Here is a 72,089-nt window from a genome sequence, read left to right as displayed (position 1 = left end):
TTTTAAGCTTTGACATGGATTGTGTGTGTGTGCCATTCAGAGAGTGAATGGGCAAGACAGTGTCCTGTGTGTATCAAGAATGGTCCAACACCCAAAGAACATCCAGCCAACTTGACACTACTGTGGCAAGCATTGGAGTCTACATCGGCCAGCATCCCTGTGGAATGCTTTCGACGCCGTGTAGTCCATAACCCAATGAATTGAGGCTGTTCTAAGTGCAAAAGGGGGTTCAACTCAATATTAGGACGGTGTTTTGTACACTCACTGTATATACAGGCAGCATTAACATTGTGAGGAGGAAGAACTTGGCATCTGCAAGCATTGATACCATTTTACAACAGTTGATCTACACAGCTATGTACAAGTTGTTTTTCAGTACAGCTAACATCTAAAAGTCATTACAAAGATCTTCCTATCTTTATATCTCTATTTTCCAGAGCAACACTATGTTGATCACTATTATCGCTAGTTACAGTAATTCTAAACTATAGTTTGAACTAAATCATAATATCACACATCAAGCTAAAATAAGAAGCTCTTTAAGTCTATGCTAAGCACTACAGAGCCTTCTCCCCTCCTCTTTGATGGCAGGGTGAGCTGAGGCCTGCTGGTCCGGGGCATCAGAGGGGTCCTAGAGAACAGGTGTGGTCTGGTGAGAGGATAGTCTACCCAGTCCTGTGGGTAGCGTAGATATCTCTGCTGCGGGTTTCCACACTAAGGGGCTGTCAGGGGGAAAATAAAGTCTTTAGGTGACTGATGTAGCTATTTGTTGTTGTTAAACTTGTCTGTGAATCTGACTTAATTAAGTCAGATTCACAGATCAGTTTCCATTGCAACACCCCACTTTATTATGCATCTTCACCAGAAGTATTGTAAATAGCTAGCCTAGACCATCTCCCTAAAATACTGACAGACATTGGCTAACCATGAGATGTGGAATGAAGAATAAGTAGGAGATACGGATGGAATAAAAGCACAAAATACAGATGGAGAGATAGACAAGAGGTAGTGGTCGACAGCCTACCTCATAGTCAGGACTTGGCAACACGGCCTGCTGAGCGGTACGTCGCTAAGGGGAAAACCAAATATAAATTAATAAGTAAACTTTTGCTGTACCGATAAGAAATGATCAATACTATGCCACAGGGAATTAAATTTTTATGATCTGTGAATACTTTGCTGTCGAGTAGTCCTGGGTATGGTCAAATTAAATAGTTGAGAGCACTCCTTACCACCAAGTGCCACTGTTGGCTGACGGATAAGCAGATGGTAACAGCATTACGTTTTTGGGGTGCAGCAGGTCCAGACTTCTTCTGGGCCCAGCTATACACAATGAAGATGACCCCTCCTGTCACCAGCAGGTCCCCAACAATAACCCCGGTAACCAGAGTCGCATCCAGCGCAACGCAGTTCTCACACACTGCAAAACTAAAAACAATACAGATCGGGTTAGTAGTCAAATTTTGTGAAAACATGGGAAGGGTGTATGAAGGGAAGAAGGAAAAAGATGTGTCAATGGATGTAAATATTTTGGGGGCATTTCTTACCTTTGATGTATAACTGTTAAATTACAGTTGAAGAATTGCAGTAATACGGTCTTTTAACGTTTTCCACAATGTCATTTATGATTCCTTTGCTTTTATCACTCTTATCTAATGTAAATTAGGAGTAATCTTTTTTCTTTAATTCACCCCCGGGACATGTCATAGTAACAACGCTTCTCAAGAAGGATACTCTTTACATTTATTTAATGCATACGAAAAAGTATTTACTTCACAGCTAACTTTTTTTTAACTAACATTGAATTATTGAATTGACACCAAACAAGACATTCAACATTAGTTTCTCAATCACGTACAAGCAGTTTGTAACAATGCTGTCGATTTTCAAAACAGAGTCCACAAGACACAGAACTCTGTGGCCTGTTGGAAAACAGTCATTGTAGTTGCCTTCTCAACACATATACAGTACATTTATCAAAACTATATTATACCGTAAATTGCAAATACATTTATCAAAAGAACATGCCTGCCTGCAAAAGATACACAACTATACATATCTCTTGATTCCAAGCAGACAAAACAGAAAGTTAGTCTGTCTTTAAAAAATCCCAGTAGATCAATACATTTTCTTTGCAGTCACTTAATCATGATGATAAAACATTTGAGTACAACTATCCAAAAGTGCAGAATTATGGGGAACTTTCCTTGGGGAACTTTCCTTTCATACACAAAATATTATTCCTGATAAAAAAATGCACATTGTGTGCAGGATTCGTTCATTGGTATCATCACAATACAATTCCATGTATTCAATACAAAGGTTGGTTTGCTTATAGTTTTGTAGACTTTTCATTGGTGCACCGAAACACAATCCACAATATAAATAAGGTTGAGGACAATGGAGGAACATACTTGATATGAATGTATAGTCCTGTCACGATTGTTAGAATGATTGGACCAAGGCGCATAGAGTTCCACATGTTTTAATCAATGAAACCCCCCAAAACAAATCCAGAACACAAACGAACCGTGACACAATTGCAGTGTTAACAGGCACTACACAAAAACAAGATCCCACAAACAACAGGTGGGAAAAGGCTGCCTAAATATGATCCCCAATCAGAGACAACGATAGACAGCTGCCTCTGATTGGGAACCATACCAGGCCAACATAGAAATACAAAACTAGAGTACCCACCCTAGTCACACCCTGACCTAACCAAAATAAAGAATAAAAAGGCTCTCTAAGGTCAGGGCGTGACAAGGCCTAAATCCACATTAAAGCAAAGCTCTATAATGGAAGGACACAATGTGGCTATGATGACTTAGGAGTAACCCAAGGTTACGTAAAAGTAACCCAACTTCATTGTCTGCAATATTGTGAAAAATCATAACAATTACACAGTCCCCATTGCCTAGATCTTTCCATATATTGTACATGATATGACACTGATGTGAGACTTTTGTGCAGTAGTAGTTACTGATTACGGGAAACATTTATCTTCTGATGAAAACAATGTGTTCATATTCTTGAACTGAACACTTGACAGTGAGTTTAGTATTCACTGAGGACATTTGTATTTAAAGTTTTGCAAAAGGTGGTGTAAGATATGCAAGCCAGGTACTAAGGCAATAAAATGATCAGACGTTCTGTAAATCTATTTGAGCATTTGATCATTGATGTTCTGCTATGGATACGTTTCAACACAGATCCCAGAATTGCTTGTACACTATTGAGAAGAACTGTAAATACTTTCAATATATAACTAAACCATATCTTTTTTTATTTAATACAATCAATCTCTACATTGTAATGAATGTAAATATAGGACAACTGATTTGAACAAAGAAACCATAGAAACCATCTCAACCTGATTTTTGTCCCTGCACAGCAGTGATGGCGACTATGAAGAAGATGAGCGCACCACTCACGTTAACTCTGTTCATGTCTTCTCTGTCTCTCAAGGTAAGTCAAGTGTATTTTGATTATTGTATTCTGTCTGAATTTAAGTGCTGGAGATCTACAGTACTTATGTGAATATAGTCTGAAAATGTTGTGTTTAGAAAAGTCAATAGTATTCTCAAAGCCCGCTCTCTCGTTGTCTCTCTCTCTCTCTCTCTCTCTCTCTCTAACAGGAAGACATTTTTTCAAGATGAGGTTTTGATTGTTCTGCTGTTACACACATCGTTCCATAGGCTTTACACTGAATATAGAAATATAGTAATTTAGTAGTTAACGAAATGATTAAAATAATTCTAAAAATTGAATAGCATATTCATTATTTGATCTAACTTCAAATCACATTTACTGTATTGTGTTTTTTATGTTTTTTTATGTGTAGTAATAGCGAACATTTTGACAAAATATATTTATATATGTATACATATATAATGAGAAATACAGTATGTACCATAAAGAAGGAACTGGGAACAGGAGTACGCCAACTTAATATCGAGGCCACACCATAGGACAGTTATGCCCCCTGCTGGATTCAGTCAGTGAACTTCCTAATTATTTGTTATTTGACAATTATGTTACTCTAGCTTTGATTTGTGAAATAAATAAATAAATGCCATGCATGACCTATAGCCTATACAGAATTGTATTGGCACAAAAGTTGGTTACTTGGTTGGTGATTTGGTAATAACATTATTTATTACTTATTTTAAACCGTACCAGGAGTCCATCAAAACATTAAATATAGGGCATATTCATTACTATTTCAAATGTCAGCATTATATTCCAAACGTTTGCAACGAATGCCAGTTAAAGGGATAGGAAGGTATGATGAGGATGTGGAGACTATAGGTTGGCATCATAGTGGGTCTACAGTGCATTCGGAAACTATTTAGACCCCTTGACTTGTTCCACATTTTGTTATGTTTTACAGCCTTATTCTAAAAAAAAGATTTAAAAAAGATTATCTCATCAATCTACACACAAATCCTCATAATGACGAAGTAAAAACAGGTTTTTAGAAATGTTTGCAAATGTATAACATTTAAAAAAAACTACCTTGGACCCTTTGCTATGAGACATGAAATTGAGCTCAGGTACATCCTGTTTCCATTGGTCATCCTTGAGATGTTTCTACAACTTGTTTGGAATCCACCTGTGGTAAATTGACAGTTGACAGTGCATGTCAGAGCAAAACCCAAGCCCTGAGGTCAAAGGAATTGTCCGTAGAGCTCCGAGACAGGATTGTGTCGAGGCACAGATCTGGGGAAGGGTACCAAAAACATTCTGCAGCATTGAAGGTCCCAAAGAACACAGTGGCCTCCATCATTCTTAAATGGAAGAAGTTTGGAACCACTAAAACTATTCCTAGAGATGGCTGCCTGGCCAAACTGAGCAATCGGGGTGAGAAGGGCCTTGGTCAGGGAGGTGACCAAGAACCTGATGGTCACTCTGACAGAGCTCCAGAGTTTCTCTGTGGGAGAACCTTTCAGAAGGACAACCATCTCTGCAGCACTCCACCAATCAGGCCTTTATGGTAGAGTGGCCAGACGGAAGCCACTCTACAGTAAAAGGCACATGACAGCCCACTTGGAGTTTGCCAAAAGGCACCTAAGGACTCTCAGACCATTAGTCTGATGAAACCAAGACTGAACTCTTTGGCCTGAATGCCAAGTGTCACATCTGGAGAAAACCTGGCACCATCCCTACAGTGAAGCATGGTGGTGGCAGCATCATGCTGTGGGGATGTTTTCAGCGGCAGGGACTGGAAGACTAGTCAGGATCGAGGGAAAGATGAATGGAGAAAAGTACAGAGAGATCCTTGATGAAAACCTGTTCCAGAGCACCCAGGACCTCAGGCTGGGGCAAAGGTTCACCTTCCAACAGGACAACAACCCACAGCCAAAACAACGCAGGAGTGGCTTTGTGACAAGTCTTTGTATGTCCTTGAGTGGCCCAGCCAGAGCCAGGACTTGAACCCGATTGAACATCTCTGGAGAGACCTGAAAATACCTGTGCAGCAATGATCCCCGACCAACCTGAAAGAGCTTGAGAGGATCTGCAGTGAAGAATGGGAGAAACTCCCCAAATACAGGTGAAACCCAAGAAGACTCGAGGCTGTACTCATTGCCAAAGGTACTTCAACAATGTACTGAGTAAATGGTCTGAATACTTACAGTTGAAATCGGAAGTTTACATACACCTTAGCCAAAGACATTTAAACTCAGTTTTTCACAATTCCTGAAATGTAATCCTAGTAAAAATTCCCTGTCTTAGGTCAGTTAGGATCACCACTTTATTTTGAGAATGTGAAATGTCAGAATAATAGTAGAGAGATTGATTTATTTCAGCTTTCATTTCTTTCATCACATTCCCAGTGGGTCAGAAGTTTACATACAGTAGGGAGAATAAGTATTTGATACACTGCCGATATTGCCGGTTTTCCTACTTACAAAGCATGTAGAGGTCTGTCATTTTTTATCATAGGTACACTTCAACTGTGAGAGACGGAATCTAAAACAAAAATCCAGAAAATCACATTGTATGATTTTTAAGTAATTAATTTGCATTTTATTGCATGACATAAGTATTTGATCACCTACCAACCAGTAAGAATTCCGTCTCCCACAGACCTTTCTTTAAGAAGCCCTCCTGTTCTCCACTCATTACCTGTATTAACTGCACCTGTTTGAACTCGTTACCTGTATAAGACACCTGTCCACACATTCAATCAAACAGACTCCAACCTCTCCACAATGGCCAAGACCAGAGAGCTGTGTAAGGACATCAGGGATAAAATTCTAGACCTGCACAAGACTGGGATGAGCTACAGGACAATAGGCAAGCAGCTTGGTGAGAAGGAAACAACTGTTGGCGCAATTATTAGAAAATGGAAGAAGTTCAAGATGACGGTCAATCACCCACGGTCTGGGGCTCCATGCAAGATCTCACCTCGTGTGGCATCAATGATCATGAGGAAGGTGAGGGATCAGCCCAGAACTACATGGCAGGACCTGGTCAATGACCTGAAGAGAGCTGGGACCACAGTCTCAAAGAAAAGCATTAGTAACACACTACGCCGTCATGGTTTAAAATCCTGCAGTGCACGCAACTCAAGCCAGCGCATGTTCAGGCCCGTCTGAAGTTTGCCAATGACCGTCTGGATGATCCAGAGGAGGAATGGGAGAAGGTCATGTGGTCTGATAAAACAAAAAATAGAGCTTTTTGGTCTAAACTCCACTCGCCGTGTTTGGAGGAAGAAGAAGGATGAGCACAACCCCAAGAACACCATCCCAACCATGAAGCATGGAGGTGGAAAAATCATTCTTTGGGGATGCTTTTCTGCAAAGGGGACAGGTCGACTGCATCGTATTGAGGGGAGGATGGGTGGGGCCATGTATCGCGAGATCTTGGCCAACAACCTCCTTCCCTCAGTAAGAGCATTGAAGATGGGTCGTGGCAGGGTCTTCCAGCATGACAACGACCCGAAACACACAGCCAGGGCAACTAGTAAGAAGCATCTCAAGGTCCTGGAGTGGCCTAGCCAGTCTCCAGACCTGAACCCAATAGAAAATCTTTGTGGGGAGCTGAAAGTCCGTATTGCCCAGCGACAGTGTAACGGCTGTCGTTTTCCTCCTCGTCTGAGGAGGAGAAGTTAGAAGGATCAGAGGACCAATGCGCAGCGTGGTAATTGTCCATCACCTTTATTATCAAACATAAACTGAACACTAAGAAATACAAAACAATAAAGGTGAACATAAACGAAACCGAAACAGTTCTATCTGGTGCAGACACACGAAGACTGAAGACAACCACCCACAAAACCCAACACAAAACAGGCTACCTAAATGTGGTTCCCAATCAGAGACAATGACTAACACCTGCCTCTGATTGAGAACCATATCAGGCCAAACATAGAAATAGAAAAATATAGATAAACAAACATAGACTGCCCACCCCAACTCACGCCCTGACCATACTAAATAAAGACAAAAACAAAGGAAATAAAGGTCAGAACGTACCAGTACCACCCCCCCCCCCACCCCCCCAAGGTGCGGACTCCGGCCGCAAAACCTGAACCTATAGGGGAGGGTCTGGGTGGGCATCTGTCCGCGGTGGCGGCTCTGGCGCAGGACGTGGACCCCACTCCACCATAGTCTTTGTCCGCTTTAGTGTCCTCCTAGGTACGCGACCCTCCTAAATGACCCCACGGGACTGAGGGGCGCCTCTGGACTGAGGGGCAGCTCCGGACTGAGGGGCAGCTCCGGACTGAGGGGCAGCTCCTGACTGAGGGGCAGCTCCGGACTGAGGGGCAGCTCCGGACTGAAAGGCAGCTCCGGACTGAAGGGCAGCTCCGGACTGAAGGGCAGCTCCGGACTGAAGGGCAGCTCCGGACTGAAGGGCAGCTCCGGACTGAAGGGCAGCTCTGACAGCTCCTGACTGGCAGCTCCTGACTAGCGGGCGGCTCTGGCAGCTCCTGACTGGCGGGGGTCTCTGGCAGCTCCTGACTGGCGGGCGGTTCTGGCAGCTCCTGACTGGCGGACGGCTCTGGCAGCTCCTGACTGACGGACGGCTCTGGCGGCTCAGGACAGACGGGCGGCTCTGACGGCTCAGGACAGACGGGCGGCTCTGACGGCTCAGGACAGACGGGCGGCTCAGATGGCGCTGGACAGACGGGCGGCTCAGATGGCGCTGGACAGACGCGCAGCTCAGACGGCGCTGGGCAGACGGGCAGCTCAGGCGGCGCTGGACAGACAGGCAGCTCAGGCGGTGCTGGGCAGACGGGCAGCTCAGGCGGCGCTGGACAGACGGAAGACTCTGGCCTGCTGAGCCGCACAGTAGGCCTGGTGCGTGGTGCCGGAACAGGTGGTACCGGGCAGGGAACACGCACCTCAGGGCAAGTGCTGGGAGCAGGAACAGGGAGTACTGGACCCTGGAGACGCACTGGATGCCTGGTGCGTGGTACCGGCACTCGTGGTACCGGGCTGAGGACACGCACCTCAGGGCGAGTGCTGGGAGGAGGAACAGTGCGTACAGGACTCTGGAGATGCACAGGAAGCCTGGTGCGTGGTACCGGCACTGGTGGTACTGGGTTGGTGCGAGGGGCTGCCACAGGTGGACTGGTGCGTGGAGAAGGCACCGGATAGATTGGACCGTGGAGACGCACTACAGGTGTTGAGCACCGAGCCTGCCCAACCCTACCTGGCTGAACGCTCCCCGTAGCCAGGCCAGTGCGGCGAGGTGGAATAGCCCGCACTGGGCTGTGCTGGCGAACCGGGGACACCATGCGTAGGGCTGGTGCCATGTACACCGGCCGGAGGAGACGCACTGGAGACCAGATGCGCTGAGCCGGCTTCATGGCACCTGGCTCGATGCCCGGCCGATACGAGGTGCTGGAATGTACCGCACCGGGCTATGCACACGCACCGGGGACACCGTGCATAACACGATGCCTGCAAGGTATGACGCTCTCCACGGTAAGCACGGGGAGTTGGCTCAGGTCTCATACCTGGCTTAACACCACTTCCCGTGTCCACCCCCCCCCCAATTTTTTGGGGGGCTGCCTCTCTGGCTTCCAGCCGCGCTTTCGTGCAGCCTCCTCATACCACCGCCTCTCCGCTTTCGCTGCCTCCAGCTCAGCTTTGGGGCGGCGATAATCACCAGCCTGTGCCCAGGGTCCCTTGCCGTCCAGTATTTCCTCCCAAGTCCATCTCTCCAGATATCGCTGCCGCTCCTGTTGCTGCTGCTGCTGCCCGTTACCACGCTGCTTGGTCCTTTTTTGGTGGGTGATTCTGTAACGGCTGTCGTCTTCCTCCTCGTCTGAGGAGGAGAAGTTAGAAAGATCAGAGGACCAATGCACAGCGTGGTAAGTGTCCATCACGTTTATTATCAAACATAAACTGAACACTAAGAAATACAAAACAATAAAGGTGAACATAAACGAAACCGAAACAGTTCTATCTGGTGCAGACACACGAAGACTGAAGACAACCACCCACAAAACCCAACACAAAACAGGCTACCTAAATATGGTTCCCAATCAGAGACAATGACTAACACCTGCCTTTGATTGAGAACCATATCAGGCCAAACACAGAAATAGAAAAACATAGATAAACAAACATAGACTGCCCACCCCAACTCACACCCTGACCATACTAAATAAAGACAAATACAAAGGAAATAAAGGTCAGAACGTGACAGACAGCCCTGAAACCTGAAGGATCTGGAGAAGGTCTGTATGGAGGAGTGGGCCAAAATCCCTGCTGCAGTGTGTGCAAACCTGGTCAAGAACTACAGGAAACGTATGATCTCTGTAAGTGCAAGCAAAGGTTTCTGTACCAAATATTAAGTTCTGCTTTTCTGATGTATCAAATACTTATGTCATGCAATAAAATGCAAATTAATTACTTACAAATCCTACAATGTGATTTTCTCGATTTTTGTGTTAGATTCCGTCTCTCACAGTTGAAGTGTACCTATGATAAAAATTACAGACCTCTACATGCTTTGTAAGTAGGAAAACCTGCAAAATCGGCAGTGTATCAACTACTTGTTCTACCCACTGTACACTCAATTAGTATTTGGTAGCATTGCCTTTAAATTGTTTAACTTGAGTCAAACGTTTCGGGTAGCTTTCCACAAGCTTCCCACAATAAGTTGGGTGAATTCTGGCCCATTCCTCCTGACAGAGCTGGTGTAACTGAGTCAAATTTGTAGGCCTCCTTGCTTGCACACGCTTTTTCAGTTCTGCCCACAGATTTTCTATTGGATTGAGGTTAGGTCTTTGTGATGGCAACTCCAATACCTTGACTTTGTTGTCCTTGAGCCATTTTGCCACAACTTTGTAAGTATGTTTGGGGTCATTGTCCATTTGGAAGACCCATTTGCGACCAAGCTTTAACTTCCTGACTGATGTCTTGAGATGTTGCTTCAATATATCCACATAATTTTCCATCCTCATGATGCCATCTATTTTGTGAAGTGCACCAGTCCCTCCTGCAGCAAAGCACCCCCACAACATGATGCTGCCACCCCCGTGCGTCACGGTTGGGATTGTGTTCTTCGGCTTGCAGGCCTTCCCCTTTTTCCTCTAAACATATAATCCTAACCAACCTGCCCTCCAAATACACCTCTGCTGTCTTCAACCAGGATCTCAACGATCACTGCCTCATTGCCTGCGTCCATAATGGGTCTGCGGTCAAAAGACCACCCCTCATCATTGTTTAACTCTCCCTAAAATACTTCAGCGAGCAGGTCTTTCTAATCGACCTGGCCCGTGTATCCTGGAAGGAGTAGAGGATGCCTGGTTATTCTTTAAAAGTGCTTTCTTCATCATCTTAAATAAGCATGCCCCGTTCAAAAAATGTAGAACCAGAATCAGAAATAGCCCTTGGTTCACTCCAGACCTGACTGCACTTGACCAGGACAAAAACATCCTGTGGCGTTCTGCATTAGCATCGAACAGCCCCCGCGATATGCAACTTTTCAGGGAAGTTAGGAACCATTATACACAGGCAGTTAGGAAAGTAAAGACTAGCTTTTTCAAACAGAAACTTGCATCGTTTAAAGGCACAGTCAACTTAGTGTATGTAAACTTCTGAACCAGTGGAATTGTGATACAGTGAATAATAAATGAAATAATCTGTCTGTAAACAATTTTTGGAAAAATTACTTGTGTCATGCACAAAGTAGATGTCCTAACCGACTTGCCAAAACTATAGTTTGTTAACAAGAAATTTGTGCAATGGTTGAAAAAATAGTTTTAATGACTCCAACCTAATTGTATGTAAACTTCCGACTTCTACTGTATGTAAATCTGATATTTCAGTTTGAGATTTTTAATACATATGCAAAAAATTCTAAAAACCTGTTTTTGCTTTGTCATTATGGGGTATTGTGTTTATATTGATGAGGGGTGAAAACTATTCAATACATTTTAGGCTGTAATGTAACAAAATGTGTAAATGGTCAAGAGATCTGACTACTTTCCAAATGCACTGTATGGGGAACAAAAACCTTATTTTTTAAGTTGATTCAACTAGTGTGTGCCTAGTGGGTGGAATCCGAATAATTTAGTGTCTTAACAGGATGGACAAGAAGATTTGTCAACCTCAACTTCATAAGAATGGAGTAAATGTTATGACTCTGCCTGGAAAACGTCCCCGGTGGGAGGGCTTCGAAACGATGAAGGCAGTGGCGAGTTGAGACGTGTCCCATATCGGCTGAGACTGCTAGTCAGTGCGTGTTGGATTGGTGTTTACAGACAGTCTAAACTACAGGTCCAGAATAGTTCACCGAGTTTATAGAATCGAAGTGTCCAGTCCCTTCAGATGTTATTCGGGGGGTTGGTGGGGACTCCACAAGGGTCTGGTCAATTGGGTCGACTCCGGACACCTTTTCCAATGTGCGTAAAACGGTTTTATCTACTCGTCCTCTTTTCCGGACTAGCAACTTCAGGTGAGTGTGCTGAAGTTATTTCGATTTATAGGCCTACTCTACTAACTTTTAATGAATCCAAACAATGGAAACTAGTCCAACAGAACAGTAATTGTGGTTATTAGTAATATCTGGTTATAGCAGTTTAGATCACATGGTTAGATTATGTTTGATCAGTAATTATTCTCCTCCATCCCTCACTCGACACATAATTACGAAGGTATGGTGATATTAGGGAGTAGCTGTTCTATGCATTAGACCAGTAAAGTGGTGAAAACCTTTACTCATACTGGTGCGTTAAGTGAAGTGGGAACTTGGGTCCACGCGCTGGCATAGGGTTGGTCGTCTGAGCATTCCGACGTGATTATACAATGCAACTTGCCTATCCCCTTAATGACTTTACCGTATTTGTCGGTATTGAGGCAAAGACACATTGTCTTGAGGCTTCATGCAACATAATTCGTTTCCTGCTTTTGATAATGTGTATCCGTGCTTGCGTGCTAGCAAATGGATCCGAGATTTTGACTGCCCAGTAGGAAGGTCCACCTGTTTCCCGTGAACAAGTCAAAGGATGTCACTAGTGGCTCATATGAGCTACTATCTTGGCAGATGCACAAAGAACCTCAGTGGATATGTAATAAACAGATTACAATGAAAATAGGTCAAACTGTAGGCTATTTAGTTATCATGTATACAACTGAGCAAGCTAGACTAATTGCAGTTAGCGTCACTGATATTCCTCTGGAGAACAGTAGAGAACATTAGGCGTATTGAGAAAAGTAGGCCTATTTAACCTTGACATAATCTCTGGAAGTGTCCAACTGTGTGCTATAAGGGGATTATATGCATAGGTGCAAGCTGCTTAGGTTTACATTGACATCATGTGCCAAGCAATAATTCATTCATATTAACAGAGTGCCTGACTAATTGTGCAAATAAAGATAGACAATCTTGAGCAATTTACTGGCAATATTGAGCAACAAACTGTTGACACTTTTGACTATCGCAGACATGATACCCCTCCACCCATGGGAATCATTTGGAATTGTTCAAATATCTTGCATTTAGGTTAAGAATCAGTCTCATGCCTGTCCTCGGCACTACAGAAGACTACGCTGGTGTCAGCACTATGCACAACTGTTGAGGAACAATCTTGTTAAAGAGGAGTTCATTAATTGACTCTAGGTTGTTTAGGACAACTCTAGGCCAAAGAGAGAAGTTGTTTAGATAGTGTAAATATCCCTGTTTCCCCTGTTTAGCTAAAATATCAACAGGAAGCTATCACAATACTTTCTTAACCATTACGTGATATTCTGCCATTGGTGATAAATGTTCATTCTTGCCATGACTGGGTTTCCTTTCATAATGTATACCTACGTTTCCTTTCTTTGCTTTCCTACATCTCAACCAGCCTATTCCATGAGCTTGAGAGCTCATGGACACACAATCATGCATGTGTCAGCTTGTCCTGACAATCCTTGTTTACCATCTTGACACACACACGCACACACGCACACACACGCACACACGCACACGTGCACACGTGCACACGCACGCACGCACGCACGCACGCACGCACGCACGCACGCACGCACGCACGCACACACACACACACACACACACACACACACACACACACACGCACGTGTTCAGAGCAATAATGAATTGCCTGCCTGTGCTGGTTACGTAACCTCCAGATATTTGGTTGGCCATTTTAGCATAGTTGATCACATGTCATTTGCCATAATAGAGAAGGGCCACTTCTTTTGCGCCACTGTTATTAGTTCAGGGCCAATATCACCAAGGAAAGTGTTTTGACATGCTAAACAGTCAACACACTTTTTATGCATAAAGTGAATGGGCAGCCCAGGGGCACAGTTGATAGCCACTTGGTCTATCTCAAGTTCCACCCTATAAGCTAACCTCATAAAGTCAAAGGGTGAAACTGCTTTCTGAGCCTTGCAAAGCCACTCTTAAAACTCCTGAATATTTATTTCATGAGAATGGGTTTGGCCCTAAGCTGAAACAATGATTTGATGGCATATCTACTTCCCTGTGCATGACAAAGTTGTTGTGGGGGACAGTTCTGTTTTTCTCCAAACTATTTGTCAATAATGTAAACGAAAGGGGTTCCAGTTAACTAGTGGGTTTCCTCAGGAAAAACAAACCAGTTGCAGCCATTTCAGATAGCTCATCTGACTCAACTGATGTTGTTAATTCATTCATCTGGAAACAGCTAAGTAATGTACCATGTTGGTAACACTGTACTTGACAGCTGACACAACTTGTCATAACCTGTTATAATACGCTCATAACACTGTCACGCCACATATTTAGACCTGCTGTGACATATATTGTGTTATTTTATGGCTGGCTATGACACCTACATAAGCAACACCTACAAACCTTCCACACAAGGCAAAACATTCCGTTACACCATAGTCTACATGTCAACACTATGGTTATGTTATATAACATTTTTAAACTGACCATATTAAATGATCATTGTAGTTGCGCACACATTGATGTCAGACATGCGCCTACCCCAATGCTCCGTTGCTGATGACTGGGATGAATGCAGGAGCAGATTTCAGGAGCAGAACAAGACACCTTGACTGATGACTGACATGAGGGCATGTACGTGATAGGCCTATCTGGCTTATATGATTATGATGATCAGGATGCTTCTTGACAGTGTCATAAAGTGTACATTCTACAAGTTGTTTAAAATATGATCTAAAAAAACAGGACTGTAAAGAATTCATTACAACAACAACAAAGGATTTAAGAAACAAACTTTTAATCGAGAGGAGACTTCTTGGCAGGGCGAAAACCTCAAATGAATAAATGTGGGGTTTGACACTCTTATGTAGGTGTCATAACCAGCCATAAAATAACGCAATATATGTCACAACAGGTGTAAATATATGGGTCATGACAGTGTTATGGCCATATTATGACAAGTTATGATAAGTTATGTCAGCTGTTAGGACATCTTATGACATGTTATGACCGTGTCATAACGTGTTATGACACTGGGTGTCAAGTAAAGTGTTACCAACATATTTTATATTTTATGAGTCCCTGAGTCAAAATTACATTTTAAAATTCATTGATCCATTCAAATATATGCTCCAGAGTTATCCCCACCCCGAAGGCTCTATGGCTACCTGTAAATATGGTGTGTGGAAAAGTTTTCTCCAAAGAATTAGAGTGTTATTGGTGTGGGTGGTAGTACATTTGTTGCGTTGGACCTAGGCCCACTTAAAAGACTTTAAAAAATGCACTTTACTCCAAAACAACAATCTGTGGAGAACTACTTGAGTCAGTGTTGAGGCCGAGGTGGGAGAGGAGGTTTGATGGATTCAACTTTTATCCTTTCTTATCGTAAAAACACTTTTCCTGGCCAATACTACAAGATGAATTGTAGTCTGTCAGTTCACCCCTGAATTCGGAAAAAAGGGGGAGAGAGGGCAGGAGGTAGAGAGAGAGAAGGGGATGGAGAAAGAGCGAAAGGGAGAGAGGGAGAGAGGGAGAGAGCAAGAGTTTGTGTGTGATGTGTGTGCAGTGGCATGTATTCATGGGTGCCAATGGAAGCCATTCTTCCCCCCCAAAATTTACCAAGAAAAAAATTAACTAAATCATGTATCTTTCGTCTTTCTGTGTTTCATACATTTCCTTCATTTCGCAAGAGGCTGAATGTATCTCACCGGAGAAAGCATCCGAGCGGGTGAAACAGTGCCCCTCTGTCTCTGACAGTATGTGTAGCGTATCTGATGCTGTCTGGTCATAAAGAGCATGGCATTGTTGCCGCCTGTAGCATTGAATGCAAGGGAAGCCAGCAAGCATTTGGCCTCCCTTGATAAAAAAAATAAAAAATAGCCAATTAGCGTTGACCAAAACTGAGTGAGCTCAGATGTAAATGGTCCGGGCCACCAAAAGAAAAGTGTCTAGGGAAGCCAGTTTGGATTTGGCTTCAGAACAATCACATCACAAGCTAAACGTCATTATTGACAGATTTTTTGTTGTTGTTGTTGCTGCTCATTGTGTTGTTGTCCTCCGATGGCTAGATAGCTAGCTACAATCGTCCCTTTCCTAAATAAGCCATGGATAGAGATATGGATTTGGACTTATGGTTTTACTTGATTCTCCACACTGGAGAATTTAGTAAATTCAACCTTAAATCCAACCTTAAATTCATACATTGTGCCCCTGGCCTGATAGGATGGAAGTTCAACATGTAGCTAGATGTAGTAGGCTAATGTTAGCTAGCTGGCCTGGTGTATGAAAGGAAGGAAGTTAGGTTAGCAAGCAACTATTTTAGCCAGGTAGCCTAGGATAACACAAACTAAAAGTGTGTACTGTATGACAGAGAAGTTGAAATGGTGCTGGAATAGTGGAGTCTGCTCCTGTTTTCTTTGCAACTTGCGCTGACTCTCCCTGGTTTTAAATCAATAGTTGTTTAGTAGTCCAAAAATCTCTGAAAAATTAACTTGATTCACCATGCTGTAGGTCATGTAATTGTTTGTTACTTGCAATATGTTTTGTGGAATTCAATGAACAGATGTTGCTTCTCCGGTTTTGTAATCAAACAAATGTGTGGTTGAATTTATTCTGCCACTGTGTCTTCTTATTGTCTCGGCCTTAGGCCTATATATCACTGTGTCAAAGCATATGAACTAACAGGTTATAGAGTAAACAACTCAATTATGACAACACATAGGTTGTCATATGGCTTTTTTTTCTGGATTGGCTTCCCCGGTGATTTTACCCATGCACCGTGTGTGTGTGTGTGAGAGACAGAGAGAGTGACAGTGATAGTGAGAGTATGTAGCTTGGCCTGTGAACGCAGGTCGTTACCTGAACTCAGCTCCTCCCTTCCACTATGAAAGAGCTCTTGTAAACGTAACCTGTGCTTGTGAAATCTCTGCCCACAAAGGAGCGAGGAGAGTCTTTGTAGTCTTCTTAGGCTTTGTGTTGTTGTGTGTAGGAGACCCGGCCCAAGTGTTTCTTTCTCCACCCCTGTAAGAGAGTCAGGTTTCGTCCGGCAAACTAGGAGTCTGGTCATCAAAGGGGAAGAAAAACCAACATAGACACGATCTAGGAAATATTGTAATGAACACAATTTCCCAAGTCCGAGAGGAGAGCCATGCCGATTGGTTGAGTTGCCTTACATTGTTCTTCCAGATCCAATGTAAACCCACCTTCTATTCACATTAAGTAACAACAACTCGTTAGATTTGCACCTACGGTACATTTCAACAGTCTTTTTGGTAAGGAAGGTACTCTGTACTGTGTTGATAACATCCACATGCACTCTCTACTGGATACTGACACATTAATCAATCAATGACTATAATGCAGCAGATTGATTGATTGATGTTATTTGATGATTAAAAATACATATAGAGCCATAACACCGATTTAATAGCTACTGTATGCAGTTATTCACTGAGAGAGAGAGAGAGAGAGAGAGAGAGAGAGAGAGAGAGAGAGAGAGAGAGAGAGAGAGAGAGAGAGAGAGAGAGAGAGAGAGAGAGAGAGAGAGAGAGAGAGAGAGAGAGAGAGAGAGAGAGAGAGAGAGAGAGAGAGAGAGAGAGAGAGAGAGAGAGAGAGAGAGAGAGAGAGAGAGAGAGAGAGAGAGAGAGAGAGAGAGAGAGAGAGAGAGAGAGAGAGAGAGAGAGAGAGAGAGAGAGAGAGAGAGAGATATAAGATAAACTGATCTCGGGCAAAAGAAATGCAGGGAGAAGATAATACTGACAGGTTCAAGCAACAGATTTAGAGCAATTGAAGGAACATGTTCATCCCAAAATATGTCACTGCTATAATAAATGATATCTACAAAAGTATGAAAATGACTCACAGAATGTGGAATATTCATACTTTCTTGACATGGGTATTCCTACTTTTTCTGTCTATCTTATCTGCGACATACTGCAAGCCCATACTGCAAGTCTACTGCACTGGCATCCTCACGATATGTCCCTTTCCCTACATAGCTAGCTATTAAAAAGCCATGAATCACTGGACAATGGGTGTGGTCAGTAGACGCTAGAAGTCAAAGTCCCAATTCGAAACGTAAACAAGCAAACGAGCCCAACGGACAGAAAGACGGACAAACAAATAAACATCCCCTTAATATCATCATCTCCAATCTCTCTGGCTGTTCCCACTGAATTCCCCTACAGTGTCCCAGCTAGCACCTTTGGTTCCTTGGAAGTTGTGGGAACGTACGTTTTTGGTGTCCCATTGGTTCTGGGAACGAAGCCATACGTTTCCTGACCAGCAAAATGAGGAGGGTTTAATTACAGACCGCTCCTTGATATCAAGTTACATCCAGTGATGCTCACCATTGTTACATAGCCATTTTTCTCACGTCGGGACAAAAGTTGTTGACAACTGTAGCATTGTAGCTAAGCCTAACCCTAACTATTTTCCTAACTTTAACCTCATTCTCTTAACCTGCCACACTAACTCACCTAACTTGCCACGTTAATTATCCTAATCTGCTATGTAAACAAATCATCTGTGTCAAGAATAGGAATGACCACATCAAGAACTGCGCCGAATTGTGGTCTGACAAAGTTTTACTATGGTTTCCTAAAAGTTTTCCTGGGTGGTTTTATTAACGTTCTGTGAACACCAATTATATAAAAAAAAAATTAATGGAAAGTTTTCTTCACGTCTCGGAACAATTTGAGAACATTATTTTAAATATGACCATCTGGAAACCTGTAGGAAACATTATGCTGAAGTACTGAAAATCCCACAGAAGAACATTGTTTCTTAATGTCCTCTGAACTATATGAGAACATTCCCAATGTCAAACCAGTTGGAGAACATTCGTAGAACATTACTAAAATTGAAATGAAATGTAATAATGTTTGAACTTTTAAGAAACGTTCTGATAAAGTAATGAAATACCATTACATTTTTTTGGTTTAGTTTATTAAATGTGCTGATAATGTTCCAAAGCCAAGCAACTATCCTGCACCATTTCCATAAAGAAAGGTTATGCAGAAGTGTTGAATTTCCCACCGAAGAAACATATGGTTCTCAGAACATTATTCACTAGCTGGGTATCCTGCACATTTCCCAGAATCTTTTGGGAAGGTTGTATAAAAAAATGATTATAGGACAAATAATTAGAGGACAACCATGCTCTCACCAGAGTCTAAGAAACATATGGTTCTCAGGACATCCCACAAGGTTCTGGGAATGGTGAGGATACCCAGCTAGGGCATAATGTTCTGAGAACCATATGTTTCTTAGGTGGGAATTTCACTACTTCAGCATCGCGTGTCTTACATGTTTCCTCATGGTTCTATTTATAGTAATGTTCTCAAATTATTCCGAGAACGTTAAGAAACAACGTTCTTCTGTGAGAATTTCAGTACTTCAGCATGTTTTCTGCAGGTTTTCTCATGATTCTATTTAAAGTCATGTTTTCAGAACATTAAGAAAACTTAAAAAAAAACAAGAAAACATTAGTAATGTTCAAAGAACGTTATAAGAATGTTATTTAAAAACATATACATTCTGTTCTCAGCGTCAATAAAACTCTATCCTCTATCTTGTTAAGTATGTTCAGGTGTGTTGGCCGCTCCCACTCATTGGCTACACCTGATCTTAACCTTTTCACACACGAGTTCCAAATATCTCTAACAGTCGCCCCAGCGTGAGTTGTTTTATGCACGTGATGTCAGAATGCACTCACTGTTCCAAAATGTGATTGTTACGCAACAGGACAGTTAACCTGGGCTGAATGCAAATTATCTATAGGCTGTTTCAACTTGTCAATTTCAAGTTTTATTTTCTAACAACAGTTGGAATTGAGGTGTGTTCCGCCTCTCCATTAACTCCATTTCACTGTTGCAGACAATTTATGTTTGAGGCTTTACTGAACCGGACAAACTTCTCTCTTCGAAATGATCAATGGTGAACTCACCCGTGATGTGATGAATTGTAAATAGGAATTTCTATTAGCTAATTCATATTGTAGTTTTTGACCGCTTGTGTTATGTCAATCTTTCCTCAGTTAGCGCTAGGACTAATGTATCCTACATTTTCTGGTTTGGATGATTGTGTTATGCTGTCACGACTTCTGTGAATGTCCAAAAATAAACTGGTCACATTCAGGACATAACTTTGTAAGGATTGTGTTTGTGCAAAATGTTTCTGTGAAAAAAACAGTGTGGCCAGCTGAAACACTGACTGTTGCGTCAGTCAAAACTGGACGTTCTAAATAAGTGTTCTAATCACACCGGTTTGAGGGTAAGCTGCAGGGACCACTGTAGTATGATCACACTCGTTTGTTGATACATGGTGAGTGCTTGTTTCCTTTGAAATGGGGTGTGTTTGAATAGACTAAAATGAAATACATGGCATGCGAGCTCCATCCTGGTGGCGTAGTGGACTGTTTTCATGGCGACAGAACAGAAGATCATAGGTTTGAATCCCATTGATGTCGTGACACCATAAAAAAGAAACATGTTTGCATGATTAATGCTTAATCAAATACATTTTCTTGTGACCTATCTGTGCTTGGAGTTAAAAACATTTAACACAAACAAAGCAAACGGTGTGTTCTCAGAGCGGTATTTAATTACCTTCAACTAACCTATAAATTATTAAAACCTCCCAGTAAAATGTTCAGGGAACCATAGTAAAACGTTTTCAGAACCTCGCTTCAACCTAAAAATGTAAGTTCCCAGAACAGGTGAAATTTTCACTTCTGTTCTCAGAACGTGTAAAAAACATTCCGTTTTACCAAATGTACTGTATGGCTTCATTCCCAGATCCAATGGCAAACCAAAAACATACATTCCCACAACTTCCAAGGAACCAAATATGCTAGCTAGGCAGCTTATAATGTCAACAATTGCTTTCACTTGAGTAATGTGCCATTTTGCAATTGTAACTGTCACTAATTCCTCATTAAATAGCATTTCTGCTCTAAATGTGAAAGGCATAACGTATATGACATGCTATTAAAGTAATTGGTACACACTTTACAAGCTTTTTTTTTTTATCTCTCTTAAACCCCACATTAGATTCAGAAACCCTTATGAGAAGTCATTGTTAATCAGTTAATCAGTAACACTGGCATCAGAAAGAAAGCTGCTGCATCTCCGAATGAAATCAGGGCCAATTATTTAGTGCCACAGAAATAAGTGCTATTTATGCTCCTAATAAATGAAAGGAAATATGATTAAAAAAATGTAACACACATTCAAATGGTCTGCATCTCATAGTGTGATCTTTAAGATGATGACCTAACATACTTGAGTTTGGATGAACCTACTGTAAATAGGTACTGTGTGAGAACCATTCTAGTCTACCTCCCCTTCCCTTTCCGCTCTCCAACTCCCCCCCCCATCCTCCGTGCTCCAGTTTCCTGGTGGATGATAAATGTGTTGGGGAAGGAGGGTGATGCTGGCCTATGTGCGGTAGCCCCATTCCCCTCACAACAAAAGCCAGTGTGGAGTCTGCTGTGGACAGACAGGTCTGAGCCTCCTCCTCCTCGTCCTCTTTCTGCCAGCAACGGTCATTAACTGGGACTGATATAGGCCAAGCTAGCTAGCTCGGAGCACGTAAATAGAGGCCTTTTTCTCGTCCCTGAGAATTTTGCCATTTCCTGAGGCAGGCCCAATCAGTCTGCCGCCACCCAAAAGATCCCCTCAATGATTTTGGGCAATTTAAAACACATTAGGACCAGGGGGAACTGGGTGCGCTCCTCTGGTGTTGGTGATGAAGGAGGGCCCTCTCTGTCTAATGTACAGTGGGGCTGGTTACTGGTAATGTGGCCTACAGGAAGCCCTCTGCACTGCTGATAAGGAAAATACAGGTTCCTGGGGAGCCGAGCCCAGCAGCTGTTTTCCCAGCTACATGCGTGAACTCATTAGATGAACAAGCATCCAGTCTTTATGGACCCATAGGCTTATAGCCATATCAAAAACCCTCTCAGCATGGGAGGGATGCATGCATTGTCCAATCAAATCGAATCCAATTTAATGCGCAGAATACAACAGGTACCTTACCGTGAAATGCTTACTTACAAGCCCTTAACCAACAATGCAGTTCAATAAATAGAGTTAAGAATATATTTACTAAATAAACTAAAGTTTAAAAAATTATAAAATAAAAAAGTAACACAAGAAAATAACATAACAATAACGAGGCTATATACAGGGGGCACCGGTACCGAGTCAATGTTAGTCGAGGTCATTTGTAAAGTGACTATGTATAGATAATAAACAGGGAGTAGCAGCAGTGTAAAAAGAAAGGGGGGGGGGGGGGGGGTTGTCAATGTAAACAGTCCGGGTGGACATTTGATTAATTGTTCAGCAGTCTTATGGCTTGGGGGTAGAAGCTGTTAAGGAGCCTTTTGGTCCTAGACTTGGCGCTCCAGTACCGCTTGCCGTGCAGTAGCAGAGAGAACAGTCTATGACTTGGGTGACTGGAGTCTTTGACAATTTTGTGGGCCTTCCTCTTGCACCACCTAGTATATACAGTGGTTTGCAAAAGTATTCACCCCCTTGGCCATTTTGTTGCCTTACAACCTGGAATTAAAATAGATTTTTGGGGGGTTTGTATCATTTGATTTACACAACATGCGCTCCACTTTGAAGATACTAAATATTTTTTATTGTGAAACAAACAAGAAATAAGATTTTTTAAAAGAACTTGAGCGTGCATAACTATTCACCCCTCCAGAGTCAATACTTTGTAGAGCCACCTTTTGCAGAAATTACAATCTCTTGGGGAATGTTTCTATAAGCAATTACAATCTCTTGGGGAATGTCTCTATAAGCTTGGTACATCTAGCTACTGGGATTTTTGCCCGTTCATTAAGGCAAAACTGCTCCAGCTCCTTCATGTTGGATGGGTTCCGCTGGTGTACAGCAATCTTTAAATCATACCACAGATTCTCCAATGGATTGAGGTCTGGGCTTTGACTAGGCCATTGCAAGATATTCAAATGTTTCCCCATTAAACCAGTTGAGTGTTGCTTTCGCAGTATGCTTAGGGTCATTGTCCTGCTGGAAGGTGAACCTCCTTCCCAGTCTCAAATCTCTTGAAGACTGAAACAGGTTTCCCTCAAGAATTTCCCTGTATTTAGCGCTTCCATCATTCCTTCAATTCTGACCAGTTTCCCACCACCATGCTTCACTGTGGGGATGGTGTTCTCAGGGTGATGAGAGGTGTTGGGTTTGCGCCAGACATAGCTTTTTCCTTGATGGCCAAAAAGCTAAATTTTTGTCTCATCTGACTAGAGTACCTTCTTCCATATGTTTGGGGAGTCTCCCACATGCCTTTTGGCGAACACCAAACGTGTTTGCTTATTATTTTATTTAAGCAATGGCTTTTTTCTGGCCCCTCTACCGTAAAGCCCCGCTCTGTGGAGTGTAAAGTGGTCCTATGGACGGATACTCCAATCTCCGCTGTGAAGCTCCACAAAGCTCCTTCAGGGTTATCTTTGGTCTCTTTGTTGCGTCTCTGATTAATGCCCTCCTTGCCAGGTCCGTGAGTTTTGGTGGACGGCCCTCTCTTGGCAGGTTTGTTGTGATGCCATATTTTTTCAATTTTTTAATAATGGATTTAATGGTGCTCTGTGGGATGTTCAAAGTTTCAAATATTTTTTATAACTCAACCCTGATCTGTGCTTCGCCACAACTTTGATCTGTTTGGAGAGCTCCTTGGTCTTCATGGTGCCGCTTGCTTGGTGGTGCCACTTGCTTAGTGGTGTTGCAGACTCTGGGGCCTTTCAGAACAGGTGTATATATACTGAGATCATGTGACACATAGATTGCACACAGATGAACTTTATTTAACTAATTATGTTTTTTTAATTATGTGTGACTTCTGAAGGTAATTGGTTGCACTAGCTCTTATTTAGGGGCTTCATAGCAAACGGGGTGAATCCTTTAAGGGGTGGCAGGTAGCCTAGTTGTTAGAGCGTTGGGCCAGTAACTGAAAAGTTTTTAGATCGAATCCTCGAGCTGACAAGGTAAAAATCTGTCGTTCTGCCCCTAAACAAGGCAGTTAACCCACTTTTCCTACATCGTCATTGTAAATAAGAATGTATTTTTAACTGACTTGCCTGGTTAAAAACATATGCGCACACCCCTTTTCCATTTTTATTTGTTAGAATTTTTTTTTTAAACAAGTTATTTTTTTCATTTCACTTCACCAATTTGGAACTATTTTGTATATATCCATTACATGAAATCCAAATAAAAATCTATTTAAATTACAGGTTGTAATGCAACAAAATAGGAAAAATGGTGATGCATTCTTTTGCAAGGCACTATAGGTCATGGATGTCAGGAAGCTTGGCCCCAGTGATGTACTGGGCAATAACCCTCTGTAACGCCTTACGGTCAGATGCCGAGCAGTTGCCATACCAGGCGGTTATGCAAACGGTCTGGATGCTCTCGATGGTGCAGCTGTAGAACTTTTTAAGGATCTGGGGACCCATGCCAAAATCTTTTCAGTCTCCTGAGGGGGAAAAGGTGTTGTCGTGACCTCTTTCACAACTGTCTTGGTGTGTTTGTACCATGATAGTTTGTTGGTGATGTGGACACCGAGGAACTTGAAACTCATGACCCGTTCCACTTCATCCCCGTCGATGATAATGGGGGCCTGTTCGGCCCTCCTTTTCCTATAGTCCACGATTACATTTACATATAAGTCATTTAGCAGACGCTCTTATCCAGAGCGACTTACAAATTGGTGCATTCACCTTATGACATCCAGCGGAACAGCCACTTTACAATAGTGCATCTAAATCTTTTAAGGGGGGGGGGGGGGGTGTCAGAAGGATTGCTTTATCCTATCCTAGGTATTCCTTAAAGAGGTGGGGTTTCAGGTGTCTCCGGAAGGTGGTGATTGACTCCGCTGTCCTGGCGTCGTGAGGGAGTTTGTTCCACCATTGGGGTGCCAGAGCAGCGAACAGTTTTGACTGGGCTGAGCGGGAACTGTACTTCCTCAGTGGTAGGGAGGCGAGCAGGCCAGAGGTGGATGAACGCAGTGCCCTTGTTTGGGTGTAGGGCCTGATCAGAGCCTGAAGGTACTGAGGTGCCGTTCCCCTCACAGCTTCGTAGGCAAGCACCATGGTCTTGTAGCGGATGCGAGCTTCAACTGGAAGCCAGTGGAGAGAGCGGAGGTCGGAGACTTGGAGGGGAGTTGCAATGAGGTTAGTGGAAGAACAGCATCTAGTAAAGATGAGGTCAAGCGTATTGCCTGCCTTGTGAGTAGGGGGGGAAGGTGAGAGGGTGAGGTCAAAAGAGGAGAGGAGTGGAAAGAAGGAGGCAGAGAGGAATGAGTCAAAGGTAGACGTGGGGAGGTTAAAGTCACCCAGAACTGTGAGAGGTGAGCCGTCCTCAGGAAAGGAGCTTATCAAGGCATCAAGCTCATTGATGAACTCTCCGAGGGAACCTGGAGGGCGATAAATGATAAGGATGTTAAGCTTGAAAGGGCTGGTGTGACAGCATGGAATTCAAAGGAGGCGATAGACAGATGAGTAAGGGGTGAAAGAGAGAATGACCACTTGGGAGAGATGAGGATCCCGGTGCCACCACCCCGCTGACCAGAAGCTCTCGGGGTGTGCGAGAACACGTGGGCAGACGAAGAGAGAGCAGTAGGAGTAGCAGTGTTATCTGTGGTGAGCCATGTTTCCGTCAGTGCCAAGAAGTCGAGGGACTGGAGGGAAGCATAGGCTGAGATGAACTCTGCCTTGTTGGCCGCAGATCGACATTTCCAGAGGCTACCGGAGACCTGGAACTCCACGTGGGTCGTGCGGGCTGGGACCACCAGGTTAGGGTGGCCGCGGCCACGCGGTGTGAAGCGTTTGTATGGTCTGTGCAGAGAGGAGAGAACAGGGATAGACAGACACATAGTTGACAGGCTAAAGAAGAGGCTACGCTAATGCAAAGGAGATTGGAATGACAAGTGGACTACTCGTCTCGAATGTTCAGAAAGTTAAGCTTACGTTGGAAAAATCTTATTGACTAAAATGATTAAAATGATACAGTACTGCTGAAGTAGGCTGGCTAGCAGTGGCTGCGTTGTTGACTTTGTTTGAAGTGTAGCTGGCCAGGTAGCCTCGATAGCTGGCTAGGTAACCTCGGTAACTGGCCAGATAATTAGTCTAACTACACAATTGTCCTAGATACAAGGACAGCAAAGACAACTATGTAGCTAGCTAACACTAGCCAGCTAACACTACACTAATCAAATCGTTCCGTTGTAATGTAATAGTTTCTACAGTGCTGCTATTCGGTAGAAGTTGGCTAGCTAGCAGTGTTAGCGGTGTTGACCAGCAGTATTGACTAGGTAGGGGAACGGCAGCGCGGCGGACGAAAATAGCTGGCTAGCTAACCGAAAATTACTCTAGACTCCACAGTTATCTTAGATACAAGGACAGCAGAGACAACTGTGTAACTAGCTAACACTACACTAATCAAGTCGTTCCGTTGTTCCGTTGAATGTAGTAGATTCTACAGTGCTGCTATTCGCTAGCTAGCTAGCTAGCTAGCAGTGTTGATTACATTACGTTACGTTAAAAGGACGAAAATAGCTGGCTAGCTAACCTAGAAAATCGCTCTAAACTACACAATTATCTTTGATACAAAGACGGCTATGTCGCTAGCTAAGATCAAACAAATCAAACCGTTGTACTGTAATGAAATGAAGTGAAAGTGTGATACTACCTGTGGAGCGAAGCTGCCCCAAAATTATTTTACAAATCCAAAATATGAACTTACTGTGCACCGTTTTAATGCAGATTCCCACAGAGGTGTTTTACGTTGCACTTCCTGAGCTAATGATCAACTCCTTTGTCTTGCTCACATTGAGGGAGGCTTATAGCCATATCAAAAACTCTCTCAGCACAGGAGGGAGGAGAGATCGGAGCGATTAATATTATGACTTTATTTGGTTGCGTGCCATATACGGTAGTTATCCAGTATAAGTGAAGATCACATGTAGCTAGTTCAAGTGTTTGCCCCTAAAGGACCTTATAGACCCTGGGTCATATTCATTAGGCACCAAACAGAAGAAAACTAACTGAAATAAGAAGGGATTGCCCGTAAGCCTGGCGGGTAGGAGCGTTGGGCCAGTAACCGAAAGGTTGCTGGATCAAATCCCAGAGCTGACAAGGTAAAAAGCTGCCATTCTGCTCCTGAGCAAGGCACTTAACCCACTGTTCCCTGGGTGCCGAAGATGTGGATATCAATTAAGGCAGCCCTAGGCACCTCTCTGTTTAAGAGGGGTTGGGTTAAATGCGGAAGACACATTTCAGTTGAATGCATTCAGTTGTACCTTGTGGAGTCCTTGTGGACTTCCGGCGCCGACCGAGATGGCCGCCTCGCTTCGCGTTCCTAGGACAATATGCAGTATTTTGTTATTTTATGTGTTATTCCTTACATTGGTACCCCAGGTAATCTTAGGTTTCATTGCATACAGTCGGGAGGAACTACTGAATATAAGAGCAACGTCAACTCACCATCGTTACAACCAGGAATATGACTTTCCCGAAGCGGATCCAGTGTTTTGCCTTCCACCCAATACAATTGATCTGATCCCAGCCGGCGACCCTAAGCGACGCCGGAAAAGGGGCAAACTAAGCGGTCTCCTGGTCAGGCTTCGGAGACGGGCACATCGCGCACCACTCCCTAGCATACTACTCGCCAATGTCCAGTCTCTTGACAATAAGGTTGATGAAATCCGAGCAAGGGTAACATTCCAGAGAGACAGAGATTGTAACGTTCTTTGCTTCACGGAAACATGGCTCACTCGAGAGACGCTAACGGAGTCGGTGCAGCCAGCTGGTTTCTTCACGCATCGCGCCGACAGAAACAAACGTCTTTCTGGTAAGAAGAGGGGCGGGGGTGTATGCCTTATGATTAACGAGACGTGGTGTGATCATAACAACATACAGGAACTCAAGTCATTCTGTTCACCTGATCTATAATTCCTCACAATCAAATGTCGACCGCATTATCTACCAAGGGAATTCTCTTCGATTATAATCACAGCCGTATATATTCCCCCCCAAGCAGACACATCGATGGCCCTGAACGAACTTTATCTGACTCTTTGTAAACTGGAAACCACACACCCTGAGGCTGCATTCATCGTAGCTGGGGACTTTAACAAGGCTAATCTGAAAACAAAACTCCCTAAATTCTATCAGCATATTGATTGTGCTACCAGGGCTGGTAAAACCTTGGATCATTGTTATACTAACTTCCGCGACGCATATAAGGCCCTCCCCCGCCCTCCTTTCGGAAAAGCTGACCACGACTCCATTTTGTTGCTTCCAGCCTACAAACAGAAACTAAAACAGCAAGCTCCCTCGCTCAGGTCTGTTCAACGCTGGTCCGACCAATCTGATTCCACGCTTCAAGACTGCTTCGATCATGCGGATTGGGATATGTTCCGCATTGCGTCCAACAACAACATTGACGAATACGCTGATTCGGTGAGTGAGTTCATTAGAAAGTGCATTGACGATGTCGTACCCACAGCAACGATTAAAACATTCCCAAACCAGAAACCGTGGATTGATGGCAGCATTCGCGTGAAACTGAAAGCGCGAACCACTGCTTTTAACCAGGGCAAGGTGACCGGAAACATGACCGAATACAAACAGTGTAGCTATTCACTCCGCAAGGCAATCAAACAAGCTAAGTCCCAGTATAGAGACAAAGTAGATTCGCAATTCAACAGCTCAGACACAAGAGGTATGTGGCAGGGTCTACAGTCAATCACGGATTACAAAAAGAAAACCAGCCCCATCGCGGCAGACTAAATAACTTTTAGTTATTGTCCTCGCTTTGAGGACAATACAGCGCCACTGACACGGCCCGCTACCAAAACCTGCGGGCTCTCCTTCACTGCAGCCGAGGTGAGTAAAACATTTAAACGTGTTAACCCTCGCAAGGCTGCAGGCCCAGACGGCATTCCCAGCCGCGTCCTCAGAGCATGCGCAGACCAGCTGTCTGGTGTGTTTAAGGACATATTCAATCAATCCTTATCCCAGTCTGCTGTTCCCACATGCTTCAAGAGGGCCACCATTGTTCCTGTTCCCAAGAAAGCTAAGCTAAACTAACTGAGCTAACTGAGCTAAACGACTACCGCCCCGTAGCACTCACTTCCGTCATCATGAAGTGCTTTGAGAGACTAGTCAAGGACCATATCACCTCCACCCTACCTGACACCCTAGACCCACTCCAATTTGCTTACCGACCCAATAGGTCCACAGACGACGCAATCGCAACCACACTGCACACTGCCCTAACCCATCTGGACAAGAGGAATACCTATGTGAGATCATCCTGTACCTATCGAGAGCATCCTGTCGGGCTGTATCACCGCCTGGTACGGCAACTGCTCCGCCCACAACCGTAAGGCTCTCCAGAGGGTAGTGAGGTCTGCACAACGCATCACCGGGGGCAAACTACCTGCCCTCCAGGACACCTACACCACCCGATGTCACAGGAAGGCCATAAAGATCATCAAGGACAACAACCACCCAAGCCACTGCCTGTTCACCCCGCTATCATCCAGAAGACAAGGTCAGTACAGGTGCATCAAAGCAGGGACCGAGAGACTGAAAAACAGCTTCTATCACATCAGACTGTTAAACAGCCACCACTAACATTTAGTGGCCACTGCCAACATACTGACTCAACTCCAGCCACTTTAATAATGGGAATTGATGGAAATTATGTAAAAATGTACCACTAGCCACTTTAAACAATGCCACTTAATATACTGTTTACATACCCTACATTACTCATCTCATATGTATATGTATATACTGTACTCTATATCATCTACTGCATCTTGCCATCTTTATGTAATACATGTATCACTAGTCACTTTAAACTATGCCACTTTATGTTTACATACCCTACATTACTCATCTCATATGTATATACTGTACTCTATACCATCTACTGCATCTTGCCTATGCCGTTCTGTACCATCACTCATTCATATATCTTTATGTACATATTCTTTATCCCTTTACACTTGTGTGTATAAGGTTGTAGTTGTGGAATTGTTAGGTTAGATTACTTGTTGGTTATTACTGCATTGTTGGAACTAGAAGCACAAGCATTTCGCTACACTCGCATTAACATCTGCTAACCATGTGTATATGACAAATAAAATTTGATTTGATTTGAACTGACTAGGTATTTCCCTTTATATGCATATTTTTGTTTTATGTTGCAAAACGTTTTGGTATGGTGTGCCCTAATGTATACAACCCTGTACTACCGCTCATATCTTCCCAGAGGTTTTAGAGTACTAGGTCATGTTTCTTCTTGGTCATTGGGTTGAACAGCACCCCTGGTGCCTACCCATAGAAATGGGGTATTGCACTCTCTACAAAATGTGGTTTGGCCATCCATTTTAACGGGACAGAACACTTCTTCTAATTACACTGAACAAAAATATAAATGCAACATGTAAAGTGTTGGTCCCATGTTTCATGGGCTGAAATAAAATATCACAGAAATGTTCCATACGCACAAATTTGTTCACATCACTGTTAGTGAGCATTTCTCCTTTGCCAAGATAATCCATCCACCTGACAGGTGTGGCATATCAAGAAGCTGATTAAACAGCATTATCATTACACATGTGCACCTTGTGCTGGGGACAATAAAAGGCCACTCTAAAATCTGCAGTTTTGTCACAAAACATGCCACGGATGTCTCATGTTTTGAGGGAGCTTGCAATTCGCATGCTGACTGCAGGAATGATCACCAGAGCTGTTGCCAGATAATTGAATGTTCTTTTCTCTATCATACGCCACCTCCAACGTTGTTTTAGAGAGTTTGGCAGTACATCCAACCGGCCTCACATCCAACCTGCCTCACGACCGCAGACCATGTGTATGGCGTCGTGTGCGCGAGTGGTTTGCTAATGTCAACGAACACAATTAGATTTTATCAATGGCAATTTGAATGCACAATTGTACTGTGATAAGATCCTGAGGCTCATTGTGAGGCACATTTTTTTTTAAAGATATTTGTGACCAACAGATGCATATTTGTATTCCCAGTCATGTGAAATCCATTGATTAGGGCTTGATGAATTTATTTCAATTGACTGATTTCCTTATATGAACTGTAACTAAGGAAAATCTTTGAAATTGTTTCACTCTTTTGGAACCCTTTTTTCTAAGAGTGTAGCGTTGTCTGGAGACTATTATAAGTGTGCAGAATACACACATGAACGCGCACACACACACGCACTCACGCACGCACGCACACACACACACACACACACACACAAACACAAACACACACACACACATACAAACACACACACACACACACACAGACACACACACACACACACACACACACACACACACACACACACACACACACACACACACACACACACACACACACACACACACACACACACACAAGCAAACAGGGCAATCTTAACTCGGACGACACCTGAACAGAATAAGCCGGGCTTCTGATTTAACTGGGGCCAAGACCATTTATTACAGTTTTTTTAATTCGCTTTGTTGCTATTTAACAAGAATGTGAAATTTCAAAACACTTAGTACAAAATGCCACACTGGTAACACTTGTAATGCAGCAAGTCTTATTCTAAACCTTATATTGTGCATTCATTTTGTTTGTAGACATGTCTCACCACACAACCATTGATCCAAAATATAAATATACCGATATAATTACAACAATAAAATTAAACTAGTTAAATTAATGAAAAAACATAATGATTGGAAGGTACTAGTTTGCATCAAGCCTGACCATTGGTTCTCAGCTACATTGCAGTAAATGTCCAGGGCCAAACGGGCACCCAGGGCACGGACACCCAGGGCATGTGCCCCGTGGCCCCCGACCTCCAGCCCCCCCCCCCCCCCCCCCCCCCCCCCAAAATGCCCTGTAAATGTCCTCATTGTTCATACACCTGGGGAAAAACCTTTGAACATGGCGAATCCAAGCCTGACATAGGTCTGGATTGATGTCATTGCATGCCTCATCCATGGCCTGAAGGAGGGTGGCATGCTTATGTCTTATGTGACTCAGTTCACCAGAGTTGTGGGTTCGACTCACACTGAGATCACATACAGAAATGTGTGGACTCACTCACTGCGTAAATGGCATATAAATGGTGTTTTCCAATGCAATTTTAGTAAAGCAGTGTGAAACCCCTCCATCAAGAAGACCCCAGCAACTTAATTTGGTATACTTATTACTGTAATGCCAGTTGTCAAAAAACTTTGTATCATACAGTTACATTGTTATAATTCTCTAAGTCTTCTGTGATGTTTATAAATGTCACGTTCTGACCTTAGTTCCTTTTTTATGTCTTTATTTTAGTTTGGTCAGGGCGTGAGTTGGGGTGGGCATTCTATGTATTTTTCTATGTTCTGTTCTGTATGTTATATTTCTATGTGTTTGGCCTGGTATGGTTCTCAATCAGAGGCAGGTGTCAGTCGTTGTCTCTGATTGGGAGCCATATTTAGGTAGCCTGTTTTCTATTGTGTTTTGTGGGTGATTGTTTCCTGTGTTAGTACCATACGGTACTGTTTCGGTTTTCATTTATTCTCTTGTTCTTTTGTATTTTGTATTCATTCTCGATTAAATGATATTATGGATACGTACCACGCTGCGTTTTGGTTCTCCTTCCACCAACGAAAGCCGTTACAATAAAGTGTAGTACTGGGATGCAAACTCCAAATGGAATACATTTCAACTCTACAGTATATCTGACATGGTACAGGGGTCTTCTTTTTTAAGCCCATAACTATGTGTGTGAGGTGTATACATTTGTTTCAAAGTAGATTTGTTTAAGAGTACCAATAAACACTCTGTGTGACCCTGATTTAGCCCACTGCAGTAAAAGGATCATTATTGGCCTCCCCCTCAATGTCAGTATGACAAAGGAGCTGATCGTGGACTACAGGATACGGAGGGCCGAGCACACCCCCATTCACATGGACTGGGCTGTAGTGGAGCGGGTTTGAGAGCTTAAAGTTCCTCTGTGTCCACATCACTAAGAATCTATCATGGTCCATACACACCAACACAGGCACGACAATGGCTCTTCCCTCTCAGGAGGCCGAAAAGATTTGGCATGGTCCCTCAGCTCCTCAAAAAGTTCTACAGCTGCACCATCGAGAGCATCTTGACTGGCTGCATCACCGCTTAGTATGGCAACTGCTTGGCATCCAACCACAAGGCACTACAGAGGGTAGAGCGTATGGCCCAGTACATCACTGGGGCCGAGCTTCCTGCCATCCAGGACCTCTATACCGGGCGGTGTTAGAGGGAGGCCCTAAAAATTGTCAAAGACTCCACCAACCCAAGCCATAGACTGTTTTCTCTTCTACTGCACAGCAAGCTGTACCCATGCACCAAGTCTGGAACCAACAGGATCCTGAACAGCTAATCAAATGGCTACCCGGACTACCTGCATTGATCCTTTTTTGGACTAACTCTCTTGCACTTACTCTTTGCACACATATGCATACTGATGCCACACACACACACTCACACATACAGTACTCACACTGACACATACACATTTTCACACTCACCACATACACTGCTGCTACTGTCTATCTATCCTGTTGCCTAGTCAGTTTACACCTACCTATATGTACAGTAAATAGCTACCTCAACTACCTCGTACCCCTGCACATCGACTCGGTACTGGTGCTCCCTGTATATAGCCATGTTATTTTCTACTCACTAAAATATATAGCCATGTTATTTTTACTTGTTCTTTTTATTAGTTATTCACTGTATTTTTTTAAATATATATTTTTTTAAATCTTTAACTCTGCATTGATGGAAAAGGACCCGTAAGTTTCACTGTTAGTCGACACATATTGTCTATGAAGCATGTGACAAATAAAATTTGATTGGATTAAGTTATAGTAAAATCAATTTTAACAAATGAGAAGACAATCATATCAAAAGTAATGTGAGCCATTTATTTCTAGATGAAACACTAATTAAGGTGAAAAGTGACTGTATGATTTGATTTTGTGGTGTGGTAGTTAGTAAATTGAAAATGTGCTTATAGTTTTGAAGCAACTGTCTTGTCAATGATCTGTTTTTAGTTTTGTACTAAGAGTTGTGAATAACATACTTATGAAAATTGCACTAAAGCGATTGAAAACAAATGTAATATCAGAGGAAAACTGACATGATCAGCCGAATACTGATGTAATGTTGTTTTGTAGTTAAACAGGAACTGTTGAGCGATTTAAGAATGTCTCTTCCTGATTCTGGGTTCGAGTCCAGGCTCTGTCGCAGCCGGCCGCGACCGGGAGACCCATGGGGCGGCGCACAATTGGCCCAGCGTTGTCCGGGTTAGGGTAGGGATTGGCCGGCAGGGATGTCCTTGTCCCATCGCGCACTAGCGACTCCTGTAGCGGGCTGGGCACAGTGCACACTGACACGGTCACCAGCTGTACAGTGTTTCCTCCCACACATTGGTGTGGCTGGCTTCTGGGTTAAGTGGGCATTGTGTTAAGAAGCAGTGCGGCTTGGTTGGGTTGCGTTTCAGAGGACGCACTGTTCTCGACCTTCACCTCTCCCGAGTCCGTACGGGAGTTGCAGCAATGAGACAAGACTGTAACTACCAATTGGATACCAAGAAATTGGGGAGAAAATGTATATTTTTTATAATGTCCCTTCCTTGGACTGTGTTTGTGTGTGTGTTTTTGTGTGTAGACCACACTGCAGACTCCATTCTGTGCGTGTCACTCAATCTATTATCTGGAGCAGGGAAAATGCTGCCAAGTTTTGTCTCTCTTTAATTTCCAGCACTTTCTCTGTAATGTGTGGGTGTGAGCGTCTGTTGGTACACCAACATCCATAACATACAGTATTGATGTTGTATGTATGTACTGTATGTACAGTATGTATGTATGTATGTTTACTAGTGTTTCTGTTGCATAACTACTATGTTGTGCTGTGTTCCTGTGGCTTCAGGCATGTTACCGGTCAGTGGGATGAGGGTGTACACGTCGGGGGAGGTGGAGGCGGTGAACGGCACAGATGTGCGGCTGAAATGTAACTTCCAGAGCAGCTCGCCCATCACCCCAGCAACGCTCACGGTCTCATGGAGCTTCCGCCCCCTCGAACCTGGCCGCGAGGAGTCAGTGAGTCACCCTGGCTGATTGTAGAACCCTCTGGGCATCCTCGAAATGTAGTTCAGAGACTGTGTGTGTGTGTGTGTGTGTGTGTGTGTGTGTGTGTGTGTGTGTGTGTGTGTGTGTGTGTGTGTGTGTGTGTGTGTGTGTGTGTGTGTGTGTGTGTGTGTTTATAATCTGCATTCTGTTGTTTGTCAAGGACCTCTGAGTCAGCCATCAACCTCCTTGTCAGTGTCATTTAGGAATCTGGCTAAACCTTTTAGAAAAATGACCTTGTTTTGGAAACGCTATTGTTGGAGAAGCTCTATTAGAGGCGACAATCTAGTAAATTAGATACAATTAACTACCCTCTAATGAGATGCAATTGGATCTCATTAAGCATTGTGCCAATACATGCCAGGTGTTCTACTACCATGAGAGGCCTTACCCTCCCCCAGAAGGGCGTTTCCATAAGCGGGCGACATGGGCGGGTGATATCATGGGGCAGGACGCCTCCATCGTGGTGCGTGAGGTCAAGTTCTCCTACAACGGGACGTTCAGCTGCCAGGTGAAGAACCCTCCGGACGTCCACGGCAACGCGGGGGAGGTGAAACTAACCGTGGTCACCACAGGTTAGTGTCTGTCTACTGTGAAGCGTTCAAGGGTGCTGGGTTAAAATATACTGTAGACGTGTCTGCTGTCCAATCTTTGGCGTCAGGCTGTGAAAACCTCCCAGCAATCTTTACAAAACCAATCTGGCCCATTTGTCATTTATTCAATCCAGCAGCTCCTTTCTCACAGTAGGTACTAGCTGACATTGCTACTGTAATGGGATAATATGTTTGCTGTTGATACATTTAAAAAAATCCTAAAACATCCCATAAGGTCATCATCATGTACCTCCCCTGGGAACCAGCCATCTAGTCCTGTTTGAATAGAGAGTTTCCTCTTAGTCTATTTATTTCCCCCTCTTTTCTTTCCAGCCTCCTTCTCTGAGATTGTCATTCTGGCTGCAGCCATCGGGGGCGCCATCATGCTGATGGTCATCCTCCTCGTCGTCATCATGTCAATAAGGCAATGTTTCAAGAAGAGACAGGAGGAGTGGGTGGAGGAACTGCCTCGCAGAGAGAGAAAGGACCCTACAGTGTGGTAAGACAGAGAGAGCGAGAGGGAGCGAGAGAGAGTGGGATCTCTCCAACCTGTCTTCCCTCTGGCTGGGCTCTGTGGTGCTCACCTCTGGGACTGGGCTCAGTCAATTGCTCTGTCTGCGTGGACACTCTCCTCTGAACCTAGCTTTGGAACCAAAACCTGGACCTATCGTTGGGCAGATGTTTTTACAAAGAGCAGACTAAAAGTGCCTTAGAATACTACTGTAGATTATCCATCTGCTGGATCCTGTATCTTACCGCCATGCACCTTTCTGGAAAGACAGTAGGCCTGCATTAATATTTTCCTGTATATTAAATGGAATTCTTAACACATTTCCTGTTTAAGTGTAGATGTTTTATGAGATAGTTGTGGGAAATTATGTACAGTATTTCTATTGTGGTTTCCTACTATCAGTTTCAAACTCTAACATCTGCCCAATCATTTTCCAATCGCATAGGACTTAGTAAGCCAATGCCCATGGTTGTATAGGTACAGGCAGTCTCTCTCTCATCTGGTTCAATGCATTTCAACCACAAGTCCACGACAAGATCTCTTTACATTTCTGTCTTAGTTTACTGCTGACCAATGATATTATTTGATTTTGTCCTGAAGTGATTTTGTATTTCTAAACAGATAGTTTTTTATCAGTGAAAATGTTCAACTACTGCAGAAATACTCAAAATGCTGTCAATATTCACTGCAAGACCTAAGGCACTTGCTTAAAGCAGACATTTCTCAAATATTATAATCAACATACAGTTGATTATATCAACATTGTTAAATCATTATTTTCAAATTATTAAACATTTCAAAGAATTTACTATTTCACTATGACTGTCACTGTATTGTAGTTTTTTCACCTTTAGACTGTTGAAACCCCATGTGTCTGTTTTAGACAGGGCAATTATGGTCAGTTGAACACATCAAATTCTATATCAGTAGTGTTCCTTATCTATGGTCTATGGATGAAGGGACTACTTTGCCTCTCATTCTGTTGGGTGGGTTTTCAGATCCCTCTGCATTGGGTGCTTCTTTAGGTTTCAATTTAAACAACGTCATGTGTAACCACATATGCCTCAACAACAAAAGCCAACTCTACTACTTGGCGATGGAAGTATTTTTCTTTTACAACAACAAAATCCAGACCAATTGATTGATCCTGATCAAACATGGTGTTCCAAGATGGCATCGCTTGAAGAGTTGTTCTTTTCCTATTCATTGAAGAGGTGGCTGCCTCTCATCTAAAAGGCAAATTCATGCTCAACCTTTCCCGATTTTTGATCTCTGCGTGTGCGTATGTTCGTCTTTGTGTGTATGTCCCTGTTCCTGGCCTTGTCCTCTGTGTGTATGTGTCTTAGCCACCCTGCAAGGGCCATCCACCTGTATATGGACGATGACGTGCTAGAGGTTGACAGCTCAGACGGTATGATCTCTGAGGCCAGCACTAAGGACCCCAGTTCCTCTGAGGAAGACGACAGGAGCTCTGACTACGACGGAGGGGATGACTCTGACTGAGATAGGGACAGTGGCACCACAGGAGGCTGGGGGCACCTTAATTGGGGAGGACGGGCTCGTGGTAATGGCTGGAGAATAGGTGGAATGGTATCAAACACATAGTTTCCATGATGCCATTCCATTTGCTCCGTCATCATTATGAGCCGTACTCCCCTCAGCAGCCTCCTGTGAGCAGGGCTGGTTTAATGCAGGGGCTTACAGGGACTGAAGCACCTTGGCCCAAGCCCGTAGAGGGCCCAAGAGACAAAAACATATACAGTGGGGCAAAAAAGTATTTAGTCAACCACCAACTGTGCAAGTTCTCCCACTTAAAAAGATGAGAGAGGCCTGTAATTTTCATCATAGGTACACTTCAACTATGACAGACAAAATTAGAATTTTTTTTCTCCAGAAAATCACATTGTAGGATTTTTAATTAATTAATTTGCAAATTATGGTGGAAAATAAGTATTTGGTCACCTACAAACATGCAAGATTTCTGGCTCTCACAGACCTGTAACTTCTTCTTTAAGAGGCTCCTCTGTCCTCCACTCGTTACCTGTATTAATGGCACCTGTTTAAACTTGTTATCAGTATAAAAGACACCTGTCCACAACCTCAAACAGTCACACTCCAAACTCCACTATGGCCAAGACCAAAGAGCTGTCAAAGGACACCAGAAACAAAATTGTAGACCTGCACCAGGCTGTGAAGACTGAATCTGCAATAGGTAAGCAGCTTGGTTTGAAGAAATCAACTGTGGGAGCAATTATTAGGAAATGGAAGACATACAAGACCACTGATAATCTCCCTCGATCTGGGGCTCCACGCAAGATCTCACCCCGTGGAGTCAAAATGATCACAAGAACGGTGCGCAAAAATCCCAGAACCACACGGGGGGACCTAGTGAATGACCTGCAGAGAGCTGGGACCAAAGTAACAAAGCCTACCATCAGTAGCACACTACGCCGCCAGGGACTCAAATCCTGCAGTGCCAGACGCGTCCCCCTGCTTAAGCCAGTACATGTCCAGGCCCGTCTGAAGTTTGCTAGAGAGCATTTGGATGATCCAGAAGAGGATTGGGAGAATGTCATATGGTCAGATGAAACCAAAATAGAACTTTTTGGTAAAAACTCAACTCGTCGTGTTTGGAGGACAAAGAATGCTGAGTTGCATCCAAAGAACACCATACCTACTGTGAAGCATGGGGGTGGAAACATCATGCTTTGGGGTTGTTTTTCTGCAAAGGGACCAGGACGACTGATCCGTGTAAAGGAAAGAATGAATGGGGCCATGTATCGTGAGATTTTGAGTGAAAACCTCCTTCCATCAGCAAGGGCATTGAAGATGAAACGTGGCTGGGTCTTTCAGCATGACAATGATCCCAAACACACCGCCCGGGCAACGAAGGAGTGGCTTCGTAAGAAGCATTTCAAGGTCCTGGAGTGGCCTAGCCAGTCTCCAGATCTCAACCCCATAGAAAATCTTTGGAGGGAGTTGAAAGTCCGTGTTGCCCAGCAACAGCCCCAAAACATCACAGCTCTAGGGGAGATCTGCATGGAGGAATGGGCCAAAATACCAGCAACAGTGTGTGAAAACCTTGTAAAGACTTACAGAAAACGTTTGACCTCTGTCATTGCCAACAAAGGGTATATAACAAAGTATTGAGATAAAATTTTGTTATTGACCAAATACTTATTTTCCACCATAATTTGCAAATAAATTCATTAAAAATCCTACAATGAGATTTTCTGGATTCTTTTTTCTCATTTTGTCTTTCATAGTTGAAGTTTACCTATGATGAAAATTACAGGCCTCTCATCTTTTTAAGTAGGAGAACTTGCACAATTGGTGGCTGACTAAATACTTTTTTGCCCCACTGCATATATACAGTATATATATATATATATATATATATATCACAGGAGGTTGGTGGCACCTTAATTGGGGAGGACGGGCTCGATCAATAGTTTCAAAAAAAGAACTGTGGATAAAGTTTTATCACAAACCCATACAGGTAACTCCTAAAATAAAGTTAACAAAGTGTCTTAAAGGGCATCGATTCTACAAGTGGACCTAAACCATGCCAGGAAAATGCACCCCACACCATAGCATATACTTTGTCTTTCATTACTCAAGTATTTGCTTTATTTTGGCAGTTACTTGTATGTTTACAGGGAAGGTTGCAATTTGGGCAGCAAGTGCGCCAAATATACAGCTTGTCACGTTGTGGCCATAGACATACAATCCATAGAAATGTATTGTAAACACTTACCCTGGCAATTTGACTGTTAGACTCATGGGTACGATAGCAATGGCTGCCAGTCCTGATTTGAATGGGAACTGCCATCTATGGATTATATTATACAGTGGCAAGAAAAAGTATGTGAACCCTTTGGAATGACCTGGATTTCTGCATAAATTGGTCATAATATTTGATCTGATCTTCATCTAGGTCACAACAATAGACAAGCACAGTCTGCTTAAACTAATAACACACAAAAAATTATAGGTTTTCATGCTATTGAACACACCGTGTTAACATTCACAGTGCAGGGTGGAAAAAGTATGTGAACCCTTGGATTTAATAACTGGTTGTCCCTCCTTGGGCAGCCATAACCTAAACCAAACGTTTTCTGTAGTTACGGATCAGACCTGCACAACGGTCAGGAGGAATTGTGGACCTTTCCTCTTTACAAAACTGTTTCAGTTTAGCAATATTCTTGGGATGTCTGGTGTGAACTGCTCTCTTGATGTCATGCCACAGCATCTCAATCGGGTTGAGGTCAGGACTCCAGAAGGCGTATTTTCTTCTATTGAAGCCATTCTGTTGGTGATTTACTTCTGTGTTTTGGGTTGTTGTCCTGTTGCATCACCCAACTTCTGTTGAGCTTCAATTGGTGGACAGATAGCCTTACATTCTCCTGCAAAATGTCTTGATAAACTTGTGAATTTATTTTTCTGGCGATGATAGCAAGCTGTCCAGGCCCTGAGGCAGCAAAGCAGCCCCAAACCATGATGCTCCCTCCACCATACTTTACCTTTGAGGTTTTGATGTTGATGTGCTGTGCCTTAGTGTTGTGTGTTCCTCCAAACAACTCAACTTTAGTTTCATCTGTCCACAGACTTTGTTGACTTTGTTGTCCTTAAGCCATTTTGCTACAATTTTGGAAGTTTGCTTGGGGTCATTGTCCATTTGGAACACCCATTTGCGACTAAGCTTTAACTTCCTGACTGATGTCTTGAGATGTTGCTTCAATATATCCACATAAACTCTGTCGCAGCCGGCCGTGACCGGGAGGTCCATTGGGCGACGCACAATTGGCCTAGCGTCGTCTGGGTTAGGGAGGGTTTGGCCAGTAGGGATATCCTTGTCTCATCGCGCACTAGTGACTCCTGTGGCGGGCCGGGCGCAGTGCACGCTGACCAGGTCGCTAGGTGTACGGTGTTTCCTCCAACACATTGGTGCGGCTGGCTTCCGGGTTGGATGTGCGCTGTGTTAAGAAGCAGTGCGGCTTGGTTGGGTTGTGTTTCGGAGGACGCACGGCTCTCGACCTTCGTCTCTCCCGAGCCCGTACGGGAGTTGTAGCAATGAGACAAGACAGTAACTACTAATAATTGGATACCACGAAATTGGGGAGAAAAGGGGGTAAAAAATATATATATATAAAAATATATATATATACAGTATATCCACATAATTTTCCTGCCTCATGATGCCATCTATTTTGTGAAGTGCACCAGTCCCTCCTGCAGCAAAGTACACCCACAACATGATGCTGCCACCCCCATGCTTCATGGTTGGGATGGTGTTCTTCGGCTTGCAAGCTTCCCCCTTTTTCCTCCAAACATAACAATGGTAATTATGGCCAAACAGTTCTATTTTTGTTTCATCAGACCAGAGGACATTTCTCCAAAAAGTACGATCTTTGTTCCCATGTGCAGTTGCAAACCATAGTCTGTCTTTTTTATGGCGGTTTTGGAGCAGTGGTTTCTTCCTTGCTGAGCGGCCGTTCAGGTTATGTCAATATAGGACTTGTTTTTACTGTGGATATAGATACTTTTGTACCGGTTTCCTCCAGCATCTTCCCAAGGTCTTTTGCTGTTGTTCTGGGATTGATTTGCACTTTTCGCACCAAAGTACGTTCATCTCTCGGAGACAGAACGTGTCTCCTTCCTGAGCGGTATGACAGCTGTGTGGTCCCATGGTGTTTATACTTGCGTACTATTGTTTGTACAGATGAACGTGGTACCTTCAGGCATTTGGAAATTGATCCCAAGGGTGAACCAGACTTGTGGAGGTCTACAATTTTTTTTCTGAGGTCTTGGCTGATTTCTTTTGATTTTCCCATGGTCAAGCAAAGAGGCACTGCATTTGAAGGTAGGCCTTGAAATACATCCATAGGTACACCTCCAATTGACTGAAATGGTCAGAAGCTTCTTAAGCCATGACATCATTTTCTTGAATTTTCCAAGCTGTTTAATGGCACAGTCAACTTAGTGTATGTTAACCTCTGACCCACTGGAATTGTGATAAAGTGAATTGTAAGTGAAATAATTTGTAAACAATTGTTGGAAAAATTGCACAAAGTAGATGTCCTAACCGACTTGCCAAAACTATAGTTTGTTAACAAGAAATTTGTGGAGTGGTTGAAAAACTAATTTTACAGTTTTTCCCAATTGCTAAAACACAATTTTTCAAACTAGGCTGGTTTTATCAAAATACTTAACACAATTCACAAAACCACACACCCAAACTGCAAAATACCTCATATATCCTGCAAAATGAAGCACTGCAACCAAAACTACATATAGCATTATCAAAATCAAACGTTTGCACGAAATGGCACACACTTCATTCATATTACCAGATTTTTGTCTAACCAACTACACACTGTTGGGCATAATGAAAATCACTCTCATCTTTAGTATGCTTTGCCATAATACTAAAATAGTTCAAATTGTAGAAAATTCTTCAGATGCACAGAAATATTTGCAGATACACACACATGCTGTTGAAACATTTAATTTTTTATTTTTCACCAAACAAGTCAGTGCAACATATGCACAGCAGATATATTTACATTGGACTGAACAAAAATATGCTCACAAAAAACAGTAAACTGAAAAAGAAAATTGCTGAAAAAATGTGCAGAAAAAATATATTGAAAAAAGAGGCAAGAAAAATAATTAGGCAGCATCTTGCCGCACAGCTGGGTCTGGCCACAACGCCTCGTCCACATCACAGGCCACAGCTGGGTCTGGCCACAACGCCTCGTCCACATCACAGCTGGGTCTGGCCACAACGCCTCGTCCACATCACAGCTGGGTCTGGCCACAACGCCTCGTCCACATCACAGCTGGGTCTGGCCACAACGCCTCGTCCACATCACAGCTGGGTCTGGCCACAACGCCGCGTCCACATCACAGCTGGGTCTGGCCACAACGCCTCGTCCACATCACAGCTGGGTCTGGCCACAACGCCTCGTCCACATCACAGCTGGGTCTGGCCACAACGCCTCGTCCACATCACAGCTGGGTCTGGCCACAACGCCTCGTCCACATCACAGCTGGGTCTGGCCACAACGCCTCGTCCACATCACAGCTGGGTCTGGCCACAACGCCTCGTCCACATCACAGCTGGGTCTGGCCACAACGCCTCGTCCACATCACAGCTGGGTCTGGCCACAACGCCTCGTCCACATCACAGCTGGGTCTGGCCACAACGCCTCGTCCACATCACAGCTGGGTCTGGCCACAACGCCTCGTCCACATCACAGCTGGGTCTGGCCACAACGCCTCGTCCACATCACAGCTGGGTCTGGCCACAACGCCTCGTCCACATCACAGCTGGGTCTGGCCACAACGCCTCGTCCACATCACAGCTGGGTCTGGCCACAACGCCTCGTCCACATCACAGCTGGGTCTGGCCACAACGCCTCGTCCACATCACAGCTGGGTCTGGCCACAACGCCTCGTCCACATCACAGCTGGGTCTGGCCACAACGCCTCGTCCACATCACAGCTGGGTCTGGCCACAACGCCTCGTCCACATCACAGCTGGGTCTGGCCACAACGCCTCGTCCACATCACAGCTGGGTCTGGCCACAACGCCTCGTCCACATCACAGCTGGGTCTGGCCACAACGCCTCGTCCACATCACAGCTGGGTCTGGCCACAACGCCTCGTCCACATCACAGGCAATATCGGCCCTTGCCAGACATCGAGGGAAGAAGCGCCTTGAGTGCCTTATCCATCCCTGAATTGCACCCACATCAATCTCATCACATGCCTTTTCCATAGCCTGTACAAGAGGCATGCGCACAAAGGGCTGCCGGTCGTATACCTTCCCCCGCCATGCCGAAAAGAACTCTTCTATGGGGTTCAGCAATGGTGAGTATGGTGGGAGGTATTGCACGAGAAATGGTGGGTGGTCAGCAAACCAGTTTTGGACTGGGGCTGCACGATGAAAGCTCACTTTGTCCCATACTACAACGTACCGGGTTCTTTGATGGTCTGCATCATTCATACGCTCTGGTGGTATGAGAATGTTGTGGAGTCTGTCCAGAAATGTGAGAATATGGGCTGTGTTGTATGGTCCAAGGTTGGCATGACGGTGGAGGACACCAAGCATATTGGAGATGGCAGCGCACATTGTGATGTTCCCACCACGTTGGCCAGGAACATCTATAATGGCTCTGTGGCCAATGACGTTTCTCCCCCTTCTTCTGGTCTTTGCTAGGTTGAACCCAGCCTCATCTATAAAGATGAACTCATGTGGGATTGCATGAGCATCCATTTCCAGTACTCCCTGAAAACAAAGAACAAAAGCAGTCAATATGGTGTTATCCAGTACACTGGGAAACAATGTTGCTTGTAGTGTACTGCAGTCATTATTGTACTTACATCCACATATGCTCGTCTGACCTCTTTGTTTCGTTGAGAGTTCCTCTCAAACGGCACCTTATAAAGTTGTTTCATTCTGATTTGGTTTTGCTTGAGAATGCGAGCCACTGTGGACAGACTGACTCGTTGAATGTTGTTGAATATGGTGTTGTCTTGGATGATGTGGCTTTGAATTTCTCGTAATCTGATTTCAATATTTTCCAAAACCAAGTTTACAATGGCAGCTTCCTGTACCCCGGTGAACATTTGGGCCCTTCCTCCACCATGGTTGCGTCTCTCAGTCCTTTAGAAAAACAAAAAAACAAAAATATAGGGCTTGGACAATGCAGCCTAAAGATATTTCCCCCACAGTAGAGTAAATTCTACAAAAAATGTGTGCAGTTAGTGTATGACATCAGCCATTCATGAAGTAAACAGGTGTCACCCAACTGATACACTATGACATGGGGTGTACTACATAGTGTGAAAGAAATGTTGGTTACATACCTGTACTCCAGTCTAAATGTCCGGATGACATAGGCGACAGTAAAACGGCTCAAGTTGGGCTGCACTCTCTGTACAGCCTCTCGCATTGTCAGCCATGGTTGATGACATGATCAACTAATGTTACTCTGTCCAGCCTCTCTCATTGTCAGCCCATGGTTGATGACATGATCAACTAATGTTACTCTGTCCAGCCTCTCTCATTGTCAGCCCATGGTTGATGACATGATCAACTAAGGTTGCCCTGATTCCAGCCTCTCTCATTGTCAGCCCATGGTTGATGACATGATCAACTAAGGTTGCTCTGATTCCAGCCTCTCTCATTGTCAGCCCATGGTTGATGACATGATCAACTAAGGTTGCCCTGATTCCAGCCTCTCTCATTGTCAGCCCATGGTTGATGACATGATCAACTAAGGTTGCCCTGATTCCAGCCTCTCTCATTGTCAGCCCATGGTTGATGACATGATCAACTAAGGTTGCTCTGATTTCATTTGAAAGTTGTTGTCTTCTTTGGCCATGAACTCCTTTACCAGCTCTACCCCTACCTCTCACTCTTCCTCCCCCTACCTCTCACTCTTCCTCCCCCTCTCATTCTCACCCTCCCTCTTCCTCTTCCTCTCTTTGCAACGGCTTCCATTGTTGTTTCATAGTGCTTACTTCCTGATTGAAGTGGTAACAATTAACCATTGAGGTGTTTGGCCAGGTGGCACATGTATTGGCCAATTAGCTCATGTAGTGTCATTTTGAATGGCAGTGTTTTGAAATGGCAAACATGTGACTTTATGTCAGATTGTTGTGTCTTATGCAGAGAACTGTGTGCAGTGCATTTAAAAAGTGCCATTTTGAATTGCAAAATGTGTGTAAAGCAGAAAATGTGTTTAGACTTTTGGAGACTTGAGAAGAGGTTTTGCTCTCTGTGTGTCAGTTTAAATAATTGTGCTGTGCATGTCATTTTAGTGTGTTAGCAATTGGAAAAAACTGTAATGACACCAACATAAGTGTATGTAAACTTCTGACTTCAGCTGTATACACTGACTGTACAAAACATGCTCTTTCCATGACAGACTGACCAGGTAAATCCAGGTGACCTGTGATTTCTTAATCCAGCCCTGCCTCTGAGCATGGCAGCCGGGACAACATAACATCAGGGATCAGGAGAAGAGAACATGAGGGGAAGGCCTTTACAGTATTGTATCTCAAGCAGTGTTTGAAGAAGAGTTTGAAGAGTCTAGAACAAGAATACATCAGAATCCTATTGGATGTAGATGATGATGAAGTTTTAGAGGTGAAATAGGAAGCACCAGGCAGCATAGCAGACTAGTATGGCCCAAAGCAGGACAGAGGGAGAGGGACAGAACACTGCTACCTGAATGAGTTGAGAGGAGCTGCAGAAAGAAAAAACTGGGATCTCACTTAACAAAAGGGAATGTATTACATCAAGAATGTTGGACTGATTTTAATAGTGTTCCGTTTATATGAAAAATAACAAGTATTGCAGTGTTACAACGAAGATTATCCATCCTCAGTGCTCGCCGGGGTGCGTGGGAGTTGAAGAGTCGCATGCAGTCAGATCTGAAAACCCTTTGATTCCAAAAATCTCCTTGAGACTTTTTATTTTATTAACGGAGGATGCATCCTACTGACATTTTACCGTACCACTTTTTTACAGAATTTTTGTTGTTTTGTACAACTGAGAAATATGTTTCTTGTCTCTGCATTTTAGACACGCAAGAAGTATTTTTTCCTGTCGTTAAAAAAAATCCAAGTTAATGTTACTGTTTGATTTATAATAAAATTCCTTTTACTGAATTATTGCTGGTCTTGAAGCTTGATGATGCGTCTCTGCTGAAATCTGAGCCTCAGCAACTATATCTGTTAAACTGATGATTGCTGACATCACATACATAGTAGCTAAACAAATAGCATGTTTTATTGCATCTATTATGCATCGTTATCTATCATTTGTTGTCTCTAGTGGTCTATCAACTGATGGATGTGCCCTTAGCTGTAACTGTTGCCTGATTGCAATGCATTGTTTGAGCTGTATTCATGAAGTATGCTTGCGTTTGTGTGTGCTCATTTTTCTTGAATGAGATCGTGTGTGTGTGTGTGTGTGTGTGTGTGTGTGTGTGTGTGTGTGTGTGTGTGTGTGTGTGTGTGTGTGTGTGTGTGTGTGTGTGTGTGTGTGTGTGTGTGTGTGTGTATGTGTGTGTGTGTGTGTGTGCAGTGATCAAAGTCTATCCACTCTGGTGCGGCTTTGGTTACTGACTGACATAGCAGGGAGAGGAGGGAGGGATTTGGGGGATAATACTCTAGAAGGGAGTCTAACGATCCAAGATAATTGGATCTGTTACATTCTGTAGTTAAGAATGACAGCTCTGTTGAATGAAAGGTTGCACTGGTGTAATCTGGGCTCTCTCCAGCATCACCAGGCTTCAGGTGATTATCCACTCAAAGCTAGGTTCACTCCTAATTTCATCACTTAATCTTCTCTGGAGGTTGGGAATAAACAGGTTATCTCCTCAAAAAGTCTTGGAGAAAAAAATGATGGAAGAATGGCACCGAAGTGGATGGCTGCCGTTTTATGGCCTCCTAACCAATTGTGCTATTTAGCGTGTTTTTTCGATTTTTTTGTATCTTATTTTGTACATAATGTTGATGCTACCGTCTCTTATGACCGGCAAGAGCTTCTGGATATCAGAATAGTGATTACTCACCTCAAACTGGACAAAGATAATATACAGTTGGCTGAGTTTTCCGTGCATCGGCAGGACAGAACAGTTACGTCTGATAAGACGAGGGGTGGGGGTGTGTGTCTATTTGTCAATAACAGCTGGTGCGCAATGTCTAATATTAAGGTAGTCTCGAGGTATTGCTCGCCTGAGGTAGAGTACCTCATGATAAGTTGTAGATCACACTATCTACCAAGAGAGTTTTCATCTATATTTTTCATTGATGTTTATTTACCACCACAAACCGACCCTGGCACTAAGACCGCACTCAACGAGTTGTGGAAGGCCATAAGCAAGCAAGAAAAAATTATCATCCAGAAGAGGCGCTCCTAGTGGCTGGGGACTTTAATGCAGGCAAACTCAAATCTGTTTTCTATCCTCCTGATTCCTGCTTACAAGCAAAAACTAAAGCAGGAATACCAGTGACTCGCTCAATACGGAAGTGGTCAGATGACGCGGATGCAACGCTACAGGACTGTTTTGCTGGCACAGACTGGAATATGTTCCAGGATTCATCCAATGGCATTGAGGAGTATACCACCTCAGTCACCAGCTTCATCAATAAGTGCATCGACGACATCGTCCCCACAGTGACCGTACGTACATACCCCAACCAGAAGCCATGGATTACATCTGCACCGAGCTAAAGGCTAGAGCTGCCGCTCTCAAGGAGCGGGACACTAATCTAGATGCTTATAAGAAATCCACCTATGCCCTCAGACAAACCATCAAACAGGCAAAGCGTCAATACAGGACTAAGATTGAATCCTACTACACCGGTTCTGACACTCGTCGGATGTGGCAGGGCTTGCAAACTATTAAGGACTACAAAGGGAAACCCAGCCGCGAGCTGCCTAGTGACGCGAGCCTACCAGACGAGCTAAATATCTTTAATGCTCGCTTTGAGGCAAGCAACACTGAAGCATGCATGAGAGCACCAGCTGTTCCGGACGTCTGTGTGATCACGCTCTCCGTAGCCGATGTGAGCAAGACCTTTAAACAGGTCAACATTCACAAGGACGTGGGTACAGACGGATTACCAGGACGTATACTCAGAGCATGCGTGAACCAACAGGCAAGTGTCTTCACTGACATTTTCAACCTCTCCCTGACCGAGTCTGTAATACCTACATGTTTCAAGCAGACCTTACATCAACACCATCATCCCGGAAACCCTAGACCCACTCCAATTCGCATACCGCCCCAAAAGATCCACAGATGACGCAATCTCAATCGCACTCCACAATACCCTTACCCACCTGGACAAAAGGAACACCTATGTGACTACAGCTCAGTGTTCAACACCATAGTGCCCTCAAAACTCATCACTAAGCTAAGGACCCTGGTACTAAACACCTCCCTCTGCAACTGGATCCTGTACTTTCTGACGGGCCTCTCCCAGGTGGTAAGGGTAGGCAACAACACATCTGCCACGCTGATCCTCAACACAGGGACTCCTCAGGGGTGCGTGCTTAGTCCCCTCCTGTACTCCCTGTTCACCCACGACTGCGTGGCCAGGCACGACTCCAACACCATCATTAAGTTTGCTGACGACACAACGGTGGTAGGCCTGATAGGCCTGATCACCGACAACGATGAGCCTATAGGGAAGAGGTCAGAGACCTGGCAGTGTGGTGCCATGACAACAACCTCTCCCTCGAGAGTTTCAAGTTCCTTGGTGTCCACATCACCAACAAACTATCATGGTCCAAACACACCAAGAAAGTTGTAAAGATGGCACAACAATGCCTTTTACCCCTCAGGAGACTGAACAGATTTGGCATGGGTCCCCAGATCCTCAAAGTTCTACAGCTGCACCATCGAGAGCATCCTGACCGGTTGCATCACCGCCTGGTATGGCAACTGCTCGGCATCTGACCATAAGGCGCTACAGAGGGTAGTGTGTACGGACCAGTACATCACTGGGGCCAAGCTTCCTGCCATCCAGGACCTATATACTAGGCAGTGTCAGATGAAGGCCCCAAAAATTGTCAAAGACTCCAGTCACCTAAGTCATAGACTGTTCTCTCTGCTACCGCATGGCAAGCGGTACCGGAGTGCCAAGTCTAGGTCCAAAAGGTTCATTAACAGCTTCCCCAAGCCATAAGACTGCTGAATAATTAATCAAATGGCCACCCAGAATATTTGTTTTTACACTGCTGCTACTCACTGTTTATTATCTATGCATAGTCACTTTACCCTTACCTACATGTACTTACCTCGACTAACCTGTACCCACACACATTGACTCGGTACCGGTTGCCCCAGTATATAGCCTCATTATTGATATTATTATAATTTTTTAAACTTTAGTTTATTTAGTAAGTATTTTCTTAACTATTTTCTTAACTGCACTGTTGGTTAAGGGCGTGTAAGTAAGCATTTCACAGTAAGGTTGTACCTGTTGGTTGTACCAAGGTTGTACCAAGTACCTGTTGTATTAGGCACATGTGACTGTCACGACTGTCGTCGGAAGAAGGTGAAGACCAAAACGCAGCGTGGTAAGGGTTCGTCATGTTTAATAGAAACTGAACACTAAAAAGCAAAAACAACAAAGTGACAACCGAAACAGCTCCGTCAGGTGCAACACACACTTAACAGAAATGAATCACCCACAACACAAAATGGGAAAACAGGCTACCTAAGTATGGCTCCCAATCAGAGACAACGATAGACAGCTGCCTCTGATTGGGAACCACACCAGGCCATACACATAGAAAACCAACAACATAGAAAAAAGAACATAGACTGCCCACCCATGTCACACCCTGGCCTAACCAAAATAGAGAATAAACAACCTCTCTATAGCCAGGGCGTGACAGTGACAAATAACATTTGGTTTGAACTTGGGTCAAAAGACTATTCAATGATTATGATGGATTGATTCAATGTCATGGTATGATTACTGCAATTTTCTGTTACAACGATTATTATTATGTCAAACAATACATTGTTATTGTAACCAATATATTGGTTATCTCTCTTTGTCTTGTAATAACCGAGTAACTACTTTGATATGTCAAACATTTTATTGTGCAGATAAACATAGAAACTAGATAAGCTTTTGGCTGTCATATCAGTTACTATGTAATTACATAAATACAAGATAAGTCTAACTTTATGGTAGCTGTTAAACTTAATGGGATTTTGGTCAATATTTCTGTTGAAGTGTATAAGAATGTAAACCTAGATTTGGGATTAAGATCTGCCTTTGTCCTGAGTCCTTTATTCCTCCTTCACACCTACTGAACTACACAAGAGATGACAAGCATAACACGGCTTGGTTAAAATAAATGAAAGGCATGTTGGTAGGCCTAAGCCTTTCCCTTGGAGCTGAAAGCTGGACAGACAAACAAACAGTCATCCTCTCATCATCTCATTCCACACCCAATGATGGGTTGTACCAGGCACAGACAGTGACTAGGAGGTAAACCTCAGCATTTCGTAAAAACATCACCCTATTGGTGCACTTTGTCCCAGCCCCAGGTCCTCACAAATGGGCTGGTCTGGGCATGTAGCAACAGCAGCAACAATACACGCTTCACCATGGGAATGTGACGTGAAGACTGAAGACTTGACTGATGACTTACAGCGTCCCCTGGCAAGACTGTGCAATCTATCTACGTTATGCTAAGAAGTAAAATAATGAGTAATAATGAGGAAAATAGTCAAGGGGAGAGGCAACTGTAACGCTCAAAGAGTGAATGGGTGTGGAGTCAGGCGCAGAGAGCAGAGGATACTGGGAAAAACACGCCTTAATGTCCAACCAAAAAAGGTACAAAAGGTAACGCCGAACATAGGCGTAATACACTCCACCTAAGTACACTCTGGTATCAAACCGGACAGCGGGAAACCCATAATAAATAAAGAACACCTCTCACAATACAGAAACAAGCCCGCGCAAACACAAGCGGGCTAATCGAACTTAAATAACAACCACCCCAATACCCCAACAAGGAACAGGTGAAAACTATTAGACAAAACCAAACGAAAAGGGAAAAAGGGATCGGTGGCAGCTAGTAGACCGGTGACGACGACCTCCGAGCGCCACGCGGACAGGAAGGGGAGCCCCTTCGGTGATATTCGTGACAGCAACAATACAATGAGTGTACAAAACATTAGACATGACATAGACTGACCAGGTGAAAGCTATGATCCCTTATTGATGTCACTTGTTAAATCCACTTTTATCAGTGTAGATTGAAGGGGAGGAGACCGGTTAAAGAAGGATTTTTAAGCCTTGAGACAATTGAGACATGGATTGTGTATGTCTGTCAATTCATAGGGTAAATGGGCAAGGCTGTCACGATCGTGTGGCGGATTAACGGACCAAAATGCAGCAGTTGGAAAATATGCCATCTTCTTTTATTTTAACACGAAGATGAACACGACACAAAAACACTTTAACAAAACAACAAAATAACAAAACGACCGTGAAGCTACAAACGTTGTGCACAAACATACAGGCTACTAACGTTCTTACATAGACAATTACCCACAATCAATGAGAGCCTATGGCTACCCTAAATAAGGCTCCCAATCAGAGACAACCGAAATCAGCTGTCTCTAATTGGGAACTCATTCAGGTAACCATAGACTCTCCTAGATAACTAACCAACATAGACAACTCTAGACATATACACTCAACACAAAACCATCTACTACACCCCATAACCCCTTTACCAAATAAACACCCAAAACCAACAAAACATAAACATTCCCCATGTCACACCCTGACCTAACTAAAATAATAAAGAAAACAAAGAATAATAAGGCCAGGGCGTGACATAACCCCCCCCTTGAGGCGCGAACTCCGGGCGCACCATACACAGTCTAGGGGAGGGTCTGGGTGGGCTCCCCTCCACGGTGGCGGCTCCGGCTCTGGTCGTAGTCCCCACGTCACCACAGTACCTAACCACCTCCTAGGCCTCCTCCAAACGACCCCCCTCCACATTAACCCCATTGTATTAAGGGGCAGTTCCGGACTAAGGGACAGCTCCGGACTAAGGTCCAGTACCAGGGTAAGGGGCAGTACCAGGATCAGGGGCAGTACCAGGGTAAGGGGCAGTACCAGGGTAAGGGGCAGCATCAGGGTAAGGGGCAGCTCCGGACTGAAGAATGGCAGCTCCGGACTGAGGGACTGCAGCTCCGGACTGAGGGATGGCCCATGGCTGGCTGACGGATCTGGCTGCTCATGGCTAGCTGACGGATCTGGCTGCTCATGGCTAGCTGACGGATCTGGCTGCTCATGGCTAGCTGACGGATCTGGCTGCTCATGGCTAGCTGACGGATCTGGCTGCTCATGGCTAGCTGACGGATCTGGCTGCTCATGGCTAGCTGACGGATCTGGCTGCTCATGGCTAGCTGACGGATCTGGCTGCTCATGGCTGGCTGACGGATCTGGCTGCTCATGGCTGGCTGACGGATCTGGCTGCTCATGGCTGGCTGACGGATCTGGCTGCTCATGGCTAGCTGACGGATCTGGCTGCTCATGGCTGGCTGACTGATCTGGCTGCTCCTGTCTGGTTGGCGGCTCTGGCAGATCCTGTCTGGTTGGCGGCTCTGGCAGATCCTGTCTGGTTGGCGGCTCTGGCAGATCCTGTCTGACGGACGGCTCTAGCGGCTCCTGTCTGGCTGGCGGCTCTAGCGGCTCCTGTCTGGCGGACGGCTCAGTGGGCTCATGGCAGACGGGCGGCTTTGCAGGCTCATGGCAGACGGGCGGCTTTGCAGGCTCATTGCAGACGGATGGCTCAGATGGCGCTGGGGAGACGGATGGCTCAGATGGCGCTGGGGAGACGGATGGCTCAGATGGCGCTGGGGAGACGGGCAGTTCAGTCATTGCTGTGCAGACGGCAGACTCCTGCCGGCTGAGGCGCACTGTAGGCCTGGTGCGTGGTGCCGGGACTGGTGGCACCGGGCTGGGGACACGCATCTCAGGGCTAGTGCGGGGAGCAGGAACAGGGCATACTGGACCCTGGGGACGCACATTAGGCCTAGTGCGTGGGGCCGGAACTGGTGGTACCGGACTGGGGACACGCATCTCAGGGCTAATGCGGGGAGCAGCAACAGGATGCACAGGACTCTGGAGACGCACAAGAGGCTTAGTGCGTGGTGCCGGAATTGGTGATACCGGGCTGGAGACACGCACCATAGGACGAGTGCGTGGAGGAGGAACAGGGCTCTGGAGACACACTGGAAGCCTGTTACGTGGTGTAGGCACTGGTGGCACTGAACTGGGGCGGGGAGGTGGCGCCGGAAATACCGGACCGTGCAGGCGTATTGGCTCCCTTGAGCATTGAGCCTGACCAACCTTACCTGGTTGAATGCTCCCCGTTGCCCGACCAGTGCGGGGAGGTGGAATAACCCGCACCGGGCTATGTAGGCGAACCGGGGACACCATGCGTAAGGCTGGTGCCATGTAAACCGGCCCGAGGAGACGCACTGGTGGCCAGATATGTAGGGCCGGCTTCATGACATCCGGCTCAATACTCAATCTAGCCCTGCCAGTGCGGGGAGGTGGAATAACCCGCACCGGGCTATGCACACGTACAGGAGACACCGTGCGCTCTACTGCGTAACACGGTGTCTGCCCGTACTCTCGCTCTCCACGGTAATTACAGGGAGTAGGCGCAGGTTTCCTACCTGACTTCGCCACTCTCCCTTTAAGCCCCCCCCAAATAAATTTTTTGGGTTTTCCCACAGGCTTCCTACCGCTTCGTCGTGCAGCCTCCATTCGCCGGTATCCCTCCTCGCACTGCGCCAGAGAATCCCAGGCGGGCTCCGGCACTCTCCCTGGGTTGATCGCCCACCTGTCGATCTCCTCCCACGTAGTGTAGCCCAGATCCTTTGTAGGTTCCTTTTCCTGTCTCCGAGCTAGCTCCTCATATCGCCGCCTCTCTGCTTTCGCTGCCTCCAGCTCAGCTTTGGGGCGGTTATATTCTCCTGGTACCTCCCGGTCTAAAATTTCCTCCCATGTCCATGAATCCTTGTATTTCTCCTGTTGCCGCTGGTCATGCCGCTTGGTCCTATGGTGGGTAATTCTGTCACGATCATGTGGCGGATTAACGGACCAAAATGCAGCAGTTGGAAAATATGCCATCTTCTTTTATTTTAACACGAAGATGAACACGACACAAAAACACTTTAACAAAACAACAAAATAACAAAACGACCGTGAAGCTACAAACGTTGTGCACAAACATACAGGCTACTAACGTTCTTACATAGACAATTACCCACAATCAATGAGAGCCTATGGCTACCCTAAATAAGGCTCCCAATCAGAGACAACCGAAATCAGCTGTCTCTAATTGGGAACTCATTCAGGTAACCATAGACTCTCCTAGATAACTAACCAACATAGACAACTCTAGACATATACACTCAACACAAAACCATCTACTACACCCCATAACCCCTTTACCAAATAAACACCCAAAACCAACAAAACATAAACATTCCCCATGTCACACCCTGACCTAACTAAAATAATAAAGAAAACAAAGAATAATAAGGCCAGGGCGTGACATAGGCAAAAGATTTAAGTGCGTTTGAACGGGGTATGGTAATAGGCGCACTGGTTTGATTGTGTCAAAAACTGCAGCGCTGCTGGGTTTTTCACGCTCAACAGTTTCCCATATGTACATAGCCCGTCTATAATTTAGCCCAAACAACTACCTCTTCCCCTACTGTATTTATTTTGCTCATTTGCATCCCATTATTTCTATTTGTACTTTGCACATTCTTCCACTGCAAATCTACCATTCCAGTGTTTTACTTGCTATATTTTATTTACCTCGCAACCATGGCCTTTTTTTGCCTTTACCTCCCTTATCTCACCTAATTTGCTCACATTGTATATAGACTTATTTTTCTACTGTATGTTTTGTTTATTCCATGTGTAACTCTGTGTTGTTGTATGTGTCGAATTTCTATGCTTTATCTTGGCCAGGTCGCAGTTGCAAATGAGAACTTGTTCTCAACTAGCCTACCTGGTTAAATAAAGGTGAAATAAAAAAAAATATTAAAAAATGTGTATGAAGAATGGTCCACCACCCAATGGACATCCAGCCAATTTGACACAACTGTGGGAAGCATTGGAGTCAACTTGGGCCAGCATCCCTGTGGAACGCTTTCGACACCTTGTAGAGTCCATGCTCCGACGAATTGAGGCTGTTCTGAGGGCAAAGGGGATGGGGGAGAGTGCAACTCAATATTATGAAGGTGTTCTTAATGTTATGTTCCTGGGTGTATTGTCCACAGTATGATTTCTGTACAGATGATTTTTGAGTCTGCCATCCATTGCTTTGACAATTTTGACAGCTACACTCATGTTTGTAAGTAAAACTCTCAGATTTCTGTACACATGAAGAGATAATATCCTTTACCAAAAGATGAGAGGAGGGCCATGGTACTTTACATCACAGCACTGCACATCTACATACACCTGGATAATCAGAGGCACAGTCTGTTTGTTGGACCTTGTAGCTAAACCCCTTTTATTAGTTTCCCACATGTTGACATCTGAAGAATCAGCCCTCTGTTGACCGTGCCCCCATGGAGACAGTGAGAAGTGAGGGTCCATTCATTCTCACTGGGAAGGTAGAACTGAAATGCACACTACTGTACCAAACAGAGGCCTCTCTAAGAATACACATTACACAAACACAAAGCAGCACTGTTGGAAACACACTCAGGTAATACCCAGAATCCTTCACGTTTGCAACTAAAAGGACATCCTTGAAATTCTGTCCATGTAGAAATCTGATTATGGGATGTAATTCTCTTGTCGGTGTAGGAAGTGCATGCCCCTGGGATTGATAGTTGTTCACTACAGATGTAATGGTATCAGAATTAAATGAAGACATAACTTCAAAGGGCTCTCTAACGTAGGCGTACACAGGGGTAAACTGTGGTAGTGCTGGACAAATAAATAAATGTCTCACCCATTAAGGATAATTACAAAGTTAAAGACTAGGGCTCTGGGACAGGGGTATTGTACTCTAGGAATAGCTGGCCACTCCCACAGGGTAGCCAGAAGTTTACAGAGAAGGCTGATAAGAGAGGAGGATTAGACACACAAGGTCACATAAGGTGATGAGTGGCATTGAAAAAGGTTTAGGAGTGAAAACATTTAATTGTCATATCCAATGCTTTCAAAAGGGTGATGTTGCTACTAAAAAGACATAACGACAAGCATATTGCCAATGTAAAAATCATGAAGGCCTACTCAGGTAAGTGCAAAAGATGATGAGATTATTATTTTGCCAGCTCAAGATGCTCATCCTCATTCTTGGCAGTACTACAGAAGTGCAGTACTCGACAAACCATCAAACAGGCAAAGCATCAATACAGGACTAAGATCGAATCGTACTACACCGGCTCTGACGCTCGTCGGATGTAGCAGGGCTTGCAAACCATTACAGACTACAAAGGGAAGCACAGCCGAGAGCTGTCCAGTGACACGAGCCTACCAGGCGAGCTAAACTACTTCTGTGCTTGTTTCGAGGCAAATAACACTGAAACATGCATGAGAGCACCAGGTGTTCCATGAAGACTGTGTAATCACGCTCTCCGCAGCCGATGTGAGTAAGACCATTAAATAGGTCAACATTCGCCAGGCCGGAGGGCCAGACGGATTACAAAGACGTGTACTGCGAGCTCTGACCAACTGGCAAGTATCTTCACTGACATTTTCAAACTCTCCCTGTCCGAGTCTGTAATACAACATGTTTAATCAGACCACCATAATGCCTGTGCCCTAGAAGGTAACCTGCCTAAATGACTATTGGTCCGTAGCACTCACGTATGTAGCCATGAAGTGCTTTGAAAGGCTGGTCATGGCTCACATCAACACCATTATCCCAGAAACCCTAGACCCACTCCAATTTCCATAGCGCCCCAACAGATCCACAGATGATGCAATCTCTATTGCACCCCACACTGCCCTTTCCCACCTGGACAAAAGGAACACCTATGTGAGAATGCTATTCATTGACTACAGCACAGCGTTCAACACCATAGTGTCCTCAAAGCTCATCAATAAGCTAAGGACCCTGGGACTAAACACCTCCCTCTGCAACTGGATCCTGGACTTCCTGACTGGCCGCCCCCAGGTGTTAAGGGTAGGTAACAACACATCCTCCACGCTGATCCTCAACACAGGGGCCCCTCAGGGGTGCATGCTCAGTCCCCTCCTGTACTCCCTGTACACTCATGACTGCACGGCCAGGCACAACTCCAACACCATCATTAAGTTTGCCGACAACACAACAGCCTGATCCCCGACAACAACGAGACAGGTTATAGGGAGGAGGTCAGAAACCTGGTCGTGTGGTGCCAGGACAACAACCTCTCCCTCAACGTGATCAAGACAAAGGAGATGATTGTGGACTACAGGAAAAAGAGCACCGAGCACGCCCCCATTCTCATTGACGGGGCTGCAGTGGAGCAGGTTGAGAGCTTCAAGTTCCTTGGTGTCCATATCACCAACAAACTAACATGGTCCAAGTACACCAAGACAGTTGTGAAGAGGGCACTACAAAATCTATTCCTCTTAGGAGACTGAAAAGATTTGGCATGGGTCCTCAGATCCTCAAAAGGTTCTACAGCTGCACCATCGAGAGCATCTTGACGTTGCATCACTGCTTGTTATGGCAACTGCTCAGCCTCCGACAGCAAGGCACTACAGAGGGTAGTGCGAACGGCCCAGTACATCACTGGGGCCAAGTTTCCTGCAATCCAGGACCTCTATACCAGGCGGTGTCAGAGGAAGGCCCTAAAAATTGTCAAAGACTCCAGCCACCCTTGTCATAGACTGTTCTCTCTGCTACCGCACGGCAAGTGGTACCGGAGCGCCAAGTCTAGGTCCAAGAGGCTTCTAAACAGTTCTACCCCCAAGCCATAAGACTCCTGAACACCTAATCAAATGGCTACCCAGACTATTTGCCCCCCTCTTTTACACCACTGCTGCTACCTACATGTACATATTACCTCAACTAACCGGTGCTCCCGCACATTGACTCTGTACCGGTACCCCCCTGTATATGGTCTCGCTACTGTTATTTAACTGCTCCTCTTTAATTACTTTTATTTCTTATTTTTATCCATATTAACTGCATTGTTGGTTAGGGACTCGTAAGTAAGCATTTCACTGTACACCTGCTGTATTCGGCACATGATACTAATAACATTTTATTTTATTTTATTGAATGTAAAATACGCACCAGGAATATGTGATGCCAGGCCAACGATGGTTAATAAATAAAGATATTTCACTCAGGCCGTTTACCATTGAAAAAAATGGTCAGTTTTGTTCTACTTAACTAGGTGTGTCTCCCATATACAGTAATGCCTGTCTACGTGTCTACGTAGTTTATTGACTTCCACTTAACCAGAAAATAACCGGCGGAAGAAACTGCGTGTGGGGTGACTCGCTTCCTTTCCCCTCTTTGGTCAGGGCGAGGAGTGTCAGCAATACTTCCTGAAACACCTGTTTGTCAGGTAGTGCACACTGGGTAGGCACAGCGGAGAAACTGAGTCACACAAAAAAATGGACGACGAGTATCCGAAACGCAAAATTTGACTAGACTTGACAATTTATTCTAACTTTTTCTAAAGCCTTACATCATTCTACTAAAATGGTTTGGCATCAACACAGGATTATACGTTTGAACATTGTCGTGTTGCTGTATTTAATGGTTTGTTTTGGTGAGTACAACCCTCTCATTTGTCAAGCTCGTTTTCAATGTCACAGATCAACGAATTTGCGACACTAGACTACCTTTACTTTACATATGAAACACAAGCATTTGGATTGTGGGTGTTTTTATAGAATCCTGATTTTGTACATTGTATAATTGTCTAGGCCTACTTTTAAAAAACAGCTTACAAACCAATTCCTTATGAATTATTGTTAGAATTATTATAATAAGCCACATGTTTGCCTTCATAGTTAACATGATATATTACTATGTATTTATACAACCCTACAACATTTTCAATAGGCTACTATTTATCCATTTGTGAATAGCCACAAATAATTATACTGCATGTTCACAACAAACCAAATTGCGCCTGAGGCTAGGTTCCTTACAACAGGAATGCAGTAGCTTGTCATGTGAAATTCATAAGACTCATGGCTTTGAATTGCTTTGTCTTTTTCCCTTGTTTTCAACGTCACTCGCGTTTTGTTATTGAGTTTAAAGTACCCTGCGTCCAATTCCAGGCAGCCATTATCTAGAACTGAGAATATGACTCTTGGGTGAGGTCTACTGACATCGAACAGATTTATAAAACTACTGGTTCGACAGTAGGAGGAGTCATTTCCTATATGTTTGAGAAGTACGGGGATACATGCAACTGGCTCAAAGGGTTGCCAACTTTCTCATCAACAATTAGAAAGTCAACCGCTATCAAGCATCTACTGCTCTTCAGCTTGAAATACTTTTTTTCAACATGATTGCTACCTTGGTTATGAGATTAGCTTGTTCATTCTCGGTCCATTTGTGGTGTTTTGAAATAGAGCAGGATATCTGCATACCCTATTAACCCTCTGATTCTGCTCTGTACGGTGTATTTTAGATCACTCAAATATTTGTAGTTCACAGTACTTGGACTGTCTCTTTGTCCTTAGAGAGAGAGTTATTTTTTTCCCTTCTTTTTTTAACATTCCTTTGAATGTGTCCTTCACTTGTCCAAGGTAGAATAATTATAATGTACTGTTGAAATCTGACTCTCTGAACCAAGTACAGACCTACAGTATGCTGTATGTTAAATGATACGTTTGCATTTTCCTGTGTGGGTTGGAGTTCACATGGAAAATACAATATTGAATCTATGGGGGTGGGCCTGTTTTGAAATATAACACACATTATGTAAATGTTTTGTATTTTTTTTGCATTGCACAATGTCTGCATTGGCAACTCTCATCACAAAGAATACGACTACTACTGTAGGCTGTGTCGATATTGCCATGTTTGCTGAAAGTTGATGGAAAGATCAACAGCTGTTGTTGTTTGCCTGCCAATCCAGGAATTGGTAAAGAATCACTATTACTAGGACACTATTACTGCTACAACTAGTCTTCTAGTAGTCTTGTTGTCAGATGGTGCCAAGAAAACAATGTTTCCCATGGAAAATGCTTTAGATTGTGTTTTTTCAATTAATGTCAGGCAGTGTACAGAAGGTTTGATGTTGCCATCTGGATACTGGGTTAATACTGGGTCAATACTGGGTCAACAATGTGGGCCTTTGGGGTTACCTTTGACCTTTGACATTATACACAATTGTCAAATGAGAACTTTAGCTTTATTCTGTTTATTTGTGTTTGGTTTATGTGAACTACCTCACTCCGAAATTATTAATCTTTTGACTTCTACAATGTATTTTGTTCCCAACTGGATTTCACTTAAAATTCTGTGCAATCGTCTGCCCTTCCTCCTCCTTAATCTATCTTCCTCATCTGACCACCTCCCTGCCCTGCTGTCTCTCTCAGTGCTGTGCCCTGTGTCAGCCATGACAGTGAGCTCCCCTGCAGAGGTCCATTCTGTGAAGGGCGACGCCGTCACCCTGACTTGCACCTTCACCTCTACCAGCCGAGCCACCAGCCGTATGTCAGTGGACTGGTCCTACAGGCCCCAGACCGGAGGCCCTCCGCAGGCAGTAAGTACGCACCATAGAAAATGAATCAGTATATTGAGTTGATTTGTTAATAAAGCACACATTGAATGAAGAATTCTTGTGCTTTTATGTCCTGGCATGGGTACACTCAATATGGCTGCCGATAAGTTGACTTTAATTGTGCCGTCCGTTCTAGTAATTCTATTTCTCTGAAACCCTTAACCCCTGGGAATATGACTCAGAAACCTCAGGCAGTTAGGGGCAGGAATCAGGATCACTCTTCCACATCTTGGTGATGTGGTAAATGTATGTTAAATGTATGCCTCGAGCTGGAAGTTGCGAGTCAGAGCTCTGACACCAAAGTTCCCCTAGATCCAATTTCCTTGTCCATACTCAGAGCGGCTGACCGCGTACATTTTTAATTCCATTTGGAGGGTCCGATAACGTATACGCTATGTAGTTGTTGGGATATCATATCCTATAGGATCTCTCAGCGCTAAGTGATGGCTAATGTGCTGTGGCTCTCTTGATGGGGTGATAGAAGCTGTTGGTTTAGTCATTAAGATGTAGTAGTCAGGCCTACTGCTGTGTCAGCGTTTGCAGATAGAGTGGGTTCTTACGTCACTGACACAAACTCTTTATCCTAGGGGTGTGTCGGCTTGGCTGTATAAGCGTAGCTGGGTTGGTCGATACCAGAGTATACCGGGAATCCAACAACATCCTTGGTTTCATTTCTTTATTTACTTGAAACAAGTTTGTTCTGTGCAACTATAGACGGAGAGTGAAATGTGTAGAACATTTCGTCGCATTCCCCATAGAGCTAGCCAACACAACAGAGCTAGAGAGTGAATTTGTCTCTCGTGGCACATTTGTTTCCATCCAATTTCATTAGTGGATTCGGACACTTTTATTGCCACAATCGTATATCAAAAGGCACTGTGAATAAGCATTTGAAAAAAACTCTATCAGAAATATAATTTACCAGCCAAGGCTTGAGAACTATGAATTGGTGGTGTGCTTCAGTCTCCCTGCATAATTATCAATATCTTGATGAGAATTCATTTCCAGGACTGAAAAGGCAGCTCTAGCAACGGACAGCGATGGAGGACTTGTGATTCAGTTCCTCTGAATGACACTGAATGAACAACTCCAGTCAATCAATGTCTTGTATAAGACATGATCAAATCAATTCAATATTCATTTAAATGCAATTGCCCATGATCCATCAGGTTTTTATTTGTTACGGTAACCACAAAGCTTTTAACCACAGGCCCTAACATTGCACCCTGAGTGCCGGTTTCCCGGACCCAGATTATTCCAGGCTTGAAAATCATTCTCAATGGAGAATTTCCATTGAAAGTGAGTTTTAGTCCAGGACAAGCTTTAATCTGGGTCCGGCTCTGAATGTTTCAGAGGCACTTGGTTGTGTATAATCTCCATGTGGCTAGGTGTAACCTGTCTGGTTGACTGAGTGCAGTGATTAGATTTAGTATGCTGTCTGTATCAGCCCTCTCAGCTCTATGGCTGTCTGAACTGAAGTGCCTGCTGGAGAGCCCAGCCCATACAGAGCTATAAAACAATATAACTGTTGAGCACCATTGATTGTTAACAGGCCTGCCGTGTGTTTGTCTTTGTGTATATTTTCCTGTGCTGTTTATTCCCTATGTGTAGTTTGTTTTCTTCAATGTTTCTATTTGACACTTCTTATTGTCTATTTGTCTGTGTATTACTGTCTGATGAGTAAAACCCTATTTTAGCTTCAACTTTATTCCAACTTTATTCTACACCCCCCCCCCCCCCCCCCTATTTTTCGAAAACACAGTGATGGTTTTGTGATTGATGCAGTGTTTCTGTTGTCTGTGTCTTGTAAAGTGGCTCTGTAGTTGCTAAGGTCTAAGTAACACTAAGTAACACTGTCCTGCCCAGAACCGTCACAATCTCTCCTCTTCTCTTTGTTCCCCAGTTCTTCCACTTCTCCTCTCTGGCGTTCCCTCCGCAGGACGGCCAGTTTAACGGGCGCGTGAAGTGGCTGGGCAGCCCGGCCCGGGGCGACGCCTCCATCCAGCTCCTCAACGCCTCCCTCAGCGACAACGGCACCTACACCTGCTCAGTCAGGAACCCCCCTGACGTTCACGGATCCCCCACCTCACAGACCGTCCTCACCGTGACGCCCAAAGGTGAGGCAATTACTTAAAAAAATGTATGTTTAGGGCAATGCATTGATGTCAATGGGACGTTTGAGCACATTTTCCAGTAAGAAAATGTGCATCTCAAGTCAGGATTTGGCCCTTAATTGAGAGGCAGAAGTTTAGGATTTGTTAGTAAAGGTGATTGTGGGTTCACCCTATTGACCTTGGGAATGATGACGTGTAGAACATGGCTTTATGGGAATTGTGTCACTGGGGGCAGTAAAACCTACTACCTCGTGTTCAATACTGGTATGGTTGGGCGCATATTTATTGGTGCCTTTTTAAAGACTTCTACAGTAGATTTAGGTACGTATGTGCTATGGATTGAGTCATATTTTCCACAAAGCTTAAACCATCCCTCTTTAAGCAGCTTTTACAGGTTTATTAAAGCAGTTGTATGCAAGAGGGCGTGCTAAACAACCTTTTTAGCACGGCTGTGATGCGGTCATAGGTAACGAGGCGGATCTCGTACCTAAAGAGATCATAAAATCGTTAGCGTCTCCACTTTGCGCTGACACTGAGTGTGTATGTGGTTATGATGAACCCTCTCCTCTTCACAGTGCCCACGGTTCGTTTCTCGGACGTGGCGGTGCTTCTAGCCTTCATCCTGCTTCCTTCTGCCATCATCACGCTGGTTCTGCTGGGTCGCATGTGCTGCCCTCCGAGGGACAAGAGCCAGGCCCAGGGCTACCACTCCCCTATTGAGGTCACACCCGAGTGAGTGGATTTACTCCTCAATCAGTGCACCAGTTCTTCAGGACATCCTAGACATATGGTTTTAAAGAAGTGATATGGTTTCTGGTGAAGGGAGCCCCCAACCCTGACTTGCTGAATGGACATTATTGCTTTTTTTCAATGAATCTTTCCTTGATTCCTTGCGTCATCTCTCCTCCATCTCAAAATGCATTGGAGAAGAGGATGGGGAGGGGCAGTGGACCTTCTCCTTCAATAAGATTGAGAAGGAGCTGAGCAGAGAGGATGCGAGGAATCAAGGAAATATTCATTGAAAAATGGACTTTTGCCAATATAGTAAATTGCTAATGCTGACCGTTTTGTGATTTAAACAATTTGAACTCTATCATCTTTTTGACAGAGATGAGCCTGGCTTCAAGCAGATCAACCGCAAGGAGAAAAACATGACATGCTGCGACCTATATTTGCTGGTATGGCCCTTTTTTATTTTTTTGCTCATGAATTACTTAGGGGCACATGTCTCGCCCGATCATTTTCATACTCTTAAATTTTACATGTAGTCTACGTCTGACAATATGAGACGTCCATGAAATATTTATCTGTTACCCCACTTCCTGTCCCTAGGATTCCGACTATGAGGATTACTACATCCACAAAGAGAGGCCTCTGGCTCAGGGAGAGATCATGGCTGAGTCTCAGTGCTAGAGACCCCTGGTGGCAGTGCTCTGTAAGGTGCTCTGCCTTGCCAATGGGAGGGGTTGGCCAGAATTCTCGCTTACACTGTTTGTTAAAAACGCCAAGATTCCTGGACTTAGTTCTGTCTCACACATCAGTATCCACACCCACTTTACACTCCTCCCTTCTTTCATGGCTTGTCAACAGCTGATTCTACTGGTGGGATAGACATGGATCGGGTGCCTGACACACGGACACACACATACGTTTTGCACTATACTCTAAACATTTCTGGATAGATTTTCCTATTATGAAGGAGATGCGTATATTACTAAGTTATTGTCTGCTTTATCAATTTTGTAATTTAGAATCATTGTTTTTGTACAGCTATTATGAGAGTTTTTGTTGAACTATCGGTCCTTATGGAATCTATTGCTAGAATTGTAGACAGTCTTTGCCTGTGGCTACATCTGCTTCATTGAGTCCAATTAATATTATTTTAAACATATATTTCAGAGTTTGTGTTACATTTGTACCCGTTGGTATAACTACATTCAGGAGTGGACCAATTATGACCTCTGATTTAGATGTTGAATGATTTTACAGGATTTGATTTACATGTTGGAATTTGGATGTACAGTGTAGTGAATGTTGTTGAATGCATGTATGTGCAAATGATATAAAAATGATGCTTAATACAATACATAAATGTTCTTGTCCGTTGGTTAAAAGGTTTGTCCATTTACCATGTAAGTTGAACTACAGTACATTTTCAATAGTGTCGGTCTTTAAACCTTATCTGACTTAAACTGGCACCCATGCTGTTTGAAATCCCCATCCATGTTGCTGGTGTGAACTACACTGAAGTAAAATATAAACGCAACATGTAAAGTGTTGGTCCCATGTTTCATGAGTTGAAATAAACAGTCCCAGAAATGTTCCATACGCACAAAAACCTTATTTCTCTCAACTTTTGTGCACAAATTTGTTTATATCCCTATTAGTGAACATTTCTCCTTTGCCAAGATAATCCATCCACCTGACAGGTGTGGCATATCAAGAAGCTGATTGAACAGCACGATCATTACCCAGGTGCATCTTGTGCTGCGGACAGTAAAAGGCCACTAAAATGTGCAATTTTATCCCACAATACAATGCTACAGATGTCTCAAGTTTTGAGGGAGCGTGCAATTGGCATACTGATTGCAGGAATGTCCACCAGAGCTGTTGCCAGAGAATTGAATGTTAATTTATCTACCACGACCTTCAACGTCGTTTTAGAGAACTTGGCAGTACGTCCAACCGGCCTCACAACCGCAGACCACGTGTAATGGGTCGTGTGGGCGAGTGGTTTGCTGATGTCAACGAACACAATTGCATTTTATCGATGGAGATTTGAATGCACAAAAGTACCGTGATGAGATCCTGAGGCTCATTGTGAGGTCAATTTTCTTTTAAGGAATCTGTGACCAACAGATGCATACTTGTATTCCCAGTCATGTGAAATCCATTGATTAGGGCTTGACGAATTTATTTCAATTGACATTGTTGCATTTATATTTATGTTCAGTATAAAAACCTAGAGCAGTCCAATAAATTAGTCATGAGACTAATTTAGAATATTTAAATTGAATTATAAAATAAATAGCTTGTCATATTCATTCCTCAGTCCAATTGATTTTGTCGTTTCATCCTAAATTATTTACAATAAGGTGAAATAATTGTTATTTCTACCCTGTTTGAACTACCATGACAAAACATTTGTGTTCTATTCAGTGATTCATATAAATCTAGAAGGATCACTGGTTTATACTATTGAGCGTAACCGTATTACAGTTTGAACATCTTGAAGAACAGTCTGGCCTTAATGGCCATGTACTCTTATAATCTCCACCTGGCACAGCCAGAAGAGGACTGGCCACCCCTCAGAGCTGGGTTCCTCTCTAGGTTTCTTCCTGGGTTCCTGGCTTTTTAGGGAGTTTTTCAAAGCCACAGTGCTTCTACATTTGCATTGCTTGCTGTTTGGGGTTTTAGGCTGGGTGTCTGTATAAGCACTTTGTGACATCAGCTGATGTAAAAAGAGCTTTATACATACGTTTGAATGATTGATTGACACAGTCCATAATAATAGATTTGAGTGGCTGGCTGGCTGGCATGCAGGCCTCGGTGGATGGACGTCTCAGTAGAATATTGTAACGATTTCTCTGTGAGGAGGAGATGTGGCATAATCCTGCAGCACATGTGAAGACAGAGCAGAGCCCCTTGGATCCTGTCTTCGTGTGTCTGGAATCTGCCCCCCTCCCTCTCTCCCCCTCTCTTTGGTCAAAGAGGGGGTGGGGGCTCTCACCACAGCATGCGTTGTGCCTGGTCATCACAGAAGATTCTGCGCAAATTTGGGGAGAGAGGAGGGAATGGAGCCTGGCTGCTGCCACACCCGGCCTTCCTCCTCTCCTCCATGGCCACGGCACTGTGAGAGCTTGTAGTGTTTCCATGTGAACAGAGCACTGAAGAGACATTGACGTGTGTAAGCATTATCACTCTGTTTCACACATTCTCATTGGCAGCAACATGCCGGTGTCTCTGCCAGAACAGGGAATTGGTATAGGTCATTTAGGCTGGAGCTTGGCTTATTTATTGATCTTTACCAACAGCACTGACTGAGTGGGATTTTAGCAGGAAAATACCCTCTTTAATATAAAATCCATTTAACAGGGCCACCGCCCCAGTGTATGGAGGGAATTAAAAAAAGAGAGAAAAGCAGAAGAATGGGAATTGTCTGTTGACAGATTGGATGTATTCAGTCATTCACACTAGGAGACGTGTATAGGGTGGGGTTGTAGCTCTCGCCAGTGCAAGGCTGCATGCTGGTCGCCTGTGGAGGAGAGAGGGAGAGGGAGGGAGAAGAGGGGGATAGGTTCATCACAGAGAGAGAAGGAGGGGGTGTCGGCGTGAACAGAGGGAGGGGAAGGGAAGGAGGGGTTTTAAAGGGTGAGCTTGTAGTCATTGTTAGCCAGCAAGTCAGAGAGAGGCGCGAGCAGGCAGACAGTGAGTGTGTGTGCAAATTGTGATGAGTAAAAGCATTAGGCGACTCAGCTGTTGGTACAGCCAGTGAGCGTGTGCGAGAGCGAGGGAGTGAGAGAGAAGTGTAAGGCAAAAAGGAAAGAAGGGAAAAGAGAGAAAGGATATTACAAGAATGCTGTGCTGCATAAGAAGAACAAAACCGGTAACTGCTTTCCTTACACATTCTCTCATTCATAGCTGTCATTTTCAAAAATGTGGCTAAATTGTTCAACTTTTGGACTAATTACTTCCGTAACTGATCTGAGGATATGCTTGTCTAATTCTTTTGTCTTCTTGGCTCACTGGGACTCTTCAGTGATGTCTCGGATGCAAACCGGACACGCCTTGTTAATGTAATAATGTTTGAATGAGTGTAGCCACAATGCTGCCAGACCTCATACTGTAATAGCAGTAAGATGAGCCTGTAACATGATGCTGAGGACTTTTATACTATTATCGATCCACTACTTTAAACACTGAAACACGTATTGATAGACACTTGATGCACCTGTTTGCTGCCTTCTGTGATTGCCTTGACTGCTTTGTACTGTAATCAGGGGATACATGAAGACTGAGGATACCACCTCCATTGAGCACAATACTGTCTTATTACCTTAAGGCTGCTTTTAGTTGATGCACTAATTGCCGCTAAAAAAAAATCCTAAGAAACAGGAGGATAGAGAGGCATGTTTGCTGAGGAAAAAGGGTGGGGTAAGGATCCACTGACTAAGACTCAACTCCTCTGGCCACGGTGTCTCCGGGGTATAAATGAGGAACTTAAAGGGATTAGCACGGTTCTGGGGTTAAAAGTGTATAGTGTCAATTAGGTCTACACATGTTTATGGGTGCATAGTTGTGAGAGAAAAAAAACTGATGAATACATACGAGAGAGCTCCTTTCTCAGAAAAGGAAGGTGTTGTGAATCTACGGGTGAGTCTAGGAGGTGTACAGTATGAGTACCTTGATGTAAGTAGCTCTCAGAAAGTATTTTTCATTAGCACAGAGCTATCCATCTGCAGAAGCTATCTAGAGTGGTCGGGATTTTATCGGCTTCTTAAAGCACTGGATTCCATCAACACCTGATTGCTGCTTAAATGTCAGCATGTATGAGTCATTTTAGCTCAGCCAGGCTGCACATTGCACTGAAGTGGGTGAGGCATCCCTCTTTCGCTCTCTCTTGCGCTCTCTCTCACACAGCTTTAATACTGCATTAAGCCCTATCTCCACACAATGCTGCTATCTGAATCGTACACTACATTCGCCACAGGGAAAACCACCTCCCATGCAGCATCCAGCCCATTCTCGGCTTTCTGCTTTTGAGGACTGGATAATGAATGAATGAAGTCTCTGGGATTTAGACAGATGAACAGAAAGCATATAAATGGTGCAACAAGAGAGATTGCGCTCAACCGGCTTTTTCAACGGGCGCCACCAGCCCTCACTGTCAGAGCAGCCGTGATTGTGTAGCCTTTGTTCAAGGGAGAGAGAGCAGACTAATTTAATTAAATGAGGGTGGCTATTATGATTGAGTATTATCTGGTTGCAAACATCACTCTTGGGGCCATCGAAAACATGTACAAGACTCATCAATTCACCGTCCTGGGAATAAGGTGTGCGTCGGAGAGGCATGGGGCTGTGCGGATAGGTGAATGTATTCTCCTCCACCTGAACCCCCCCCCCCTTTCTCCTGCAGGAGGAGTGAGAGGAGTGGAGACAGCTGGATGAAAGGGTGTGGTGCTGTGTGAGTGGGTAGTAGCAGCTCAGGGAGAATGGGGGCGATTCAGCTGCAGACTGCAATCCTGCCTGTCTGCCTGCCTGCCTCCTCTGTAGTGTTTCTCATCCCCATCCACTAGAAAACCAGACATATATCGTGCTGGGATTTATTGAAGGATATACATTTACTCGACACACTGCGACAGACAATATATTTCTTGGCAGACTTTTTTTTTGGACCCTGTCCCTGTCTGGTTTTAGTGTTGGTGTGTAAGAGCCAAGCTATCTTTTTAGTACATCGACTGGCTCAATTGAAACACACATACAGATGTTAGTGCTGGTTTACTGAGATAAGAGCAATATAAGCCTACCTCATTTGCATGTCAACATACTTCTGTCCTTGCGTCAGCACTCTGCGTTCCTCGATGTGGGGGAGCTAGGGAGCATCTGCTTGAGTGAATAAGAACAAAAAGAGGACACATACCGACTGTGCGTTTGTGCAAGCAGCGGTATCATTCCCCTCCTGTGGCAAAGTCTCTTATGGTTTCCAAACTGAGACAGCGGTCTGACGTGGGGGGATGGTGGCTGGCTACCGTTTGAAAGATCCATCCATAAACCCACCGTGGGGTGTGGTTCACACGGGGTTGCCGACCCAAGGACAGTGGCTGGGGCGCGGGATGTACACATTTGTCTTTCAGATACTGTAGCCTGACTTGTATTGGTGGTGCATCATATACAGGCAATCAGCTATCTAAAAAGGGCAAATGCAACTAGTGTTCCTGGGAGACCGTTTTGAGATATGCTCATTTTATGAATGGAAAGATCACGCACTGAGTGACATAATGGAATCAGACTGTTGTTTAAATACGGTTGTCTGAAGCTGTCTCAGGAGTCTGGGTTTCAATTGACATATCAATGCCTTTTAACATCAATTATTTTTAGATCTTCAATGATTGAGGTTTAAAAGGGATATAGGCTTGTCTCCCCAGACATCTGGTTGGAAGACATTTCCTGAAGTCAGATTATATGATTTTGATATGTCTCTCAAAAGGATGTTCTACATTTCTGTAGGTACATTGGTTAACAACGGACATAAACATGCAAATATATCGCCTTGGACATCCTACCATTCATATTACTTGTCTGAATCACGGGTTTGGGAAGCAACCTTATAACATGGCAGGTAGACTTTACTGTTTTGTGGGTTGAACGGACAATATACTGTAAATAGGCTACAATTGATTGTGGTAAAATTGTTGTAAAATCAATGAAATGAGATCTATGCTCTTATTCAAAAAAGTATAGGTGGTCTCAACACATTTACCCAACTGAACAAACATAAACTCATTTAAAATCCCCAAATGGACAGTGAAATACAGTATCTTCCCATTAATATCAAAATTATGTCATCTCTCATATTCCCAAAACCGTTTACAATTACAGTTTATTAGATGCCCTTATCCAGAGCGACTTACAGTAGTGAGTGCATACATTTTTCACACTGGTTCCCTGTGGGAATTGAACCTACAACCTTGGGGTTGCAAGCGCCAACTGAGCCACATGGGACCCTAAAAACATTTTTGGTAGATGCTCTTTTCCAGAAGCAATTCTGGTCAAGTGCCTTGCTCAAGGGCACATCGGCAGATAGTTCACCCAGTCAGCTCAGGGATTCAAACCAGCTACCTTTTGGTTACTGGCCCAAAGCTCTTAACCGCTAGGCTACCTGCTGCCCTTCTCAATCTCCATAAGTCATTCTTATGGTGACTCACAACTCCAGTAAGTCATTCTGTTTGAGTAAGTGCTTAGACCAAAATTTGGCAATTGTGAGCACCTATGAGATCATTATATTAAACGTACCATTACGGCTGTGAGGGTGTGCCAGACACTAACAGTCTATCACATCTCACTACTCCATTAGCTATACAAGCACTTCAGTTCATTCAATTATTCAAAAATAATACAGTTTCATGGCTTTAAAAACGTAATATATTTATTGGGAGCAGGTGATTAAAACATCTTCTCCTCCTAAACGTGCCCCCTAAACGTGCCCCCTAAACACACACACACACACACACACACACACACACACACACACACACACACACACACACACACACACACACACACACACACACACACACACACACACACACACACACAGAGAGAGAGAGACCCTGAACAAACACCCTGACCGGTGGAACCGCGAGCCCCTCCCTGCTACCCTGATTAGTAACCTGATTTATGGTTTCCTATTGGCTGCTTTCCCAAGGGGTCAGGTGCAATGTCAATCATTGTGACATATAGTCTTTCATAGCCTAAACCAGT

At 44.1% G+C, this 72,089-nt stretch overlaps 3 protein-coding genes across 3 annotated transcripts in view; all 3 read left to right on the top strand.

Moving 5' to 3' along the window:
• The first annotated feature begins 11,676 nt into the window (after positions 1-11,676).
• Positions 11,677-37,767, top strand: LOC129832316 (myelin protein zero-like protein 2). The gene is made up of 5 exons (XM_055896287.1): positions 11,677-11,919; positions 34,908-35,077; positions 35,469-35,679; positions 36,031-36,196; positions 37,555-37,767. Exons 1-5 carry the CDS (start codon positions 11,793-11,795, stop codon positions 37,709-37,711), a joined length of 831 nt encoding a protein of 276 aa, XP_055752262.1. The 5' UTR covers positions 11,677-11,792; the 3' UTR covers positions 37,712-37,767.
• Positions 37,768-59,146: 21,379 nt separating this feature from the next.
• On the top strand, positions 59,147-65,931 carry LOC129832313 (myelin protein zero-like protein 3). Its single transcript, XM_055896284.1, has 6 exons — positions 59,147-59,523; positions 61,310-61,476; positions 63,398-63,611; positions 64,184-64,340; positions 64,717-64,786; positions 64,941-65,931. The coding sequence occupies exons 1-6, from the start codon at positions 59,454-59,456 to the stop codon at positions 65,019-65,021; spliced, it is 759 nt and encodes a 252-aa protein (XP_055752259.1). The 5' UTR covers positions 59,147-59,453; the 3' UTR covers positions 65,022-65,931.
• Positions 65,932-67,966: 2,035 nt separating this feature from the next.
• LOC129832314 (neuromodulin-like) overlaps positions 67,967-72,089 on the top strand; it is a 9,508-nt gene continuing 5,385 nt past the window's right edge. The window contains exon 1 of the mRNA XM_055896285.1: positions 67,967-68,214. Coding sequence (XP_055752260.1) covers positions 68,185-68,214 — 30 coding nt within the window. The 5' untranslated portion in view covers positions 67,967-68,184. The remainder of the gene's footprint in view (positions 68,215-72,089) is intronic.

This window comes from Salvelinus fontinalis, chromosome 33 (genome assembly GCF_029448725.1).
Source record: "Salvelinus fontinalis isolate EN_2023a chromosome 33, ASM2944872v1, whole genome shotgun sequence".
Lineage (NCBI taxonomy): Eukaryota > Metazoa > Chordata > Actinopteri > Salmoniformes > Salmonidae > Salvelinus > Salvelinus fontinalis.
This window is presented reverse-complemented; position numbering and strand designations above follow the sequence as displayed.

Coding starts and splice junctions, on each gene's coding strand:
- LOC129832316 (XM_055896287.1), top strand. CDS start 11,793: ATGTTATTCGGGGGGTTGGTGGGGACTCCACAAGGGTCTGGTCAATTG. Junction 35,078..35,468: donor AACCTGGCCGCGAGGAGTCA/GTGAGTCACCCT, acceptor AATACATGCCAG/GTGTTCTACTACCATGAGAG. Junction 36,197..37,554: donor AGAAAGGACCCTACAGTGTG/GTAAGACAGAGA, acceptor TATGTGTCTTAG/CCACCCTGCAAGGGCCATCC.
- LOC129832313 (XM_055896284.1), top strand. CDS start 59,454: ATGGTTTGGCATCAACACAGGATTATACGTTTGAACATTGTCGTGTTG. Junction 59,524..61,309: donor GTATTTAATGGTTTGTTTTG/GTGAGTACAACC, acceptor TGTCTCTCTCAG/TGCTGTGCCCTGTGTCAGCC. Junction 61,477..63,397: donor CCGGAGGCCCTCCGCAGGCA/GTAAGTACGCAC, acceptor TTTGTTCCCCAG/TTCTTCCACTTCTCCTCTCT.